Below are 72089 nucleotides of genomic sequence, written 5' to 3'. Positions count from 1 at the left end.
CCAAATAATGGGGAGCTGGCAGAAGGGGGCCTGGCAGAAAGCTCCACGGGATCCTTCTCCCAGTCCCATGCATGAGCCAGCCAGGAAGCCCCAGCTCCACAAACTGGCCTCCTGAGGAGTTAGCGTTCCCTGTAGGCCACTATGGAAATGTTTTCACTGCACCGGCCTTTTGGCCAGCAGAGATTCCAGGTGGATTGGGAACCAGCAGAGGTATCCAGAGGATCTCGCATGGATATCCCCTGTGGCTCAGCCCCCACCACACCCCATTTTTGGGGCTTTCACCGGCTTCTGACGGCACTCTGTCCACCCTTGACAGAGTCAGCCTGGCGGAGCCCAGCGGCGCCAGGAGCCTTCCAGTGCCACCAGGGGTCTGCAATATCCAACTCCTCCCAGCCTGCCACAAGGTTATATAGCACCAAAATTTATCAACATTAATCAGTCTGGATCCATAAAATCAAGGCATATTGTTGAGCCCATAAGGAAAGCATTGAACATTATACATCACTGTAAATCCCATAAAATTCCCACTGTAATTTTACCCCTGATGCAACCAAAAGGTTTGATAAAGCAAACTGGGACTTTCTTAAAGAATTATTAAAATTTCAGGAATGTGGTGAATTTTTTAAGGGGTAATCAATCAACTTTATAACAATAATCTGGCTCATATTCATATAAGTGGACAACATCATAACAAATTACAATCTGCAAAGGAACAAAACAAGGTTTTAGAACCTTTATCTAAATTTACCAGGAGTAATCAAAATATTTCAGGCATAAAAAATAAATCAAACACAACATCATATAAGAATGTTTGCAGATGCCATCCTTCTTTTATTATCAAATCCGGAATAATCAACAAATTATGTGATGAAAGATGGGTTGGTCTCCAAATTAACCTGAAAAAAATCAGAACTACTGTATTTTAATTTAAACAATGAAAGCAAAATATATTAAAAATGCAAACAATAACAGGCATATCAAGTCATTATAAAGCAATAAAATACTTAGGGGTAATGCTCCATAAAATTTTTAATTGATTAGCAAAACATTATTATAAACATCTCATTCAGAAAATAAAAAAGGTTTTGCAAAGCTGAATATTTCCTGGCTAGGGAAAATTTTGTCCATTAAAATGAATATATTACCCCAAATTACACATCTCATCCATGTATTACCTATCCCTGTGACTACAAAAACACTCCAAAACTTATTAACTCATACATTCACAATGGCAAAAGGTCAAGACTGAAAAAAATTATTATGTAACTAAGGATGAAGGGTAGGAATCCTACAGTTACATCGGCATGCAAATGCTTACAGATTCATGCAGCATGCACATTTCTTTTTAAAGACAAGACAAACAATAGATACAAATAGAGTGCTCTGATGAGGAACTCAACTATTTTAGAATTCTACCTATACTTACTAATCATATAACTCAATATCATATCAGAAGCACGGTGGAGATCTCGGGGGGGAGTTGAAGTCAGTTGCACCAGCTGTCCATGAAAATATTCCAAAATTAATCCACAAGTAGTTCCTCTCCCTTGACCTTACTGCCATGGGTGACCCTGGTGGGAGTACATGACTCCCAACAGCATTGCTCACAGGGTTCGTTGGAACACACAAGCCTACTCACCACTGCAAGGTGACGATCCAGCAAGGGGAGATCTGCACACAGTGATCAACACACAATCTTGCATAAAACAAATTCACACATAGGTGTCTTCCAATCAAACCAAACCAAACCAAAAGTCCCATGGTGATCGACGAATGGTGACGGGGGCAGGACAGTGAAATCCGGAAGCCCCTAGACATGGGCAGTGGATACAGACAGTTGTCCTGGCTCAAGGACTGAGGCAGTTGAGTAGTTCTGCAGCTATATCCACAACTGAGCAGTCCTATTCAGGATCCACTCTGCTCACCCTGTATGGGGAGGGAGTTAGAAAAGGTGCCCTAAACATAGTCTGCCTCATCTCTCTCCCTGACTGGATTACCACATCCAGTGGGGTCACCACTTAGCAGTTGCAAAAGACAATTGAATTTTGGAACATGAAATATACGGACATTGCTGGACAATGCAGACAATGAACGTCCTGAACGCAGGACTGCCATCATCATGAGGGAGTTGAGATGTTTTAATATTGAAATAGCAGCACTCCAAGAAACTCGAAGAGCAGGGGAAGGACAACTAAAGGAAGAAAAAGGAGGTTATACCTTCTTCTGGAAAGGACTGCCTGAACAAGAACGGCAAATACATGGAGTAGGCTTTACTATTAACAATAATCTTGTGAAGCTCTTGTAAGAAGTTCCTATTGACATTAATGAACGGCTCTCAACTCTCCGGTTACAATTTGCCAAAAACCAGCAGGCAACTATTGTAAGTGCTTATGCACCAACATTAGATGCTGATGAAGACATCAAGGAAAAAAATTATAACCAGCTGGACATCATCTTATCAGAGATACTTAAGGAGGATAAAATTATCCTCTTGGGCGATTTCAATGCAAGAGTTGAGCGTGATTTCGATTTATGGCCAGAAACCATTGGGAAAGGAGTTGGCAATAGCAACCTGAATGGCATTCTACTTCTGACTAAATGTGCAGAACATAATCTTGTTATTATAAACACACTCTTTCACCAGAAAAATAAATTTAAAACATTGGTCAAAACACTGGCATCTCCTGGATTACGTAATTGTCTGTGCCAGAGATCGTCATGATGTACTCCTCACTAGGGCCATGATGAAGGCTGATGACTGCTGGACAGATCACCGATTAATTCGATCCACTATGGCCATTAATATTGTTCCTTAACGTAGGCTCCAAGGAAGAAAACCAAGGCGTAAAATAAACATCCATGCCCTTCAAGATCCTATTAAGCGAGCCTGCTTTCAAACAACTCTCAAGAAACATCTACTGACGGAATTCCCTGAAAATGTCAAGGAACACTGGATTAAACTGAAGACATCCATTATTGCAGCATGTGAACAAACTATTGGATACCAAACTAAGGAACATCAGGATTGATTTGATGAGAATGATAGTGAGATTGAACATATCATCGAAAAGAAAGTAGAACTTCAACATGCCAATGATAGTGTAATCTCCGCATATTCAAAGAAAGATCTTCAAACTATCCTAAATGTCTTTGCAGAAGCATATGGAAAGCTTGTGCTCTCAATTAATATTAAAAAACCAAAGTGCTTCATCAACAGGTACGAACTAGTCCCTCTGTAGCATCATCAATCCAGCTTGATGCTGTGACGCTGGAGAATGTTGATTACTTCCTCTATCTTGGCAGCCATCTCTCTGTAAAAGCTGACATTGATGCTGAAATTCAACGTCATCTGAGCTCTGTGAGTGCCGCATTCTCCTGAATGAAGCGTAGAGTGTTCGAGGATCGGGATATTCGCAGGGAGACCAAAATGCTTGTTTACAAAGCCATTGTACTACCGACCTTACTGTATGCCTGTGAAACATGGACCATCTATAAACACCACTCCCAACTTCTTGAAAGATTCCACTGCCTCCGGAAAATTCTGCAAATTACTTGGGAAGACAGACAGATTAATGTTAGTGTTTTGGAAGAAGCAAAGACTACCAGTGTTGAAACAATGATCCTTCAACATCAACTTCACTGGACTGGCCATGTTGTTCGAATGCCTGACCACCATCTTCCAAAGCAGCTACTTTACTCCCAACTTAAGGATGGAAAACGGAATATCGGTGGACAGCAAAAGAGGGTTAAAGATGTTCTTAAAGCAAATCTAAAAAAATGTAACATGAGCATCGACAACTGGGAAGTCTTGGCCCATGAACGTCCCAAATGGAGGTCGGCTATCATCAAAGGTGCTATGGACTTTGAAGAAGCATGAATACAGGACGAACGGGACAAACGAGCTAAGCAGAAGGCACGTCAAACAAATCCTGATAGCGACCATCTTCCATCTGGAAACCTATGTCCTCACTGTGAGAGGCTGTGTGGATTCAGAATTGGCCTCCACAGTCACTTACGGACCCACTGTTAAGGACCATATCTTGGAAGACAATCTTACTCGACCATGAGTGATCACCAATGATGAATGAATGATTAATAAGACCTTAAGCAAACAGTGCTGGAGAGGCTGCAACACTTTCAGAACATTCTTCCACATGTGATGGGATTGGTCTGTAATCAACCAATTTTGGCAGGAGGTGTTTGTAGAAAGCAGAAGGGTAATAGGATGTCAACTACATGCACCTCACAATTGTTATCAATTTTTTATGATCAGAACTCTAGCAAACATTCTTTATGGTTTCTGCTTGCCAACTAATCAGCAAATATTTGAAGACAGTCCTAGGTTTAATGTTAACAAGATGGTACACAAATGTCTGACAAATAGCCTTAGCCAAGAAACTAACACAAAACTAACTAAAGGAAACAAATGGGAGAAAGGACAATTTTGACACAGAAAGGTCATCACATATGTCAAAAGACTGGATCATTTATTAAAACCAACTTCAACACATGGTGATTAATGCATCTCTCTTAGTTAACTTATGTGACTTCTCATTGTATATCACTATATAGGGATCTACTAAAATTATATGTTTTGGTTTTACTTGTACTTGTAATTATATGTTTTTTTAAAAAACAGGTTGAGCTATTTACTAGATCCAGCTGAATCCCAGATCCTGAATTGGATCAATTTGTGTCAGTCCGTAATTGAGCCAGATTGAGTTGAGGCAACCCTATTGCCTTGGGTCAAATCTGGTCCAGCTGGAGTGAACAAGGGCTGTTAAAAGGAGGGGAAGTTTGGATGTGAGGAGGGGGGAGGAGAAGTACAGTCTGGATGCTTGTGTCTCCTTCTTCCCCCTGCTGACCACAAGTTTAATTAGGGTTTGAAATTCTGGATAAACATACGGTTGGTGGAGAGGGTGAAGGAGAGGAACACCAAAGCAATAACCACTTTGGCAGTCAGAGGGTAAGATATAGCTTAGGCAGATGTCTACAAAGCAAACAGGTTGGGGTATCCCAGTAGTGGGAAGTTACCCTTACAAAAGACTAATTGCACCTCTAACTCAGTGTCCAGGCTGCTGGGATGGGTTGTATCTGGAAACATAATCTCATTCAGAATTCTGGCTGGTGGGCAAGAAACTTTGGACTTACACCACCCTGTCTGCCATGTTGCTAGGTCACATGCCTGAGCAGAGTGGAAGTTGGAACAGGGGTGCATCCTGCCCCCACCATGGCCCTGGAACGGCCCTTTTTCAGGACCTACACTGGCGTAAGTTCCGTCGGCATCAGCTGTGCCAACTGAGCTGGGATGAGGGAGTTACACTGACATATCTCTGGCTGACCCCGTGATGGGGGAATTGCATTGGAGTAGCCAAAAGGCTGCCTATTTCTAACCCACTCATCCCAATGGATGTTAGGTTTGGATTGCACTATAAGTTAACGTTGTTTGGTTAACAGTTAAATACAGTACAAAATACTTCTCAAGAGCCCACCTCAGGTGTGCTACTTAAGTGTAAATGCTATAAATGAGCGGGGTAAGGAGGGACACACTGCTGATAGCTCTCCATGAGTTGAAGGATTAAGTTTCCAGCAGGGAGGCTTCTCTACTTATGGAGGCTCTCTGCACAATTTAGAACCCTGCAAAATTGTGTGATGGGAAGTTTAGTGCACTTGTCCCTGCTTGCATGTAGCCTTTCAATATGAGCAGCATGACTGAATAGGGTTAAGATGTCCATAATTTAATAAAACAGCATAAATTCAGCCTACTAGATCGAAAATACATTATTTCCCACATAATCATTTTCATTACAATGGGCCTTCTCAAGTTGCATGCCCCTGTATCAGTTTCACAAGGTTCTCTTTGGTTTATTGCCATTCTGGAATGATTCATTAAACTCACAGTGGTGGGACAGATCTGTCATTTTTTCCACATAGGAGAAGCCTTTGTCTGTCATGTCTATGATCCCTAGTTTGAATGGGTGCAGGGAGACAGAGAAATGGCTTTTTTTCTGGCTACTTTAAGTGCTTTTGCCTGTTTTAGCTCTTCATTAAGTGACATATCCAGGAGTGAGAGTGCATGCTACTGTGAATGCTGTTTGGTTTATTCCACTTCTAGATAGCATCAGGAAAGTAATCCTTAAAGTGGCCTGTAAACAATGCAGTGACAATTTATATATCTCAATTGAAAAGCAGACAGTGGTCCAGATAGAAGCAAAGATGTACCCTCTCCTTATAGCAATGTCAGATAAAGCACATCTACCATCCTTCCCACAGACTGGAAGCGATCAATATATATCCCACTTCCAAAGAAAGGGGATCCCAGAGAATGCAGTAATTACTGAACTATTGCCTTAATATCCCATGCAAGTAAAGTAATGCTCAAGATTCTACAACAAAGGCTCTTACCATATATGGAGCGAGAAATTCCAGACGTCCAAGCTGGATTTAGAAAGGGAAGAGGCACCAGAGATCATATCGCAAGCATACGTTGGATAATGGAACGGACCAAGGAATTTCAAAAGAAAATCACCCTGTGCTTTATAGACTACAGCAAAACCTTTGACTGTGTAGATCATGAAAAACTATGGAATGCTTTAAAAGAAATGGGGTGCCACAGCATCTGATTGTCCTGATGCACAATCTATACTCTGGACAAGAGGCTACTGTAAGGACAGAATATGGAGAAACCGATTGGTTCCCCATCGGAAAGGGTGTGAGACAGGTATATTTTATCACCCTATTTGTTTAATCTGTACGCAGAACATATCATATGGAAAGCAGCATTGGACCAAGATGAAGGAGGTGTGAAAATTGGAGGGACAAAAATCTATAATTTAAGATATGCAGACGATACCATACTCTTAGCAGAAACCAGTAACGATTTGAAACGAATGCTGATGAAAGTTAAAGAGGAAAGTACAAAAGCAGAACTACAGCTGAACGTCAAGAAGGCTAAAGTAATGACAACAGAAGATTTGTGTAACTTTACAGTTGACAATGAGGACATTGAACTTGTCAAGGATTATCAATACCTCGCTGCAGGCAGTAACCAAAATGGAGACAATAGTCAAGAAATCTGAAGAAGGCTAGGACAGGGGAGGGCAGCTGTGAGAGAACTAGAAAAGGTCCTCAAATGCAAAGATGTATCACTGAACACCAAAGTCAGGACCATTCAGACCATGATATTCCCAATCTCTATGTATGGATGTGAAAGTTGGACAGTGAAAAAGGCAGATAAGAGAAAAATCAACTCATTTGAAATGTGGTGCTGGAGGAGAGCTTTGCACATACCATGGACTGCGAAAAAGACAAATAATTGGGTGTTAGAACAAATTAAACCAGAACTGTCACTAGAAGCTAAAATGATGAAACTGAGGTTATCATACTTTGGACACATCATGAGAAGACACGATTCACTAGAAAAGACAATAATGCTGGGAAAAACAACACAGAGTAGAAAAAGAGGAAGGCCAAACGAGATGGATTGATTCCATAAAGGAAACCACAGACCTGAACTTACAAGATCTGAACAGGGTGGTTCACGACAGATGCTCTTGGAGGTCGCTGATTCATAGGGTTGCCATAAGTCGTAATCGACTTGAAGGCACATAACAACAACAACAACAACCATCCTTCAAATGACTGGCATAGAAGTTCTATTCAGTCCCTCAGATTGGACCTCATGAATAACCATGAGTTTCATAAAAAAAAGGTGGCAGATTCCTATCTATTAGATTTTAAACATTACAAACTGTTAACCCTCCTCAGCGGACACGTGTTTCATGTCTCTACGAGTCTCGCAAATTAGGATGTTTAGACATAACATAACATGTTATCAAGAGGTCTGTTCCGCACAACATAAGAAGCGGACCTTTAGTGTTGTGGCACTGACATTTTGGAATTCTCTCCCCTTAAATATTAGACAGGTGCCATCTCTGCTATCTTTTTGGTCCTTACTGAAGTCCTTCCTCTTTCAACCAGCTTTTTAAGTGCAGACCTTATCCCAGTCTGCATCTGTGTTGGAATTGCTTTTTAAGATGCTTTAAAGCTTTTTTTAAAGCTTTTTTAAAAGATGTTTTGTTTTAATATATTTTAAAGTCTGTTTTTAAGATGTTTTAGTGTTTTTAGTGTTTTGTTTGGCACCCTGGACGCCTTCTCAGAGGAAGGGTGGAATAGAAACTTAATAAAGAAAATAAATAATTAAATAAACATGTTCTAGGAGTCTCACAAATTAGGGTATTTAGACAGTGGCAATAGCATCTTGGCAGATTTACCCAGTAACTTACACTTACACAAGTCTTAAAAATGACGATATTGTTTATTGTACACAAAAGGAGAATCAAAATATACACACAACATTTCAATGGGGAATAGTTCAGCAACAGTACATATTTATCAACATCAGTAGGGTTGGAAACCAAGGCAGCACACAACAAGAAATAAATCCCTTTAAAATCCAGTAATCATACAAGTATAAAACAGTTGCAAAACAGCTTAAAGTGGCATGATTCTGAATTTTGGATTGGGTGAATGAAATTCCTTATCATTGAATTGCAGTCCTGCTTTCCTGTCTGAGTAAATCCCATTGAATATATTGGGACTTGCTTCTGGGTATGCATAGAATTGCACTATAAATTTATTATTATTATTATTATTATTATTATTATTATTTATTGCACTTTTAGACTGCCCTTTAGTGACAAGCTCTCAGGGCAGTGTACAACAGAATAAAAACAGATTAAAATACAGGTGGGTGTGGGTACAATACACTATAAAAACATATTTAAAAGCAAGATTAAGACAAAAAGATTAAAATTAAAATAGATTAAAATTTAAATTTAAAATGCCTGGGCAAAGAGGTAGGTCTTTACCTGGCGCCGAAAAGATAACAAAGAAGGCGCCAGGCATATCTCGTCAGGGAGGGCATTCCATAATTCGGGGGCCCTAGCTCTAGTTATTGCTCTCTGGGCCTCCCTATGCGTTGGAACCCGGAGAAGGGCCTTCGACGTCGAGCGCAGCAAACAGGTAGGTACATAGCGGGAGAGGCGTTCCGCCAGGTATTGCAGTCCGATGCCGTTAAGGGCTTTATAGGTAAGAACCAACACTTTGAATCTGGCCCGGAAACATATTGGTAGCCAGTGCAGCTGGGCCAGGACAGGAGTTATATGGTCAGATTTTTTAGTCCAAGTAAGAACTCTGGCCGCAGCATTCTGCACCAGCTGAAGTTTCCGAACCGTCTTCAAAGGTAACCCTACATAGAGTGCATTACAGTAGTCCAATCTAGAGGTTACCAGAGCATGGATAACTGTGGCGAGGTTCTCCCTGTCCAGGTAGGGTCGTAGTTGGGCTACCAGCCGAAGCTGGTAGAACGCATTCCTTGCCACCGAGGCTACCTGAGCCTCCAGTGACAGGAGCGGATCTAATAAGACCCCCAAACTACGGACCTGCTCCTTTAGGGGGAGTGTAACCCCATCTAGGGTAGGTCGGACATCAACCATCTGGGCAGAGAGCCCCCCCACCAACAGCATCTCAGTCTTGTCAGGATTGAGTCTCAGTTTATTAGCTCTCATCCAGTCCATTATCGCGGCCAGGCAGCGGTTTAGTACATTAACAGCCTCACCTGAAGAAGATGAAAAGGAGAAGTAGAGCTGCGTATCATCAGCATATTGCTGGAAACGCACTCCAAATCTCCTAATGACCTCACCCAGCGGCTTCATATAGATATTAAAGAGCATGGGGGACAGAACTGAACCCTGTGGGACCCCATATTGGAGTATCCAGGGACTCGAGTAATGCTCCCCAAGCACCAGCTTCTGGAGACGATTCTCGAGGTAGGAGCACAGCCACTGCCAAGCAGTGCCTCCAACTCCTAAATCCGCAAGTCGCCCCAGAAGGATACCATGGTCGATGGTATCAAAAGCTGCTGAGAGATCCAGGAGAACCAACAGAGTTACACTCCCTCTGTCTTTCTCCCGACAGAGGTCATCATACAGGGCGACCAAGGCTATTTCTGTACCAAACCCCGGCCAAAAGCCCGATTGAAATGGATCCAGATAATCAGTTTCATCCAAGAGAGCCTGGAGCTGGCGAGCGACCACACACTCTAAAACCTTGCCCAGGAATGGAACATTTGCTACCGGTCTATAGTTGTGTAAATAATAAACATCTTTGACAGTCATGCTTATATGAATATTTCTTCATACTATGTCTTGATATATATCTGATTTCACACTATGGTTGTAAATTATTATTTACAAATTATTATTTCCTCTGCATTTTAAGTGTACCCTTCTTCCTTGGGGTGGTCATGGTCCCCCTCTGTTGTTTTCACCCTGAGGGGCTGATTAGGCTGAGAGATGGTGTGTAGCCGATGGTCACCCAATACACATTATAGCTTATTTCCATTTAAATTTGTAATTAAAATGATTTATATGCAGGCAAAGTTTATGAAGTAATGCAGATCCACATAATACATTTAAAGCACATCCAATTTGCATTTAAAGTACAAGAGTTCCCCCCAAGAATCCTGGGAAGTGTAGTTTCCCCTCACAATTATAGTTCCCACAACCCTTATAGTTCCCAGGATTCTGTGGTGGGATTCATGTTCTTCAAATGTGTGTTTAATGTGCTTTAAATGCATGGTGTAGATCTGCCCTAGTATGTTGTGCATTCATTAGTGAATTGAAAGGAACAATTTTAAAAGATACTAACAGGGCTCTAGCTCAGTGGTAGGGCACATACTTTGCATGCAAAAGTCCAAAATTCAATCTCTGGAAGAGACTATTGCCTGGAATCTTGGAGAGCCAATGCTAGTCCATGTCATCAGTACTAAGCTAGATGGTACCAAATGGCCTGACGTGGTACGAAAGAGGAAATTTATCCTTGATTTGGGTGAGCAGGGTGGAGCTGGTCTTACACAGCTGTGCACAGCTAAGTCCTTGGTGCAGCAACAGGGCAGATTTGAAGGTTGAGGAAGGGGAGTTGCTGTAGTCTATCCCTACCGAACTCAGGTGAAGGCCAGATCCCCCCAAAATGATCCAATTCAGTTTTGGATTTGGATGAATCCACTGCACAGCCCTATCTCAAACCATCATCATCATCATCATCACTGTTTATTTGTATGCCTCTTTCCATAACACTTTATGCACAAGGCGGCTCACAACGTGAACAGAAAAAAAGTTACACAACTCACTGTAAGAAATAAATTCAAATTGTCAATAAGTTAACAAAAACATCATAAAAACATACAATAAATTGATACATCCTTATAATTCCTAATTAAATCCAACAATAAAATACAGAAGCATAATCCCAATAACAGCAAAACAAAAAAACGACCATCAGAAATTAAACTTTTACCCAAACAGAAGCCCCTAAACAACACCCCACAGTCAAGGTGGTCTCTGGCATCTTCAGGTAGTGATCTCTTTTGCAGCTGCAGTCAGTCAAGGCCCCACCCTTCCAGGCCAGGTGGAAAGAGGCCAGCAAGGAGGGAGAGGGTCTTACAGCCAAGATGGTCTCTCACTAAACCACTAAATTAATTACTATTAACGTAAAATCAATTGCCAAATGTTAAATGCCCAGATTCAATTGACATACAATCTATTTGGGGAATCTGAAGTCAGATTCCTTTGAAAATTATAAACCCTACTTTAACAAAACAGGCAGCACACTAAAAATTATCAGAAAATTAATATTAAAATAGCAATGGACAATTCTTCATCCAAATTAGAAAATATTTATGACCCGTGGAAATCTGTACCAAGAAGGAACTGTATACATTTCTCCAAGTTTGTCTGAACCCTGCTAAATTATTCTGTGAACGTTAACAATGGCTATCTATTACCCCAGTAATCGATACTATATTTAAAAGGTGCAAGCAATGCCACTAGACAAAAGAAAGAAAACCCCCTCAAATATATTGAAAAGCTTTCAAACATAAGTACTACTGGCTGTTAGACAAAAAACTAATTGGTTTCTTTTCTTGTTATAAAAAAAGCAGTCAGAAGCCTGATTAATCATCAAATTATCTGGCAGAATCTGCTTATATGTTGTATATATCATGTTTGATGCCAGGTCCTTATTTGCCATTTATGTTTCCCAGTAGTTCACCAGTAAATGACCCCTTTAAAATACTACGTTACCTCTCCAACAAAATTCCCCTTTATTTGTTCTGTTTCTGTAATGCCAAATAAAGGCTCAGAGCACTTCACAGTAAGAAAAAAAAAATCCTTGTGTTGATTGCTGGGAGAAAAAAATCTCTGTGCAGATTACAAAAATTTCAAAAGTCATATACTTTTGAAGAGTCTGATTAATAAAATTGGGTCCAAACCAAGTTAGACATATATAGTTCCCACTGAAAGCAACATAAAACATTAGTCTTTTACTAACTTGTCCCACTGGTTTCAGTGAGACTCAAGTGTGACAAGCATGGTGTGGAACTAATCCAAAGGCTCTGGCAGAATTCTATGCAACATTAAGCATGGGACAATTATTGTGATGGTATTTGTTCAAGTTTCCTCACTCACAGAAATAAATCAGTAGAAATAACTGTAGTTGTATCTGTGACTGGGGCAGGCCACTCCATGCTGCTGCATCCTCAGAGAATGAATCACACAGAGGCAATTTCGGCAACTAAAAGCCAGCATTTAATCTTGAGAAATAAAAGTAACTACTTGTACTACCAATAAAATTTGAGTTTTATATGTAAATATGCAAGGTTGACCAAACGCAAAAGCAGATCACTTAAACACTCCAACAGCAAATCTAGTACCCTACACCAAATCTGAACCCTGAGGAAATCCACATTGGCTTCACAGGCCCAAGCAATGTCTTTAAAGCAACACTGTGTCAAACCTGGGCTTGAACACCAATTTAAATTGATGTACAGAATCAGTCTCATTCAACCGTTCCTGAAGTTCCTCAGTGAATACCTGCTCAAGAACCTTGCTCAGGAAGGGGACATTTTCAACTGATGTATAGTTGTTCAATTTTGGATCCAAGAAGGATTTCTTAAGGAGTGTGTAGTCTCAATACTGCCTCTTTCAGACAGCCTGGGATTGCCCAGGCATTAGTTACCTCCTTAGCCCAGCCATCAGCCCCTGCCAGATGTTGTCAGCCACAAGAGGCAAGTGGTTGTCCACAAACCATCCAAACACCTTGTCCACATCCTTGAACTGTATCAACTGATCTCACCCATTAACACCGGACCCTGGAGGCACCCCGGGAAATTGACTTGCTACAATAGCAGAGTCCAGGTCTCTAGGAATACAAGCAATGTTATCCTCAAAATGCTTAGCAGGCTACTAAGGGTTCTACCCTCAGTAAACCCGGAACTGTATTTCTTGAGGTAAGAGGAAAGGGGGGAGTGAGGGTAAGAGAGGTTAGACTGAAGCTAATCTGCCGTGCTGATCACACATTAGAGAAAGTGGACCTCTGAATAAAGTGGTTTATAAAAAAATAGGGCTTGCTATTCTTTGTCAAAGCTTCCTAGAAAGGAGCAGAACATACAAACACGGAGAACAGCAGTTTGGCCATACAATCACCGCAGGATTAATTTACATTCACTTGCTGCAGTCTTGCCATGTACTTGCCATGCCATGTACCATAGGTCCCGGGCTATGGTCTGAAGGAACATGAGGCCAGCACCCTGCTGAAATGAAGCAGGATTAGGTCCCGTCAGTGCCTGGATGGGAGACTGCCTGGGAACTATATGTAAGCTGCCTTGGGTTTCTATGATGAAAAGAAAGGTGGGGTGTAAATGTAAAAATAAATAAATATTATCTAATTAATACTGGTTCATATACCTTATGGTATTAGTGTAACAAAGGGCCTGTCTACATTTGAGTATTGTTTAGCTGTTAATCTACCTTTTCCCCATTCAAATTAAACCAGAGTAGTCCACACCTGCATGTATTTGACTTAGTATATGAGGAGCAACTTCAGTCCTTCTCATTCATACCAGTAGGTGTTCACTGTTGTGTTTGACCCCACCTTCTCATTTGTTGATTCTGTTGTGCCAATTAAGTACTGAACAAGGCATGCACGCCTTGTTTTTTTTTAAAAAAAAAAATTCCCCGCCCAAGGAGTGTGCAAAAAGCACAGTCAGGTGATTATACATTTGCTTGTGCATTTTTCTGGTTTTCTGCAAATCAGGGATCAAAAAAGGAAGAAACATAAGGCTATGTTCTTCTGTTTAGGAGCTGCTGCAAATTGTTATTAATAGGACTAGAAAAGAAATGTAAATTCTCAGCACACCATTTTTAGATTGCTATGCAATATCTGGTGTAGACATTTTTAATTTTGTTTGCTTGTGCAGTTTTCTGCTTGAGTGCAAATCTGAGGGATCAAAAGAAATCTGTAGTTTGGTTGTGCAATATTTTTGTTTTTTTTGCAAATCTGAGGGAGTAAAAGTGAAGAAATGAAAGCAATTGCAAATTCTCATATTGCTGCACAACATATTGGCAGAATGTTATTATTATTATTATTATTTCAGTTATTTACTTAATTTGTACTGCACTGCTCAAAATTATTTGTGATGCTATCTATGTATTCTTTAAATCCTGCTTTCAATCAAAACTTGTCTCCAAAGCATCTCATTGCTTTTAAAAAGAAACAATAATGAAAATAAAAATAATGATGAAAACATACTACAGTCATTCTGCTACTGTTCTCCGATTGAGCTGGGTCCAGGCACAAACGGTAGGGATGGCATTGTTTTAGAGTTAATCCAATTTCCATGTGCAGGTTGTGTTACTTGAAACATATGCTGCAATCAGTGAAATAGTTTTTTATTTTTTTCCTTATTTTTTCTTTTACCAAAATAAACAATAGAAAAATAGGGAAGGATGGAAATATAAAGTGACATGACAAACAGTCGAAAAGCAAATTATGAGTCCCAGATTTCTCAAACGGCCGATGACAAGTGCTACTGCATTTTATGTACAGAGGTATACAAAATAAAATCTCACCATATCACATGGTTTAGCCTCTTCCTTTGATCAATTATAAAGAGAATGGGTTTTTTTCCCCAAAATGGCAATGTTGCCGGTGTTCTTATACCAGAGGGAAATGTTCAAATTATCCAAAGTTTTCCATGTTTGAGCAATTGAAAGATGAGCAGCAAATAAAAGATACCTTACAAAATAGTTAAATAAAATATCAGAGCTGCAATAATCAAAAATCAAAAGGAAGACCAACTGCGGTAACATCTGAATGGGAGTATGGATAATTTTAGATGTTTCTTCAAAAACCTCAATCCAGAAAGGTTGTATATGGGAGCATTCCCACCGTAGATTAAAATAGGTGCCATGGGCCCCACACCCTCTTCAACTTTTACCTCTTCAAGGAAGATACTGCAGGTCAACGACTGGTTACGCAGATGGTGTCGACAGGAGAGTTTTGGATTCTGGGACCATGGTCTAAGCTTCTTGGAGGGGGGACTGTTGGCAAGAGATGGGCTGCACCTCACGAGGACTGGGAAGAATCTCTTTGGCAGAAGTATGGCAAAACTCATCAAGAGGGCTTTAAACTAAAGCCTCTGGGGGATGGAGATGATAGCTTAAATACCGATCCAAAGACAGCGGGTTGTAAACGCAAGGATTTGAAGGGTACAGGAAACACTGGGAGAGAGAAAGGGATGCACGGCAAAGCTCACGGTATATTAACGGAGGAATCCAATCAGGACAAAAGAGACTTCTGCTGTCTATATACCAACGCGCGGAGCTTGGGAAACAAGCAAGAGGAGCTTGAAGTCTTAGTGCATCAAGGAAAATATGACTTCATAGGGATAACAGAGACTTGGTGGGATGACTCCCATGACTGGAATATAGCCATTCAAGGATATAAACTCTACAGAAAGAATAGAAGCAACAGAAAAGGAGGGGGAGTAGCGTTATACGTCAAAGACAAATACACCTCTATGGAAATCCAAGAGAGCGAACAAAGGGGTCCAGTAGAGACCATTTGGGTAAAAATAAATGGAGAAACAAATAAAACCGACATGGTAGTAGGTGTCTACTACAGACCCCCTGGCCAAGAAGAGGTGGTAGACGAGGCCTTTCTCAAACAAATCTCTGAAATCTCAAGGAGGCAAGAAGTAGTAGTGATGGGGGACTTCAACTACCCGGATATCTGCTGGGAGACAAACTCTGCAAAGCACAAAGCCTCCAACAAATTCCTGATGGGCCTTGCTGATAATTTCCTCTTTCAAAAAGTAGAAGACGGAACAAGGGGATCAGCTATCCTGGACCTGATCTTAACTAACACGGACGAATTGGTCACGGGAATTAAAGCGGTCGGTACCTTGGGGGAAAGTGACCATGTAATGCTGGAATTCGTGATTTTGGGGAAAGCCAAAGAAGAATATAGTCAAATATGGACCTTGGATTTCAGGAAAGCCGATTTTAGCAAGCTCAGGGAAATGATGGGTAGGATCCCGTGGCTAGATAGACTAAAGAAAAAAGGAGCCCAAGAAGCGTAGGAGTTAATGAAGAAGGTATTACAAAAAGCGCAATTGCAAACAATTCCAAAGAGGAAGAAAAATGGAAGACATTGGAAAAAGCCAATGTGGCTACACGGAAGACTGGTGGAGGAGGTAAAAATAAAAAAGAGCATGTATAAAGAATGGAAGGAAGGACGCATCACCAAGGAAGAGTACCGACGAGCGGCTCGGGCTTGCAGGAATAGCGTAAGGAAAGCTAAAACCCAGAATGAGCTGAGGCTGGCGAGGGAAGCGAGGAACAACAAAAAGGGTTTTTTCAGATATGTTCGAAGCAAGAGAAAGACCAAGGAAATGGTGGGACTGCTGCTCAATGAGGATGGCAAAATGTTGACAGATAACAAGGAAAAGGCAGAACTGCTCAACACCTATTTTGCCTCCGTTTTCTCCCAAAAAGGGAACAAGCAACCTTGAATCGGTAGCAATCTCAGTAAGGGGTCGGGATTGCAGTTCAAGATTGATAAGGAGATAGTCAGGAAATACCTAGTTAACCTAAATGAGTAAAAATCTCCAGGGCCTGATGAACTGCATCCCAGAGTATTGAAGGAACTTGCGGATGTACTCTTGGAACCTATTGCCATCATCTTTGAGAAATCCTGGAGAACGGGAGAGGTGCCGGAGGATTGGAGATGGGCAAACGTCGTCCCGCTCTTTAAAAAGGGTAAAAAAGAAGATCCGGGGAATTACAGGGCGGTCAGTCTGACTTCAATACCCGGAAAGATATTAGAACAGATAATAAAAGAGTCCATTGGCAACTATCTCGATGACAATGCTGTGATTAGTAGGAGCCAGCATGGGTTTGTCAAGAAAAAATCCTGTCAAACTAATCTCATCTCTTTTTTGGATCGGATCACTAGCTTAGTAGATGGTGGAAATGCTGTAGATGTCATCTATCTAGATTTCAGCAAAGTGTTTGACAAAGTCCCCCACGACCTTTTGATTAGCAAACTGGTCAAATGCGGACTACATGGAAATACTGTCAGGTGGATTCACAACTGGTTGGAAAACCGTACTCAAAGAGTGGTCGTCGGTGGCTCTGCTTCGGACTGGAAGGTGGTTTCGAGTGGAGTGCCACAGGGTTCTGTCCTGGGGCCGATACTCTTCAACATTTTTATCAATGACTTAGATGACGGGGTGGAGGGAAGCCTTATGAAGTTTGCGGATGATACGAAACTGGGAGGGATAGCTAACACAATGGAAGACAGGAATAAAATCCAAAGGGACCTGGATAGACTAGAAAATTGGGCTGAAAATAATAAAATGAAATTCAATAAAGACAAATGCAAGATTCTGCATTTAGGCCACAAAAACAAAATGCACGGGTACAGGATGGGAAATACCCGGCTTAGCAGTAGTGCGTGTGAGAAGGACCTTGGAATTGTAGTGGATCGCAAGTTGAACATGACCCAGCAGTGTGATGCTGCGGCAAAAAAGGCAAACGCGGTTTTGGGCTGCATAAACAGAGCTATAGTTTCCAGGTCGAGGGAAGTAATAGTCCCACTATATTCTGCATTAGTCAGGCCTCATCTGGAATACTACGTTCAGTTCTGGGCGCCTCATTTTAAGAAAGATATAGACAAGTTAGAGCGGGTTCAGAAGAGGGTGACGAGGATGATAGCCAGTATGGAGAACAAGTCTTATGAGGAAAGGTTGAAGGAACTTGGCATGTTCAGTCTGGTGAAGAGAAGGCTGAGGGGTGACATGATTGCACTCTTTAAGTACCTGAAGGGCTGTCACATAGAGGAGGGTACAGATTTGTTCTCTGCTGCCCCAGAGGGTAGGACTAGGTCTAATGGTTTTAAGTTGCAGGAGCGTAGATTCAGATTGGACATTAGAAGGAACTTCTTGACAGTAAGGGCAGTTCGGCAATGGAACCGACTGCCTAGGGAGGTGGTGGGATCCCCTTCACTGGATGTCTTCAAGCAGAGGCTGGACAGCTATCTGCGGGAGATGCTCTAGCTGTGGATTTCCTGCTGTGAGCAGGGGGTTGGACTCGATGGCCTACAAGGCCCCTTCCAACTCTATGATTCTATGATTCTAACTATCTAGAGCAGCCTTTCCCAACCAGTGTGCCTCCAGATGTTGTTGGACCACAACTCCCATCAGCCTCAGCCAGCATTGCCAATGGCCAGGAAAGATGGGAATTGTGGTCCAACAACATCTGGAGGCACACTGGTTGGGAAAGGCAGATCTAGAGAGACACTATAACTAACAAGGGAAAGCTGGACTGAGGCCCTGTGCCATCGAAGAGAGAGTTTGAGCATGGTTTCTCTAACAAAAGCTGATACGAATTTATATCTTTTTTAAAACTATAAATGTGACCACTTAATGTCTTCAAACTGAACCCCAAGGTCCTCTTCCCACAGTGTTTTCAACCCTGAGAGAGGCCCTGTAGTAATGCTTATTAGCTGTCAACCAGAGCTTGGAAGATTACTTTTAAAAAGTAATAAACTACAGTTACATGGCCCAAAACAGTAGTAATTACCCTTACAATTACAATTGCTCTGAAAGTAACTGATTATTTTACTTTTATTCAAAAGTAATCACTACAATTACATTTTAGTTACTTTGTTTAAAAACAATAGCCTAAAAGGTGCTGGCTTTGGCTGCTGCACAACTAAGTAGCCTAAAACAACATTAAAAATAAGCACACACACACAGGGTAGTAGAATAATTGTTTTTATCTGTGAGATTAACAGAATGGCATAACAGAATCTCACATTCCCCCACCCCCAGCAATGATGTTACTCCAACACACATATAATTCACTTGAAATCAAATTTTACACTTGAAATGCTGCTTTTACAATACATTTCTGTTATGTCTCAAAAGAACAGGATGCTCAAAGAGCACGTCAGACAAGGAATGTCTTTTTACAGATTATGTTGCCACCAGTACTGAACAGGCGTTCTACTGCGGCGCTTGAAGGCATGCCTGTGTTGTGCTGCAAAAAGCAACGCAGCACTAAACATTTACAACTAAAATACATTTTGATCAATATGGCAATCCCCTACCATCAAAGAAAAATGCAAACTTGAGTACTTTACTAGTTGCCTTTGTGATTTTTTTTGTCAACAGTATAACTTAGAGGTAACTTAATCCTGTACATACTTACCTGGGAGTAAGTCCCATTGAACTCATTGGGTAGACATGTATGCACAATTGAACTGTCAGAAGCAGAACTTAAGAGACATAACGTAGGTAAACAGAAAATGCACATATCAAAAATAATCCACCAGCATAAACGTTATCCCTTCTCCTGCAATTAAGAATGTGGTCTTGCCCAGCATATAGTGAAACTATGGGATTTGCTACCACAAGAAGCAGTGATGGGCACCAACTTGGATGGCTTTAAAAGAGGATTAGACAAATCCATGGAGGATCAAGTTATCAGCGGCACCTAGCAATGATGGCTGTGTTCTACTTCCCCTGTCAGAGACAGGATGCTTCTGAATATCAGGTGCTGGGAATACAAGTGAGGAGAGCGCTGCTTGTGCACGCAGGTCCTGCATGTAGTCTTCCCTTTAGGGCATCTGGTTGGCCACTGTGAGAACAGAATGCTAGGCTAGATGAGCCACTGGTTGGATCCAGCAGGCTCTTCTTATGTTCTTGTATGTATTGTAACAAACAACAACATTTACTTGTGGGGCCTTACAGATCAGAGATAGCCAATGTAGCTTGGCGATCACTTGTGACCAAGTAAGATTGTCTTCCAAAATAAAGTCTTTCCATGGGACTTTTGTTATGGAAGACGCCTGTGTGTGGTTTTGTTTTACGTGGGGAGATCGGTGCACCACGATCAACACACAATCTTGACAGAAAAAGGCTTTGATCCAATGGCATGGGTACCATGATTATTGGAAGTCTTTTATCTGCTGCAGCCTTCATCTGCCTTCACAGCCGTTGTAACACACATTGTTATCCTCCACCTGTTCTGCCGTTGAGGACATTCTTGGATCGTTCTTTGGTTCCTTTCCCTTGACCTTACCGCCATGGGTGACCCTGCTGGGAGTACATGACTCCCGACGGCATCGCTCATAGGGTTCATCGGAACACGCAAGCCCACTCACCACTACAAGGTCCCAGTTCCTTATTTGCTTGAAAGTTCAAAACACTAAAGAACAAGAAAAGTTCACAGCTACAGCAACTCCATAGGAAAGTTAACATATCTCTGAACCCCAAAATATATGTTGGGGTACCCCATATCATATATCTCTGTGATCTGGGGACTCTCCCCATCAAGAATAACAAATTTATTCAGTCAAAATTATCAGGCTTCTGAAATGCTCATAAATGCATAATGAAGCTCTGGGCCAGGCGGGACGCACTGCCATCTCATAGAGGACACCCTCCCCTTCCCTGGGGTGTATGAGTTGTCCTGGCCCAGAACAGATTGTAGGGTGGGTACACCCAGTTACTTATTTTTTATGATTTTATGACATCATTATGCATGTATGAGCATTTCAGAAGCCTGATAATTTTGATTGAATAAATTTGTTGTTATTCTTGACAGGGAGAGTCCTCAGATCACAGCGATATATGATACGGGGTACCCCAACATATATTTTGGGGTTCAGAGACATGTTAATGATTCAATACTTTATGGCAGCAAATAATTTAATCCTATATCTGTTATACCCAATTCTCTTTTAATATATGCTATTGTGGATATCCATTTTTCCATATCTTCCTTGATTGTTTTATAGGGTCGCAGCATCACAGTTTAATAACTTCCAACTGCTTTTTTCTTATTAATTCTAATTTTCTTGGGACTCTTTCCTGTTTCCACATTTTGACAAAGAGTATCCTAGCTATCGTTACTGTATATAAGATCTGTGTTTGGTATTTTTTAACATAGCAGTGTTTCCAAGGAAACCAAACCCTGGGTAAGCGCAGGGACCCCTGGAGATCTCTTACTACTCTGAGATTGGGGTGGCACACAACAATATGTCTCTGGCTGCCACTTATGATGCATTACAGCAGTCCAAGTAAGATGTTATGTGAGGGGGAACACAGCTGGCACACCTACCATAACTGGAGAAAGGTGTTTGGTGACAAAGAGGCTATGAGACCACAGGGGTGGAGCAAAGAGCACTCCCAATTTAGTTCCTCCATCCGGGCTTAAAAAAAAAAGCATGTTGTGATGAAGGAGCCATTTTGTGTTCCACACTTTTAGGTTAAAATGTGATATGTGCTTGCATTATGGTGTTTATGGTTTGTTGCTGTTGATGTGCATTCAAGTCGATTATGACTTATGGTGACCTTGCGGCCTATTGCCGAATTAAAACACAAACACCATTCATTGGGTTAAATCATGGGCCACTTTATTAAACGGAATCAATTAGAATAATGAACCTGCAGAGGGGAAATCAAGTGCGGGAGCATTCTGATGATCCAGGCAAAGCCTGCTTGCAGCCATAGGGCGACCAAACCTTGCCTGAGCCCGGGGCTGCCCTGTGCCAGACCCCAGCTCAAGCCACACCCTGAAGATGTGTAGGGGGTCCAACCCGCATCACCGCCCCCCGGAGCCGTGAAACTCCGAGCGGATGAGGCACGTTGGCCCCAAAGGCGGCCCGTGTTCTGCCCCCCGGGCCGTATAGCCCTGAGCTGCAGGCCCCCGGACCGCCAATCGCCCCCAAAGGTGCCTAAAGGTGTCACCTAGCTGCCCTTTCCCTTTAAACCTTTTCCCGCACTTCTTTGCCACAAAAGGGGGACAAGCCTCTGCTTAGTCTCCCTTTACCCCACACCCGATAAGAATCTTATGCAGACCCCTCTGCAGGTCCATCAGGAGGATGGCATTGTTGCCTCCCGAACTGCATGTCAAGCATGTCTGCCACTGAGGGCCTTGCCCTCCATGTCTGACAACAGCAGACAACCCAAGGCTACCGAGGCCTCAACTGCATGTCCTCACATGCCTGCCACTGAGGGCCTTGCCCTCCATGTCTGACCACAGCAGACGACCCAAGGCCACCGAGGCCTCAACTGCATGTCCTCACATGCCTGCCACTGAGGGCCTTGCCCTCCATGTCTGACCACAGCAGACGACCCAAGGCTACCGAGGCCTCAACTGCATGTCCTCACATGCCTGCCACTGAGGGCCTTGCCCTCCCTGTCTGACCACAGCAGACGACCAGAGGCTATTGTGGCCTCAACTGCATGTCCTCACCTGTCTTGCCCTTCAGTAACCAAGGTAATTCCCACCCAGGGGAATGTCCCCTCCATGTCTGACCACAGCAGACGACCAGAGGCTATCGTGGCCTCAACTGCATGTCCTCACATGCCTGCCACTGAGGGCCTTGCCCTCCATGTCTGACCACGGCAGACAACCAGAGGCTATCGTGGCCTCAACTGCATGTCCTCACATGCCTGCCCCTGAGGGCCTTGCCCTTGAGTAACCAAGGTCATTCCCACACCAGGGAATGACCACCACTTGCGGGACCTTCCGCACTGAACCCTGCTGGAACAACATGGATAGGAGACCATCCCCAGCGCATACTCTGTCGACCCAGCCACCAAACTGTGGCCCACCATCAGAGGCCTGGCTGTGAACCAATGTGCGTTTGCAGCCCCACGGCCAGCCTAGAAGATCATGCCATGGCTGCAGAGTAGGCTGTGAAACTGCTCCATCCCCGTCCAGCAACCTGCCAAAACAGAAACAATCATGAACAATTGGGTCCTGGACCTTCAGACTCACCCCAGGGGTGAATGTACTCCAGGTAGGCAATTCACCTGCCGGGTATGCAGCCCTAATTCCATAGGAGCATGTCCCCCCAAAACCCCCATGCGTCTGCTCCTAGGCTCTGTGACGCTAGGCCGAAACTTTATGAGGGAAGATCCCTCCCCCTGATTATCAGGCAATCGGGCCTGTAGCTACAGGCCAAAAACAAAAACAAAAACACCATGACGCCCTCACGGGACAAGTGTCCAGTCCTGGGGCAGGATAAAATAATGGTGTGCCTCTTGCGCCCCTGGTCTGCCTGGAAACAAACCTTGGACAGCCGGATGGTGTGAGGGCCGCTGCCTGCAACAGCTGGTCACAGGGCACCTCCCTGACCAACAATCCCTGGCGGGTCAGGTGAACATGGACACTTTGTATAGCCCCTGCCGGCCTGTAACTTCCAGAAATCATCTCCTGCTCTCTGATAGCTGGTGAGCATGCTGGGGCAAAGATAGGCATATGGCCATCTCTGACTCCCCTCCCCCATCTCCCAGTGTGTGGTATGGGACTAGCAGTTCTCACCCCCCCAGAGTCGGTCCCTCCTCTAACTGAAACACCATGGGCACACTGCAGGAAAAGGGGGGGGCACACCACAGGTTGGTACGTAAGGCAGCCAAAACAAAACAAAGACAAACCCTGAAGCTGTGGTAAGGAACCTGCACCCAAAGTCCACCCTACCCATGAACCGTAAATCATGAAAATAGTGCCCTACTACTTCAGAGCCCCCTCGTCTCCTGACTGTCCCTTCCAAGAAGGAGCTGAAGTGCTCCATACAAGAATACAGCAGCCCATAGGTAATGCTCTGCTGCATAGTCGACCAAAAAGGCAAAAACTCGAGAGCCGGCAATGCAGGCACATTATCTGCCACACTTGCCCATAACGCACCTCTGCCACAGGCGCGCACCACATTGAATGCAGTGTAGTGCACTGTGCATAGACTATCTGGTATGAAACCACTACTGACTTATCTCACTTGTAGGGATGATGGGAAGGGGCCAATAACCCTGCCCAAGTGTATGTCTTTATCTATCGTCCCCTGGACGAGTGCATCCGGACCTAAGGCTGATTTAAAATTGCCAGCCATAAGGGCAAGCCGGGGGCCACAGTATAGGATCCAGAAAACCACCTAATAAAGAAAAACCGCATCATAAAATGAGTCTCCCCAGAAACCGAGCAGTCTGCCAGCTGGGAAGGGGCACTTTCCTTGAGCAGCCTCTGCTATTCTTCTGGCGTGTTTAATTGCGGGTTCATATCCAGCAGTTGTTAGATGGAGTTGAGCAATGTCATCTTCTAATGTCTGCAGATCAACTGACTCTTAAAAGCACAGGACTAGTGGCCTGTAAAACAAGGGTGGCCACCTTATCTACAGTCAGTTTGCAAACTAGCTAAAAAGAAGATGCAAGCAAACGTGCAGCCTGTACATGATTACTGCAAAGAATTCCCTTATGTTTAGATAATTTACTCAGAGAAATATGACGTGGACCAATTCTATGCACATTTACTTATGAGAAAATCCCACCGAGTGTATTGTTACTTCTTCCCATGGAAGGGCGTCCATGATTGCGCCCATACAGCAGAATCCCAATTATGTTTACTCAGAATATCGCAGGGTTTTGAAGAACGTATTTGGGGAGGAGAATCTTGACAGTGAAAAGAGGGGATGAGCTCCCTGTGCATTTGCGGAAGTGAGGTAGTTTTGGAGGTGAAGTTGCAGCACTAATTGGGATCCCTACTGGCTCCTGCAGCCTCCTTTCTGCCTGTGGCTGCCACCTGCCCTCCTCAAAAAGCCTCTGCTCTTTGTCATTACATTGCATAGCTCCAATCCAAATGGCCTCCAACTGATGGCCACATGTTTCTCCCTAAATGCTCTGGGATGAAACATCACCCACAGCGTTCACTGCTTGCGGCTGCCATTTTAATGGTGCATGCCATAGAGGCCACCATTATATGATATCTCAGAATATTGCTACGTTATGACAGAGCATCTCCAAACTTTCCTGGTTTGCAAAGACAGTGTGGAAGTGGAATGGCCTTTTCAGTACATCCCTTAATAAAAGCATCCCCACAGATGGCTGTCCAGCTGCCAGATAGCCCAGCACCTCTCTAGGTACTTGGTAAATGAATAGAAACAGTTGGTTTAAACTAAAAATACACTTCAGTATCAAGAAGAGGAGTCTACTCCTATTTCACCTTCTGTAGTGGGCAATAGAAGTGTCTCCTGCATTGGCTATGTTCCATTCCTCCACAGCTGGGGGTGGGCATCTACCCTCCGCCCTGGGGGCCCTGCCCTCCCCTTTCGGCCCACTTTGCCCCTTTTGGGTGGCATCCTGAGATTGAGCGTGTAGCCAGGTCTATTCCCTTCCACTAAAGCCCCCCCCCGGCCTATGCCCTGTTGCAGAAGCCAGGGGAGTGCCTCATCCAGAAAGGAGAGGTGGTAAGCGTGAGGGAGCACTAGAGGGGCCCTGGCACCTTCACAGCCTGGCCGGACTGTGCCCTCTTCTCACCCTGCACCCCCCAGTCACCAACCAATTGGCTCCCCCATACAGCCCCAGACAATCCAGGCCTCCTGGGCCACCAAGTGACCTAATGGGGGGTGTGACGGGGCTTATCTGGGTGCACCTAATGGGGGGTGTGACGGGGCTTATCTGGGTGCAGGATAATAAAGGTGGGAATGCTTCTTTATCGAAAACAATGCGTTTAAACATAGAGGAGAGTGTCATATACAGCTGTGTTGCAATTGCGCATTTGCTCTGTTGTGGTCTAGCTCCTACTTTTAAAAAGCATATTCCAAAATCTGTGCTCAGCCTCTGTTTGAGAGCAAAGGTTATGACAGCCAGGAAAATGTCTTGCACAGAGGAGGCAGATAACGTTACTGTTCTCCTTTATCATGAATGGGGGTGGGCGTCTACCCTCCGCCCTGGGGGCCCTTCCCTTCCCTTTCGGCCCTCCTTGCCCTTTTTGGGTGGCATCCTGAGCTGGAGCTTAGCCAGGTCAATCCCTTTCAACTAAAGACGCCCCCACGGCCTATGCTCCATTGCCAAAGCAAGAGGGAGGGAGTGCCTCCCCAGAAATAAGGAGTGGTCAGCTTGGGGGTCCCTAAAGGGGGACCAGCACCCTCACAGCCCAGCCAGACAGTGCCCTCTCCTAACCCCGCACACCCCGGCCACCTACAGATAGGCCCCCTTATCCAGCCCCAGCGATCCAGGCCGCCTGGGCCAACAAGTGCCTACTTGGGGGGGGTGATGGGGCTGGAACCCAATTCCTTTACTATGGGGTGAGTAAGGGGCAATAACCTTCCCACCCTCCCACAGGGATCCCCCTGTAGCTATCCTACAAAGAAAGCAGCCACAGGACCGCGTTGCGTGAGTAGCACCGCTGCCGCTAGGCCTTGCCGCCGCTGTGGTCAGTCGCTGCTGCTGTCGTCTGCGCCGCGCCACAGCCTCTGCTGATGCCTCCTGCCGCTGCTGGAGGGACTCCCATGGCCGAGGGCTCCCTGCTGCCAAACTGCTGAGCCAGGGGCCTCGCCGCCGCACCGCACTGCCCCGAGAACGAGCCCTAGGAAGCCACGTGCACTGGCGAGTGAGCCGCCGCCGCCAGGGCCTGGCCGCGTAGGCTTCGATGCCGCCGCCAAGCTCCGCTATGCCCAGCCTCACTGCCGCTGCCTCCCTGTCTCCCGAGGGGGCGTGGGGGGGGCGATCGCCACAGAGCACCTGGCCTGGCCTCAGAAAAGCCTCCGGAGGCCCACGTGCGAAGGCAAAGGAGCCGCGCCGCGCCGCTGAAGCTCTGTCGCCGCCAAGGCTGGTGGCGGGAGGCTGGTGGAGTGGCCTTAAATGGCCTTCAGCCGCCCCGCCTCCTTTCTGCGTGTTACGCCAGTGCGCCGGCGCGCTGCGTACACACACACACACACCCCTGATGGCGGCCTGTGCTTCGGCAGTGGCCGCAAGCTCGCCCCTTTGCCTGGCAGTACCAGGCACGGAACGGGATTATGAATCAGCGACCTCCAGTAGCACCTGTCATGACCCACCCTGTTCAGATCTTGTAATAAGGTCTGTGGCTTCCTTTATGGAATCAATCCATCTCTTGTTTGGTCTTCCCCTTTTTCTACTCTCTTCTGTTTTTCCCAGCATTATTGTCTTTTCTAGTGAATCATGTCTTCTCATGATGTGTCCAGAGTATGATAACCTCAGTTTCATCATTTTAGCTTCTAGTGACTGTTCTGGTTTAATTTGTTCTAACACCCAATTATTTGTCTTTTTCACAGTCCATGGTATGCACAAAGCTTTCCTCCAACACCACATTTCCAAGGAGTTGATTTTTCTCTTATCCTTTTTTTTCACTGTCCAACTTTCACATCCATACATAGAGATCGGAAATACTATGGTCTGAATGTCCCTGACTTTAGTGTTCAGTGATACATCTTTACATATGAGGACCTTTTCTAGTTCTCTCATAGCTGCCCTCCTCAGTCCTAGCCTTCTTCAGATTTCTTGACTATTGTCTCCATTTTGGTTAATGACTGTGCCAAGGTATTGATAATCCTTGACAAGTTCAATGTCCTCATTGTCAACTTTAAAGTTACATAAATCTTCTGTTGACATTACTTTAGTCTTCTTGACGTTCAGCTGTAGTCCTGCTTTTCTACTTTCCTCTTTAACTTTCATCAGAATTCGTTTCAAATCATTACTGGTTTCTGCTAGTAGTATGGTATCGTCTGCATATCTTTATATTATTGATATTTCTCCCTCCAATTTTCACACCTCCTTCATCTTGGTCCAATCTTGCTTTACGTATGATATGTTCTGTGTATAGATTAAACAAATAGGGTGATAAAATACACCCCTGTCTCACACCCTTTTCGATGTTTCTCCATATTCTGTCCTTACAGTAGCCTCTTGTCCAGAGTATAGGTTGTGGATCAGGACAATCAGATGCTGTGGCACCCCCATTTCTTTTAAGGCATTCCATAGTTTTTCATGATCTACACAGTCAGAGAGTTTTAGTAGGTTAGTATGGTAAGTGGTGAGCATTGGAAGGGGGGAATGAGTGAGATGGAAAGTTGCTGCAGGTTTGTGAAAGGGAAGACGCTGGCACAAATGGTGACTTCCCAGAGACACTGTTCAGATAAATAGTGATGCCAGAGACTTGTACATAAAGCTGTGGGACCCATGTGGCAGGATATGGATAACTTCTGAGACTAACCTGCGTCACTTGGAATTTGGGGGCTATGCGGGGACGTGAGTCAGGAAGGCCTTCCTTGTCACTTGAAGGGGTGTGACACGGGGATGGATGGAATTAAAGCCACCTTTTCTCCCTGCGTGGTAGGCTTGCCCAGGGCCGGCACCAGGCATGACTGGGCCCTTGGGCACCAGCCTGCCCAGGGCCAATGGCACCTGCCCGCATGTGCCACTTACTTGTGCCACTTACTTCTCCCACTGCGGTGAATGCCGACCACGCTGCACATTCATGCCTGCCAACAACCAAGATGGCGGAGTGGCCTTCTCTAAGAGGATGATGCCTCCTCCGTCATCTTGGTTGAAGGCACACATGCGCGCTACATGCACGTGCATGCCTGCCATCAACTAAGATGACGGCAGGGGCATGAGCCCCTTAGGAAGCCTCAGCCACCATGTTGGTTGATGGTAGGCATGCGTGTGCAGTGTGGGCAGCATTCACCACAATGGGAAACGTTGGTGGGGCATGCATCTTGGCATTGTAGGCCTGCATGGTTGTAGGGGGGTGCCTGGGAGCTCCTTCTCTGAGATCCATGGCAGGGTTGGAAGCTGACGTCGTTGCAGATCATGAAATAGGAGTGCTACCCACCCAGCCTAAGGAAGGGCCCTTCAGGGGCCCTCAGCCAGGGCCCAACCTGTTCGCCCTCTGGCTCCGGCCCTGGGCTTGCCCAGTGGTGACAGGCGTAAGAGTCTGTATTACTTGCACATTTACTTTCCTCTAAGTAGATCATAAGATCTGTTATATTTAATAAAGTGGCCCTAGTTTAATCCTGTACCTTTGTGTCTTGCCTGTTTATTTCCAGTCTCCTCACCCAAGCTCTGAACCTGCTGCTTTAGGGCAAGGGGGTGGGGCTAGTCTGTTATCTGCTCTGCAGTCTGAAAAAACACATTACTGCTGTACATGCTTTGTTCTTGACATTTTCAGTATCGCAGTGATTCTAGTAAAAACTGATTGCTGGTATTTTGTTCTTTTTATTGTCAATGGAAGACGCAAATCTACACACACAAAGGAATTCTCGATTCACTTCCATCATTACAATGAATAAGGGAATAATCAGAGGCTATTGAGTTGAGTGTGTACAGTGGAGCCTAAACTGGTAGCTGATTTGGGGCAGTGACGATTTTAAAATGTTTCCAGACTCTAAACACAATGTACTGTATGGCTTCAGTTTAGCATTTTCTAGATATTAAGCTGTAAAAATTTTCTCCATGAATCTAAAACTGAGGACACCAGAAGGGCTCTTGCAGTTATGAAATTTAAACTTTCCTCAAGTCTACCATATCAGTTTCTTGATTTTAAGGTAACTTGGCGCCCTCTGGTGTTTTCTCCACCCTGAGAAAAAGCATTCAGTGTCCAAAAAGATGTAATGTGCATGGTTAAGCAGAATGCACATTTTGTTAAATGGGATTTACTCTCAAGTAAAATATATCTGCAGCCTTAGAGCAGGAACTCTTCCCCTTGAAAGAGCAGGTACGCAGTCTGAGAGTTCTTCTGGATCCTGCCCTGCTGCTGGAATATCAGGTAGCTGTGGTAGCCAGGGGTGCTTTTGGCCATCTCAAAATGGTCTATCAGCTGTGTCCATTCCTGGAAGCAGCTGACTTGGCCACGGTGACACATGCATTGGTGACATTGAGGCTTGTTTACTGCAACACACTCTATGTGGGGCTGCCTTTGAAAACGGTTCGGAAACTACAGTTGGTCCAAAATGCAGCAGCCAGAATGTGAACTGGTGCACGGAGCAGGGAGCATATCACCCCTGTGCTTTATGGACTCCACTGGCTCCCAATTTGTTTCCGAGCCCAATTCAAAGTGCTGGTTTTGACCTTTAAAGCCCTAAATGGCCTTGGACCAGTTTACTTAAGGGACCACTTATGTCCATATGTTCCTAGCCTGCATCTAAGATCATCTACCTCTGGTCTCGTCTGCGTGCCTGGAATGAAAGAAGTTAGATTGTCAGGCACGCGGGAGAGAGACTTTTCAATTGTGGCTCCCAGACTTTGGAATTCCCTGCCCCGAGAAGCCCATTTTGCTCCCTCCCTGATGGCCTTCCGGAAACTTGTCAAAACTATTTTGTTCCAGAGAGCCTTTGGTTGGGATTGACGGGTCAGCCTGATACTGTTTTAAGCTTTTTATTCTTCATTTTTAAATCTTAAATTCTTTTAGTCTCACTTTTTTATACATGCATGTTTGTATGCGTTTGCATGATTGCATTTTATGTATGTATGTGCATAATGCATTTTATGTATTTTAATTGTATTTTATGCATTTTAATCTACTGTAATGTTTTGTGTTTTTATTGTGTATTTTATTATGTATGTATGCGTTTTTATTGTAGCCGCCCTGAGTTGTAGGGTAGAAGGGCGGGATAGAAATATTTTAATTAAATAAATAATAAATAAATATTCAGGAGCCAGAGTTTAACAGAAAGCCATAAACAGAGAGCTTCAGCTATAGGGCAGTATATAAATGTAATAAAATAAAATAAAATAAATAAATAAATATTGAGAATTGTTATGTAGGTTGAAATTTGGAGTTCAAATATATAATGATCATCATTGATACTAATATCAATAAAATGTGCGAGATGTGTTTGGCATGTCCCTGTCCCACATCAGAGAAAATTTGTGTTTTTCTGAATGTTTTGTATATGTAAATAAATGGCTAAAGCATGAGAATTGTATATGGGAACATCCCAGAGCTTGGAAGATTACTTTTAAAAAGTAATAAATTACAGTTACAGTTTCATGGCCCCAAAAAAGTAGTAATTACCGTTACTATTGCAATTGCTCTGAAAGTAACTGATTACTTTTACTCAAAAGTAATTGCTACAATTACATTTTTGTTACTTTAAAAAAAAACGCCTACAAGGTGTTGGCCTTGGCTGCTGCACATCTTAGTAGCCTAAAACAATATTAAAAATAAGCACACGCACACAGAGGGTAGTAGATTTTTTTTTATCCATAAGATTAACAGAATGGCATAACAGAATCTCACATCCCCTCACCCCACCCCCAGCAATGATGATACCCCAACACACATATTTTTTGTATATATATATATTGTCTCCAGCTCTTTTCTCCTTCCACTCCTGTCAATTTTTAAACAATTGTTTTCTCCACCCCATCTCGCTCTCCGCCTCCTCCCTCGGCACCTCCATAGAGCATGAAGGAATAACAACGCTGCACAGAAGCCCAATTTGAAGCACATGATTTTCATCCACAAATCAGAGGAGCAGAAGACTTCCCCTGCTCCCCCCCCAAGTAATGCACAAAAGTAATGCTGGAAACATTACAATTACTCCTCAAAAGTAATGAAGTTACTACTTGTTCTATTACCAGCAAAATGTAATGAAGTTACCCACTCGTTACTCAAAAAAGTAATAAATTACAGGTAATTTGTTACTTGTAACTAGTTACTTCCAAGCTCTGGAAGAGTTCTGGTCACCTCATCTCAAAGTGTATAAAATTATGCATGGCATTGAGAAAGTGGATAGAGAAAAGTTCTTCTCCCTCTCTCATAATACTAGAACTCGTGGACATTCAAAGAAGCTGAATGTTGGAAGATTCAGGACAGACAAAAGGAAGTACTTCTTTACTCAGCGCATAGTTCAACTATGGAATTTGCTCCCACAAGATGCAGTAATGGCCACCAGCTTGGATGGCTTTAAAAGAAGATTAGACAAATTCATGGAGGACAGGGCTATCAATGGCTACTAGCCGTGATGGCTGTGCTGTGCCACCCTAGTCAGAGGCAGCATGCTTCTGAAAACCAGTTGCTGGAAGCCTCAGGAGGGGAGAGTGTTCTTGCACTCGGGTCCTGCTTGCGGGCTTCCCCCAGGCACCTGGTTGGCCACTGTGAGAACAGGATGCTGGACTAGATGGGCCACTGGCCTGATCCAGCAGGCTCTTCTTATGTTCATATGTTCTTATCCTATGATGTAGTAGAAGGATGATCAACTGGCAGCAGGCCAATAACACTGTCAAAATGTTTTTTAAGTTTTAAGAAACAGTTTCTACCTTTTATTACTCTCTCTCTCTCTCTCTCTCTCTCTCTGCCTTGAGAAGAAGGCTTCCCCACTCCTGTTTGCAGAAATTGACTGACTCTGATCAGTTTATGGGGGATAATCTCTATGTGAAACATATATCAATGTTTCCAGGCGGTTAGAAACCACATGAACAGTACTTTACATATCCAGTATCTATCCTTAGCGAGTTTAGTAGGGAGACTTCTCTTCCCCACCCCACCCTAACCCTACACTGGCAATCTCATTTACCACATGCAAGAAAAAAATTGTCTTTTTTTCCTGATATTGCTTTCAGATGGGTGCTTTTTGTGGGATTGTTGCTCCTTGTGCAAGTTTTACTTGTAGTACCATTGTACTAGAATGGTTTTTATCAGAATTCCAATTGTGTGTGTTTGGATTGGGGTGTGTGTGAGAGTGTTAATGATTATGGGCACCTACTATGGGGTATTATTAATACTTGGGGATATTGCCACTGTGGAAGGAATATTCTCCACTCATTAGATTGTGCTCCAAAGAACAGAGTTTATTGAAAGAAATACATAAACCAATGTGCCATTGGGAGAGAGGTCAGAAAGAACTTCTCTGCCCCAGATATGCCACACAGGGCTTTATAAATGAATTACATGTCAAACATATGTAACAGCAAAATGCATACCTGATTGCTTTATTTAGTATTATCTTACACCTTCTGGGTGGTCACCGTACACATTTGTGGTCCTGCCCCTACACGTGCCAAGATGGAAAGTGCCAGTTCTAAAAGCTATTGTTTCAGGACTGCTATCAGCCTGTTCAAATAGCACTTTTGGGATGTGAAATCTTAGTGCTGACGACTACTTCCTCTTTCCCCGACTCTTGAGAGCATTTGCAAGTTACTTTCATTTTTAGGCACAGCGAAGCAACTTCTAATATTTGCAGCCTTAAAACAGAGTCACAAGCAAGGATTTCTTGAAAGGCCTGTTAGGCCTGCCATAAAAGAAGAGCCTTAGCTTGATGAGGGTGTAAATTAATCCACACCACCCACCTCCACCAAATCAAATAGCAGACTGGTTTAGGCTCAAGACCTCAGTTTTAATTTTTTTAGCATAATAACTGAACATTCCCTCCAAGGTTGTATCAGCATAGCCAAGTTCTGGTTTTCTCCCCATGCTCCCCCCGTGCAAACATACTGTGGACCCTTAAGCATTGCAGTTTTACAAATGGATTCAGAAGGGTTCCATGCTGTGATAGTTGCTTCTATGCTGGAAAAAATGTTGTGTAGCCTCCACCTGTTATGGATCTCTCCCTATCCTCCTCATTTGCAAAGAAACAGTGAACACTTAAACATTGTCATTTTATTAATACTTAGTGCCTAATATATCTTTAGTCCTATCCTGGCTGTCATGAGTGTGCAAAGTTAAGTTGTACCTCCTCAGTAGTGAACAGAAACCCAGATCTCTGCTCATTCAGTAATGCTTTCCCAATCCTGTTTGAAACACAGGGATTATCCGCATGGGAGCCTAACTTCATATTAAAGAAGCTGCTTTTACCATTGCAATAGCTTTTCAAGGTCCATACTTCTTGCTCAGTGGTAGCTTCCAATCCACTGTTTTCCTTTCACAAAAGTAGGAGTTCCTCTGGAAAGGTTTAGTATTGCTGTTTTCTTGTGATCATGCCCCCAATTTTACATGCTTACTCCCTCCAGAATATCGCTATTGCCAGGCTATGGTCTGAAGGCACATGAGGCTAGCACCCTGCTGAAGCTAAGCAGGGTCAGGTCTGGTCAGCGCCTGGATGGGAGGCTGCCTGAAAACCATATGTAAGCCGCCTTGGGTTTCTATGATGAAAAGAAAGGCGGGGTATAAATGAAATAAATAAATAAATAGTAGAGGAGGGTTTTTTTTAATGTTTCATTGTTTCTTGTCAATTGCATGCCTGGGCTGAAGCAGGAAGAGCATTCAGGTGCAACTGACACAAAACTATAAGAAACTGATTAGAGGGGGGAGTGAGTGAATGGCACATAGGCAGCAGCTGCGGCAGCTTTTGCAGGGGCAGAGAGAGAGGGAGCAGGCAATGGGGCATAACAGAGCCCACCCAGTAAAAAAACATAAAAGCAAAGCATCTACACGGAGGAGTGCAGCGAAGCTAAGATGGTTTTTCCTTTCCTTTGTGCATTATAACTGGATTGGGTTAATATGGATTTAAAGGAGAAAACTGTGTTATAGCTTCTGCTTGCCTGCAACATCATGTGAACCATGCGAATTACAAAGGGATGCAGGTAGCACTAAACACACGTTAAATTGCCGTTGGATGAGCCCACAGAGAGAGAGAGAGAGTGTTGCTGGAAACTCACATTTCACAGGACCTACAAAATGCTTCAGTCCTGTGCTGGCTTTCATGAGTAAGCCCCACAGAATACATTGGGGTTTACTTACTTCTGAATAAGATGAAGAGAATTGTGTTAATAAACAGCAGCGCTTGGAAAGTTCATTTTAAAAAGGAATGAAAAAGTTCAAGTTCATCCAAATGCACTTTTAGTTTATAATAATTTCTGCTTGCCACACAGCTGTTAAAAGCGCAAGAGTCCTGCTCTTCTACAATGCCAGCCCTAAAGTATGCAAAGAATTCAAGTGAAGAGTAAAAAGAAAAGAAAACACACATTTGGGCAACTAGATAATATATTTTTAAATTTAAAAAATATTTAAAAAGAGCATCTGTAATTGTGCAAATGTTGGACTAGGACCTGGAAGAAATGGGTTCAATTCTATACCCACTTAAATGAACACGGTGGGGCTTACTTCTAAGTAAAATGATTGTTAGTAACCACAGCTAAATCATACCTCCTCCTTGGTATAGTTAATCATTACATATGCAAGATTATATCACTCCTATCAAGAAAATAGCAAATATTCAGGAATATTACATTTAAGCTATACCTCGCTTCTCCTTCTTAGTATTAGTATTATTAACATGATTTATTAGTCGCTTGCTACCCGAAGGTCTCCAACTGATGTACAACATAATTAAAATTAACCAGCCCCACACAGCCACAGAAAGCTTTGGCAGCACATTAATCCTGGCTGCCAAAGGGGGAAAAATCCTCACCCACCCTCCAACAGATAAAAAATAAAAATAAAAGACAAACATAAACATCCCCCAAGCCCAAGGTCAGGTGTATTATTCTGGGAATTTTCCATCCCTCCCCACCCAGGACTCTTGGCCTCAAAACCAACTGCTGCAATCAGTGGGGGGATGGGTCTTTTCCAGGCTCTCCTCTCCTTTTGGAGAGAGCAGTAGCCAAATGCAGAGCAGTAGAAGGTAGCAAGAGGTTTGCTTATTCTCTGGTACACAGAAAGAACCTCCCTGACCTGTAGCAGTGCATTTAAATATTCTAAAGATCTCCAGTTTCTTTCTTTCTTTTTAATAAAGCCAAGAGTGTAAACTGTAAGCTGTTATTACTCAGAGAAAAAGATGTGGTTTGTGGGGAAAAACAAGAAGCCAACATGTTAGAAAAGGGAGTCTTTCACACCATAGACTCAGTTCTAATACTCTAGCAGCAAGTTCCATAAATCCCCCCAGTACTCCACTGGTGCAGGCACTCAGACTTTCACACAAATTTAAGTTTCTTGGATTTTATAAAAAGGATTTTTTAAACTCAAAATTCCTTCTCCTTTTGATCAACCACATCTGTACAGCCAGGTCAAGACATTGTTCTACCTTCGCATTCAAAGTGAAATTAAGGCTGCAAGTATGCAACAACCCTGCACATCCCCTGCGAATTGGATTACCAATGCCAGGATTTCTGTATTATCAATCACTGTCCTGCTCTCTTCCCCCACCACACCCATCAGGAATGACACAGTTCTGGGCCCACAAACAATATAAACATCTGGTCCTCTTCAAACCACTCCTAAGCTTTTTGTTTCAATTAAAACAATTATAATAAGTTCTTGCTCTTATCCCTAATGGGAGTTAATTATCTTGGATAATCCCATATCAAACTTTCAGATACTTTAAATAAATAAAAATAAATAAAAGGGCCCATACATTCTTGGGGCAGTTTGCCATCAATAATTTCCTCTCCCTCCCACCCTGACAATAAAGAAGGTCCAGCCCAGCCTATGAAGAAACCAGATTCTCCCCCCCCCAATTCTTATGATGCCAGCCAGACACGGGGGGGGGGGCAGGGTAAATTTGCCTCCACGAGTCTCCTCTCCCTGTCACACTGCCAATAAAAAGGTCCAGCCCAGCTCAGAAAGAAATCAGATTCCACCACCACCACCCCGTGCTAGCCAAACATGTTTTTGAGAAGTTTGTCACCACTCCTCTTGCTGACAATGTGTGTGTGTATATATATCACACACTCACTCATACATATACACATGGTAGTGACGAATCCAGAAGTTGAACAATGAACTCACAGAAATATGCTGCCAATTTCAAAGCAAATAGATTGTTGATTTCAAAGACTGGTAGGCTGGGTAGCCACAGGAAAGGAAAACAAATGTGCTTGCTGCTGCTTTAGCCTGGTGTTTACAAAAGGAGGGGGAAATATCTCAGTCCAAGAAAGGAGCAAGCAGCTTGCAAATGCATGCACCTGATTGACTCAGATTGAAATGTACGCATCTGATTGCTTGTGGAGGCTCTTCAAAGTCCTGCCCTAATGCTATGGAACTTTCTATGCATTTCTGAGGGACTCCTGATTGGCTAGAGCTTATTCAAAGGGAAATAAAATCAGAATGTGGGTTCAGAGGGAGCCCCTGCGCTCCCTAACTCACTGCTATTGGAACATATTGTTTAAAAGCTTTTTTAAACCCTGGATATAGAAGTGATAACATAGGAATGATTGTGATGGCTGTGTGCGGCTAGCACATTAACAGGAACAAGTCCAGAGTGTCTCTAAATTGAATATTTATTGAATATGAATTTAATGAACAGAAAAGGGATTGGATTATAGGTATGGGAGTTTAGAGTGGGCAATGCCTTCACTGCTTGTAATTATATGTTTGATTGCATCATGGTTCTTTATGTGCAGAATGAATGTTGCAGCAAACTGTGCATTAACAGTATTCTATACAAAATTCACTAATAGGCAAAAAAGCATTGCAATTTAAGAATGTACCTATAGCCAAGCTGTGACTCTGGCTTTTAGAACACTGACAATCGATTCTTACTGAGCATGCCTGTGCTATGATAGACTTCAATGTTAAATTTCTTTAATTAAAAATCAGGTATGCATTTTTTAAAAATTTTAAACTGCAGAAAATGATGGTCAGAGTATGGGGCAAGGTCAGTAATAGGATTACAGGTACTCTGTGAACATGGCTGATTATTTTTAAAAAATCAATAAATTATGAGACCACTGACAGAAAAATGTCCAGCAGGAATCTGGATTCTTTTTTCTTGTTTCACACTTTGAACTCTAGATTCACTCTTAGTGTTTTGTGTATTGCCATAAAATTTAGAGGGTTGTTAAGCAAGCATTTCTGAGTTCAGGACTATATGTTTTGTAAGATTTTGTTTTGAAATAAGCTTATGGGAAGCAGCAGAATGACTTGGGGTTTTTTTCAGTTTAACATGGCAGAATGAGAAAAATCCACTCTTGTGGCTGTGTAATTGAGAAATAAGACACAGAACAATGGAAAATTATCAGTGTATTGGTTTCACTACAGAAATAAAGCCACATAACTGAAAATTCCAACCTGGGGTCATCCCATAAAACCAATGGATAAAAGGAAAAGCTTCTTTGCATAGTGGGCAAGAGTATAGTCATCCAAGGTCATGACAGGGGTCTTTGCGCCCTTAATTTTTGGATGCCAGGTCCCATCAGGGTCCCTATGTCTCCAGTATCTTACGACCCAATCAACATGAAAGGAACGTGTTTGCCACTGAGAAGAGTCTTCTAACATGCTTCCTTGTCCGGATGTTGGAGCCAATCAGAGTGAAAGGAGATGAGTCAGCCACTGAGAAGACTCAGTAGCTAGCACACTTTCTTTCATGCTAATTAGCTCCTAGTCTGCTATTGTGGGAGAAGGCATTAACAAGGATAAAGAAGCAGAAAGCAATATGCAGACCTGGCCTGATTATTCTATAATCTTAGAAGGGGGCGTGGCTGTGAGGGGTTGTGTCTGTGACTATTATGAAGGGATCCTGCACTTCTGAATTTGCCACTGCACTACTGATAGTGGGTGATTAATTCATGGAGCTCACTGCCATAGGATGTGGTGACAGCCACTAGCTTAAAGGAGTCTGCGTGCTCCAATTCCCTCCCTTGTTGGAAGATACCATCGTCTGATGTTATGTTGTATTGTGCTGGAACTGTCTGACATGGTTTCCAATTATGATTTGCAGGCAGGACCATCAGAAGCAGAGTGAGGCATTTGCATCGGGGGCAAGGGGAGTAAGCAAGTGTGAGGCTTGGACATAAGCAACCAAACCACCAAATTGTGGTTTGTTGCTGCATGTGAACCAAGCCTCTTTTTCTCCTCAAACATATGTTTATTTGCTAACAAAGTTATTTTACAATAGGGCATTCTTATCCTCGGGATTGTCCACACCAGAGTCTCCTGTGTATTACTGTATGTTTGTAGCTGTTTGCATTCCTACTTCATTTGTGTTGACCACATAACCTTATCCTCAAACAACACTAATGTTGATGCTTTCCCCGTGCTTGTAACTTTTTCTGATGTGCTTCCAAAGGATTTTTTTTCCCTTTTGATCCTCAGATTTGCACAAACCCAGAAAATTGCACAAGCAAATCACATAAAAAAATTCAGTGCTGGATATATTGGGCAGCAATCTGAAAAGTGTGTGCTGATAATTTACAATAGCTTTCATTTCTTATCCAGCCTGTGAGGAAGGGTGCATGAGGAGCTTTGCATCCCTCAGATTTGCACACAAGCAGAAAACTGCACAAGCAAATGGCACTAGCCATATTCTTTTGATTTCTCAGATTTTTACAAAACCAGAAAACTTTACAAACAAATTTACAATTGCCTATGTGGTTTTGCACACTTCTTGGGTGAATTTTTTTTCTTTTAAAGATACACACACAGCTATCTGCACGTGCCCTGTACATGCCCTGTCGGAACTTAATTGGCACAACTGAATCAACAAATGAGAAGGTGGGGTCAAACACAACAGTGAACACCTACTGGTATGAATGAGAAGGACTGAAGTTGCTCCTCATATACTAAGTCAAATACATGCAGGTGTGGACTACTCTGGTTTAATTTGAATGGGGGAAAACTGGATTAACAGCTAAGCAGTGCTCAAATGTGGACAAGCCTCTAGAAATCAAATGCGGACAAGCCCTAGGAAAAGGTAGGTTTCTTGTTTTGTATGCTTTTTTGTTTTTTCTGAAGTGCGTTCACCTGCATTAAATATGCTTGCAAAAATAAATGCCAAAAATTCTAGCAAAATAATTCAGGTGAGCACAAGAGATAACACAGGAAAACAAACATAACAGAATCTAGTCCCCATGGCCATTCCCTCCCCCTTGGCCCATGTGGTCAGGAGTTGGAAGCTTTTTACTTTCCCTTAACAGCAGTTTGTTACATTGACAGACTGTGGTTAATTTCAAACAACATATAAATATCTTTCAAAACTATACATTCCAATTTTTTAAAGTAGGGGTATTTACTTTTTTTTTTTACAGATAGGTATGTCTGAAAATTGAACTATAAGTTTGATACTTTTTCTACCACTAGGGGGTACTGCAGGAATTCATAATAAAAATACTGTTTTTTCTTGTATAAAGCAAACATCTAGCAATTAAAGTTTCCAAAAACATTTCAGCAAAATACTACAGCTATGCAGTATAACAGGAAGAGACGTATATCCTATCTTTAAATTATCTAAATACTTGTCCAAAAGAGCTGTCTCAGACGCAATTATCTGGTTCGCATTCTGTTTCTTCATTCAGATCTGGGCAGGGTGTTCCGTTGTTGGCAGGTTGAAGTCGTATATAACGAGTTCTTCTTTTCGTTCCTAAATGCCCACAGGTGCCTCTACAAAGGCCCCAGGAAGACCAGAGGGAAGTCTCACAGTCCAGGGGAGTTTCTGCAGTATAGAGATATTTGTTAGAAACAGGAACATATTGCTTTATTTATTTTGATAAGTCAGTTGTATTACTTATTGTTTTATTTATTTATTTAAAAATATAAAATATGTAAATGCCACTTCTCGGTTTTACAACTTTCATGGCGGCTTCATTATAATCCTAAGCATGTTTCTTTTTTTCCAAACTCTAGTCCCCATGGCCATGTTTACATGAGCCACAGGAAGCATTTCCTCTGTCACCTGTCCTTGCCCATTGTGGACAGGAAGAGGAGTTGGAAGCTTTTTACTTTCCCTTAGCTGCCATTTGTTGTGTCAGGCTGTGGTTAATTTCAAACAAGCAAACTCTGATGGTAATAAATGGGAAAGGTCATGACAATCCTTCAGACAAGTGGGTACCAAGCCTTATATGTCTTTACAGGTAAGCACCAGCACTTTGAGTTGTGCCAGTATAGTTGGCTAAGAGCTGATGAGTTGTATCCTGTCCCCGGTTAGTCCTGTAGTTGGGTTTAAACTAAGTGACATTTCTGCCGTAGTCTAACATAAAGGTTATTCAAGTGTGGGTCACTGTGGCCAGGTGCAGGTTGTGGGAAAATCTTCTTCTGTCTGCCTATTTGACTCCCATCATGGCTTGGACTTACTATTGTATGATGATGATGATCATGATATTTGTATCCCATTTTTCCTCTAAGGAGCTCAAGGTCATGTACAAACATGGTTCTTCCCCCCCTCCCAATTTTATCCTCACACAATCCTATGAGGTAGGTTAAGGTGCGAGACAATGACTGGCCCAAAGCCACCTACTGAGCACCATGGCCAACCAGGGATTAGAACCCTGATCTCCCACATCCCAGTCCAAAACTCTAACCACTGCACCATGGGCACATTATATGTAAAAAGATACACAAACTGCTTTGCAATATACATTATCTACATATTCACTGATGTATAACAGCTGCCCGGACAGGTGCCCCATTTCTTTTTCTGAAGCGTGTAAGTTAATTTTCTGTAAATTGTTTGATGTGCACTAAGGCTGCAATCCTAACCCTGTTTACTCAGAAGTCCCACTGAAATGAGGACTTAGTCCACTTCCTACTGTGAAGCGGAAAAACCAATGGAATACACTGTTCATTATTGTTCTTTTCACATGCAAATTAGCTTGAGCATTACACTTCAGCACATGGTGACATGTCAGGTGGGAAAAGAGAGGTTGGGTGGGAAAGGAGTGCCCTGCAGCCAAAGGCATCCTGCACTGCCACCACCCCTGCCTTCTCCCAGGAAGATGGATCTAGCTCGGGAGCTCCCTCCTAGGGATTATCCACATGGGAGCATCTCATCGCAGCAAACATACAACTTTTACCACTGTAATAAATTTGCAAGGTCTTTATTTATTTATTACATTTATATACCGCCCCATAGCCGAAGCTGTCCGGGTGGTTTACAGGACCACACTTCATGCTCAATGGTTGCTTCAAATCCATTGTTTCCCATTCACACAAGTAGGGATTCCTCTGGGAAGGATTTATGTTGCATTTCCTTGTGACCCCACCCTCTAATTTTACATTTTTACTCCCTCCGGGTGCTCTGTTACTGGGCATGTGCAAATATTTTTTACCTGAGCAGTATTTCCACTCCCTCCTGCCCCCCGCTTCCTAAAGTCTGGTGGTTGAAAAGAAGTAGGGTCATCTGCCCCCCCCACTGCCCCTTGCTTTTTCTGAGTTAATTTTCCCCCGCTGAAAAAACAAATCAACATAATATTGATTTTTTAAAAAAACATCAATATCAGTATCAATATTTTCAGAAAATATCAAAACCAGTATTGCTATTTTTTCAAAATATCAATATTTATATTGATATCTCTGCGGCAACTTTTTTTTAAATCCGCTTTAGATTTTTTACGAAACAAAAGGTGTGAAGAAAGCTTGCTTGGGGAGGAAGGAAGGAAAGGAGGCAGGGCTGCAGCACCAGAAACAAAATGGACTTGATGGGAGACTCAGGGGGCAGAGAACAGGAGCTGCTGGAAGTGATGATTCACCCGCCCACTAAAAACCATCAAAGCAAACCATCTTCAAAAATGTGTGGAGCAGAGCAGAGCCGTATTGTTCCAAACTTTTCGTACTATCAGCAGATTGGGTTAGTACAGATTTACAGCGGGAAAACTGTGTGATAGCTTCTGTTTGCCAGTAACGTCATGTGAACTATGCAAATTAACAGGGGATGCCAGTAGCACCAGACACACACTAAACTGCTGTGTAGATGAGCCCCTGCTGCTTCTTTCTTCCCTCTCCTGTTTTCTCTCCATCCTGCCTGACACCCCGACCCCTTAGCAGCCGTGGACTGCTCTGGGCGGCCCAACTTGACCAGCTGCTATCCGGGGCTGTCTCCACCTGACGTGGCGAAGCCCAGATCCCCCTGAATCTGCCCAATGTGGTCCAGCCTTTGGCCAAATCCACTGTATGACCCTCCTTGCCAGTCCCTGGCCCCAGTCCCTAGATCAGCCTTTCCCAACTAGTGGGCCTCCAGATGTTGTTGGACCACAACTCCCATCAGCCTCAGCCACCATTGCCAACGGTCAGGAAAGATGGGAATTGTGGTCCAACAACATCTGGTGGCCCACTAGTTGGGAAACGCTACCCTAGGCTTATCCCACTATCCAGTACTCCTGTGGAAGTAAACTTTGCTACTACCTGCAGAAGGAGGTACGCCTGGCGCCAACATTGTTGTCTTCCTCTTCTCCCAGGCATTCTAGTATTCTAGCATTTTAGCATTTCAGTATTGTAGCATTTAGCATTTTAGTATTTTTAGTATTTTAGTATTTTTGTTTAGTACAGGTTTTTTGGAAATTTAATGAGTTATGTTTTAAATTGCTTAATGTGTGGTTTTAAATTGTATGTTGATATTTTGATGTTGTGAACCACCCAGAGAGCTTCGGCTATGGGGCGGTATAAAAATTTAATAAATAAACAAATAAATAAATAAATAAAATATGTGCCCATTCTCCACAGGATCTACTTGTGCATTTGTTTCTAACATTACTTATTCACAGCAATGCAGCCCACTTTATCAAAGTGTTAAACACTTACCGGAAACAGAATCATCTATTTCATTCCTGATTGCTGTCACATTGGGTTGAGGAAGAGGAAAACCTAGTTTGCGTCTCTTAACTTTCATCATGGTTACCCGAGCAATTGGTGGCAATTTTTTAAGCTTGGGATAATAAAACGAGTTTGCTGGGTGACTTGGAAAGGAACTAGTGATCTAGGAATTAAAACACATAGACAAAGGATATTAATTTAGTATCACAACTGGTACCTGCAACTAAATGTTGCAGTGTGGATTGCTTCTGGTAAGGTTTCCACCATTTTAATTTCTTGTCACCCACCCACACATACAGAATAACAACTGTGATCAGAATTCTGTGCCCACTCAGCATGCTCAGTCATCATTTGGCTGTATTTGGTTGCCCCCCCCTTAGGGTTTTTTTCCTAAAGGTTTCTTTTTGTTCTTTTTCAAAACTTGGGATTCTACCAAAACATCTGATTCCTTCCCCTTGTGAATAGTTGGTGTTGTTTTGGCTGCAGAAGGACCAGCACTCAGAGATCTAAGAATATTCTTAATATGTATTAGGGCTGTACACCAGCTCTGGTCAATTCTCAGATCCCGAACCGAATCAGGCCAATTCAGGTTGATCTGGGAGGCAGCTAGAGTGGGCTGAGGCAGCCCCAGATTGCATTGGGTCTGCCCAGAGCAATCCAGAGCTGTCAAATGATACTGGTAAATCTTAGTATTATGTTGTAGGGGTGGGTTTCTCCTTTGTTTTATAGCTGAGTTTATTGTGGTTTTAATTTTTTTTGTTGCTTAGTGCAAGATGCATTTGAAAACATTATGAAAATGTTTTAATAAAGATATAAAACAGTTGGAAACCAATAGGAGAGAAGTGCCTGAGGCTACACCATCTCTGAAGAACCCGGAAGCTATTGACAATTGCCTGCTTTGTTCCCATAGTTGGGCAATGACCAAGTAGCCTTGTTCACAGGTCACAGTAAACTATAATTTAGTTTACAGTAAACTATAATTAATGGGATAGTGTGGACATGTCAATCTTGCCCACTTTTCTCCTGTGTGCTAAAGCACAAGTGAAACTAACCAAGATTAGCTTACTGTTACGTCTGAATAGATTATCATGGTTTGTTTCGATCAACCTGCCCTAGACTCCACCTAATAACCATACATTACAACATCACATTTGACTGGGGGCCTATACTCATAGACCAGTGTGCATAGTTTGATGTCCTAACTCTTAAAATCACAATGCAGTGCTCTTGTGAAAGAGGCTTCTATCATACAAATGTCCAATTAATGTCTGTAAGTTGCCCAAAGTATGGACATCATGGATACTGAGGGATAGAGGAAAACAGGTGTAATCACAACCTCACTTTGTGTAGGCTCAAGTAAAATCTGCATAGAGCTCTTGTGTGTTTAGGAACAGTATAGTATATTAATATGCATCTAGAGTGGGAAAAGTAGAAATGGAAACGCAGAAAATGGAGCACCCCATATTCAAAAATAATCACAATAATCATTCCACTATCAAAGTCTTGTAGAAAAATAATTTGGGGGAAAGAAGACTCTCCATGTTGTTAAGAGTTAGTTGCTATAGAATTTTTCAGAATGTAAACCAACAAAGTCAAATGCAAGGGTGGGCCCATGCCAGCAAGGGGGACCAGACTCTAACCTTGTGTGTGTGTGTATAATATATTAGGTTTCTAGCTCTCCAGGAAGGAAAGTTAAGAAGTAATATGTGTAGGCAGCTTTCTAAGCTGTGGATTGCCAACCTAGTGCATGCAAGGCTTTATCAGAAATATGCTTTTTGGAAGTTAAAAGTGCAGGGCTTTATGCAGCTTCTACAGAGCAGTTCTAGTAGTCAGAAGAACTACTAGAAGTAGAAGTAATCCCATTCCTTTCTCTTTGGAGGGAACTCTGAGACTTTGTGCTGAATGTGGTTGCAGCCAGAGCAGAGCTTGGAAAAGTTACTTTTTTCAACTACAACTCCCATCAACCCAATCAAGTGGCCATGCTAGCTGGGGCTGATGGGAGTTGTAGTTCAAAAAAAGTAACTTTTCCAAGCTCTGAGCCACAGGCAGGTCTCTTTGCCTTTTGTTTCTTTTTTTCAGAGTGTTTGGGAGCAAAAAAATGATGGAATAGGAGGAGGGGTATTTTTGTTGCCCAGAAGGGCTTCTGAATTCTGCCTTGCCTCGTCCCCGCTCAATTGCCTGTGGGCTGGTGGTGGACAGAAGGGCTTTTTTTGGGGGGGGGGAGACACAAGCAGCAAAAGGGTGGTTTCCCATTTCACCCCACCAGGGCTGCCACTGTGCTGTTGGTGTCAGGGAGCAGATCTCCTGTTTTGCCAAAAAGGAGGAGGGGGAAGAAAAAGGCGTGGGGTGGCGATTTCCATCCTAGCCTCATTGTGATCTGCTGCTTTGCCCTTTTGAAGAAGGTGGGGAAGAGGAAAGGAAATGATTGTTTCCCTCCTTGTGATCTGGTGCTTTTCCTTTTTGAAGGGGGGGCAGAAAGGCAAGGGGAGTAGTTGTGATCGGCTTTGCCCTTTTGAAATGGGGGAGGCAAGAGGGTGGTAGCTTGTTTCCTTCATTGTGGTCTGCTGCATTATTGTTTTGAAGAGGGGAGAGAAAGGCAAGAGGGGGTGGGTGTTCCCCTGCTTGTGATCTGCTTTTCCTTTTTGAAGGGGGGGCAGAAAGGCAGGGGGCATGCTTGTTGTGATCTGCTGCTTTGCAGTTTTGCATTTCCTTCTGCTCAGTGCCCACCCATCCTGTACTTGACCTCCTTCTCCTCTTCCTGAATTGTTATGGATCCTCCCACACAGCCCTGGGAGAAAGTGAGAGATCACCTGATCAGTTACGATCAGAGAAAGCAAGAAATCGCTTAGTCAGTTTCAAGTTAGCAAAGCAAAGATGCAGGCTGATCACATTAAGGTTAGCAAACAAAGACATAGGCTGAGCAAAGCAAAGACACAGGCTACTCAGTTTCACATTAGCAAAGCAAAGGCACATGCTAAGGAAGCAAAGACACAAGCTTGTCAGTTTCAAGTTAGCAAAGCAAAAACACAGGCTGGGCAATTTTATTTAGCAAAGAACTGGCACAAGCTGCAAAGCAAAGATCAGGCTGAGCAACATAAAGACACAGGCTAGTCAGTTTCACATTAGCAAAGCAAAGTTCTATGAGTTTTTTTAAAAAAAAAACCAGTGTTGGGAAAAGCTGCAGAAACTCACAGCATTCAGGATCATTCTGCAAAGATAGTGAACATGTGGACTATTAGGAAATCTGGTGCCAATTAGCAAAATTCTTGCCCATCCCTGGTACACTCTCTCTCTCTCTCTGTGTGTGTGTGTGTGTGTGTGTGTGTGTGTGTGTGTATGTGTGTGTGTGTGTGAGTGAGAGAGAGAGAGAGAGAGAGAGAGAGAGAGAGAGAGAGAATATGACTGGACTAGAATGTCCAATGAAACTCATTGTTAAATACAGGATTTAATTTTTTTTCATCTGGGATGCCTTTTATTATTTATTTTATTTATTTATTTAACAAAATGTATATACTGTTTGTACAAAACCTCTAAGCGATTTACAAAAAACATTAAAATGATCAATTAACAGCTAAAAACAAATAATTAAGATATTTGTAAATAATTAAAATAGCAACAGACTAAAAAGATAAGAACATAACATCTATGTGTCTGGATAGGCTTGCCTAAACTAAAAAGTTTTAAGTAGGTGCCAAAAGGAATACAGTGGAGGCACCTGCCTGATGTCAATATGTAGGGAGTTGCAAAGAGTAGGTGCTGCAACACTACAGGGACAATTTCTTACAAGTGCAGAATGAGTATTATGTGGCACCTGTAACAGGGCCAGTTCTGCAGATCAAAGCGCTCGAGTGGGTACATATGGAATAAGGCAATCCTGGAAGTAAACTGGTCCCAGTCTGTTAATGGCTTTATATACTAGCAGTAACACTTTGAACATGGCTAGGTAACAAACTGGAAACAAGGACAGATCTATGAGGAGAGGGATTATATGTTGACAGAGTCTCACTCCTGTCCGCAATCTGGCTGCAGCATTCTGCACTAATTGAAGTTTCTGTGTCCAGTGCAAGGGAAGCCTCACATAGAGTGCAATGCAGTAGTCCTGCCTTGAAGTGACCAATGCCAGGATGACTGTGGCCAAGCTCTCTTACTCCAGGAGCAGTCATAGTTGTCTTATCAGGTGCAGCTGACAAAAGGCACTTCTAGCCACTGACACTACCTGGGCCTCCCGTGACAAAGCCAGAGCAGGAAGCACCCAGGCACAATTATTTCTAATGCAGAATATTGGGAAGTGGGAGCAGTTGTTTTTTTTTACTGGGACGTATGGGTCTAAAACATGCAATCATCAGGCCAGATGAAGATTGGTTGAAGCCTTGGGGCTGTACTAATTTGCAGGGGGGGGAGCAGTGTGTGTGTAAAAATATAACCCTTTACAGTAGAAAGATGCAACACTCTAGTTAAAGGAACCAAAATTTGATTCTATGATACATGCACAGGCAGAGCAATGCAACTCATGGGAAGCTGGCAGAAGGGGAGCTGGCAGAAAGGTCCGTAGCATGCATTTCACATCTGGGAGCTGTAGGGCTGGCTGAATGTGGATTCAGCCAGGAGCTGCGTGCGAGGACCAGAAAGTAAAAGCCGGCTCTCACAATTACCCTTACCAGGGAGTAAGCCCTCTCCACAGACTTCCATTGTAATGATTTTCTTAGGCCAACCTGTTTCCTGGCATAACTTTGGCCCGAATCAGGACCTGCAGGGGTGTTTGAACATGAGTTGGATGTTGCCTAAGTCCTCCCCGGCCCCTCCTCCGACATGCCCCTGAAACTCCCCTTTTTGGGGCCTTAGCTGGCAAGCTCCCAGCTCCACCATGGCTGCGTCGGGATGAGGGACTTCTGCAGGTGAAGCCCAGCAGAGCTGGGACCCTGCCAGCTCAGCCGGGGATCCACCATATGTAACTCCCCCCAGCCTGGCATAAATACGACTTGAACTGTGACCTATCTCCACTTTTGCATCATTTTATTCCTCTTTCTGTATCTTCACAATAGCCATGTGCGGTAGGTTAGGCTGAAAGTTAGTGACTGGCCGAAGGCAGAAAGTGAGCAAAACCGATGCTAAGTTAAGAGTTCATGCTCAAACTATTTTTGTTTTGTTTATCAGAGTTGGCAAATTCTTTTTCTTTCTCTTTTTCTTTTTTTGCGGTATGCCTATGTTCAGGGGATTTTTTTGGTACTTCCTGAAAGCTTACGCTATAATAAATGTGTTAGTCTTTAAGACACCACAAGACTTTTTTTTGGTGGTGCTTTATGTCAGATGTTCATTTTTCAAGGAAGGGGACCTATATTTTGGGAACTGTACCAGTTTTCCCAACCAGCTTATTCCACCCTGGGTCAAATGTTGCCAGCAAATTTAATTTCTCCATTAGCTTCCACTTCAGTAGACTCAATCAAACAATGGTTTTGATTTGGACTCATCAGATGTTTTTGATGGGAAATCCCCACAACAAAACTGCAATAGAGCACACTTCAACTGAAATGTATAATAATTGTGTCACCACTAATAAATTATAACACATGTCAGTTTGCTTAAAGATTGGAACATGTACCCTTTGGTACAGGTAAGAATGGGTCTTAACTCACTAAGATATAATACTCTGAATTAATCACAATTATGTCTGCAACAGAAAGTAATTATGATATTAATGTTGAATGAGATGGAGTTTTTGACCAGTCAACAAACTACAGAAATTTACCTCTGTGACAGTATCCTGTGGGATAGTGGCAAAATTGGGGGAGGAAAATGTGAAACCACTGTCAGTTCCAGCATCATACGGAAAGAGCTCTAAAGATACTTGCTGTTTCCAGTGATCTTTTTCACACAGATTTAAACTGTCAATGCCCACAAACCAGTCAGGGCTGGGCACAATTCGTATTGCAATGGACACCTAGCAGTTAAAAAAAAGTAATTTCAAAAACTTAATTAAGCACAGCTCTCCCCAATTAGATTATAGCACCACAAATATTGATTTAACTAAACCGGCGTAGCTGCAATATTGTAATTTTTTGACTGAAAATAATCTAGTTTATTTCATTTATTTTTGTATCACAATATGTATATGCTCTTTTCCCAAGAAGTTCAAATCAAACTTGAAAGCCTCTGAGTGAAATATATTAAACTCTGGTGGGTTCTATACTATAAAAAATAGTATTTGGTTGCAGTCATGCATATATTGGGTTGTTTACAAATCTGCCTATCCACAAGTGTAATTGACTTCCTCTCATCCAACGGGACTTCACCTTTTTCTTCTCTTATCTGTAGCCCCCTGTGCATCCTCAAAATCATTTCCAGAGAGTTGCAGGGGGCTGCAGGGATGAGGAGAAGGTCAAGTTCCATTGCACAAGAGGAGATCTACTTGCATAAAGTTGGATTCCACCCATTCTTCCAAGAGCTACAACCTTTAATTGACTAAGCAATTGGGTGGATCAATTAAATTGACTAAAATTATTTTGGCAGCACATTAAAAAAAAAGTAATTATTTTTAATTTAACTACAGTACTTATAAAAAAACCTGCAAGTGGCAAGCACCATGTTAAAAGAGGCATTCCAGCTGTACTCAAACCCTCTCCAAAAATGTGCCTGCTGTATGACATATATATATTCCACCTAAAATTCAAGGATGCTTAGCTCTTGATAGCTATTGCTTTGATCGTATGCAAATTTAATTGACTGAATAACACACTCATTTTTAGTAATTGACTAATACTTCTTTAATCAGGTGACAGCCCTTATCCTTTGCCATTGCACTTGCTCTTACAAATAAGAAGCCAATGAGCATTTTCCTACTTACCAGTGGGTGCCTTGAATGTACTTCTATGTCTGTGGAGGTTTGCCCCATGCCACTGGAAATGGCAGGAGCAGAGAATATTCCATGAATGCTTTGAATTTCTTCTCCAGCTGCTTCTATTTCCTTCATTAATGCCCATGGTTCACCACTTTCAGCAAACTCACGCATGCCATTGCTAGCATACTCATTCATTTTCCACATGCTGTAGTCAGAATTATGGGCAACGCCTGTTGAAGGGAAGGGATTGCAGTACGTGAATGTCTGGTTTGGATTTACTTAATAATACGTCCTTTTTCTCTCTCTTTCTAAAGTGGGACAGTATGTGTTTAAAAATGTAAGGTATGCTGTTTACTGTAGCCATAGTAAAACTGAAAACAGAAGCTGGCTGAAAAAACAACCCCATAATTCTGTGCTGGTAACTGCATGATTTATCTCTCAGTTGCATGAATTCAGTTGTAACTTAATTACAAAGAATTTGGGAAAGATGGTAAGCTTTTAAAGAATTAACTTGCCTTTAAGGGGCATAAACTTCACTTACCCAGAAGAGAAGACCATTGTGCTGGAGGCCTGTACAGCGGGTACTGCTTAGGGAAAGCTGTCTGGCTCCATTTCCCTGTGAAAACAATGCTGTAGCTTGCAAGTTCTTCTGCTGTGCAAACTGATTCTTCATCAAGAGGCAAACAAGTAACAGAGCTCAGAAAAGTTAGAAGCAGTGTGATCATTCTGTAGGAGCCGGAGACAGCTTTCAAGTTTTCCATTTCCTTATCCATGCGGAAAACCAGCCACATTAGTCTAAGTTAAAACAAATGAATGCTTAATGCAGTTAAATTCTGAGCACAAAGTACACTGCCAAGAAACCTTGCTGCTTTTAAGAATACAAGACTTTAGTGTGTGTTTCAGTACAGCAAATAATTTAAAATTGGAACAATACTTCAAATAAATATCTCTGATTGGAAAATAAAACATATTTCTAATACTGTGCTTTTCAATGTCCATTTCCGATTTTGCTTCTTCAGTTTTATTGGAATCATATCTCAGCTTAATTACGTTAGCAAATGTTTCAATGCAGATGGTATATACACTTTAAAATATTGAAGTGCATGTTACTTTGCCCTGAGACATTCTTTGTTTAAAATCTGAGTTTAAAATCTACTTCATGGCGCAACACTGAATGTCAGTGTTTGGACATTGAAAATTTAATTCATTATCTAGCTGCCATATTTTGTATTGCAGGAATTAAGAGGAAATACATTTTACAAAGCATCAAAATAATATCAGTGCAAACAATCCTGCACCAAACTATTAGATTATTGTTTTAAACAGTAACTTTTAATATTATCTTTCAAACTTTTGTACTTGGAGAATTTGACATTATTAAAACTCATATTACATACAAATATTTCACACTTACTGGTGTTTCCTCTGCAGCACTGATAAGTGAAGAGCCTTTTGCTTGCAGCTGAGCAGTTCTGCAACAGAGGAAAGCGGGAGTCCTGCTATTTATGCCAGAAGATAGTCCCTTTGCTCCACTGTTGATTGCAACCTTTAGACTAGACTAGCCGAATGCATCTTGTCCTTGTTTGAAATGCTCTCACTGTTTTATGAGGTTAGTTGTACAGCAGTTATGTTTTTTTTAACTAAAAAAAACTATTAGAATTGTGCTGCAGAGTAGACAAAGTAAGATTTTAGAGGACCTGCATTATTGCCATCAGTTCAAGGTTTCTGGGGACTGAACTTTTCTGTGTTCTTGCTTTCATGCCCCTAAGCTAAGGATGAACTGCTTCCAACACACAACCTTTCTCATTTAAGAGTTTTGTATGAGAAGCATGTTTTGTAAATTTTATTTCTGGCTCTTTCAAGTATTTACTGAAAGCACTCCCTCTAAATTAATACACCCGTTTGCACATGTCTGAGCTGGGAAATGAAATATGAAAATGCCTATAAGAAAAACATTGTTTGGAATAACTGCAGATGTAGTTTAGGAAAACAATGGCATACTGTATATATCTTAACTACTGCATACTATGTGGAAAGGAGTACAAGGCATCACTGATGGAAAAGGTGCCCTTGGAACACTCTACTGCAAAGGTGTTGTTGTTATATATAGAATTTTCCTGTTAATATTGACTATAAGCTACCTTTATTAAAAATTCATGGGACTTCTCCCATTGATTCTAATAGGATGCAGCTTGAAGGAAATCAGGGAAGAGGGAGGAGCAAAAGGCCAAGAAAGCCAATCAGAGGGCACTTCGAGACTTTTAGCAGAAATATTTGCAGTTATGATATATTCTTCCATGGTTACCAGCACAGAACATCTTTGTTTGAACTTACTGCATCATGTATTAAACATACTTTATACTTAAAGTTATTTGCTTTCCTCCTATTGTGATGTTCTGGGCATATTCTGATGTTTTGCAATCTAGAAAGCGATGTGTCCATTTGTTGTACATTGATAACATCAGAGGCTGATTCTAAGGCTGGCTCCAGGTTTGAGAGCTCCCTGGGAAAACTGACCTCAGTGCCCCTGAAGTAGACGAGGCACTGTCACCTGGCATTTGCCTAAGGATGCAGCAACCCTGGATAATTCACTTCTCACCCAGGGCCAGTGTTTGCAAACGTGGGGCCTGATTGGGAATCTGCGGGGCCCTTGCGCTCCCCTTCTGCAATCTGCAGATAGCAGGGCAGGAGCTTCAGAGCAGCCTGTGATGTTCTTGCTAATATTGTAAATATGGTAAGTGCTGTTTATATGGAAGATATATGGTAAGTAGAGTGAAAGAGGAGGGGGGAGTACATGAGCAGTAGAATGCTGGATGATTGGCTGAGCATTTGAATGGCTGGGAGTATAAATGGAAGAATGACAGTTGAATCTGGTGGGTGTTTAGAAGGTTGAGAGGGAGGTTGAGGTGGTGTTTAGTGGTGAATTGAGAGGTGGTGTTTGAGAGTGAGTCGGAGTTCTGAGGCAATTAGTAAAAAGTCAAGTACCTAACAGAATATAGATGAAACCATACGCTTGTGAAACATTCCTTAAGTAATCTTATTTGGTTTACCAAAGGCCTGGTCCTTGGCTGGGGGAATATACAGACCAGAAGGGAGGGCAAGATAATTACCAAGGCTGAACAGAAACTGTATCTAATGGTGGCAGCGGTGAAGGGAGAGATTGTAACAAGTCACGTATCCAGAGCAACCCTGAGTGTGTGGTGTGGACGGATGAATGTCAAAAGGCTTTTGACCTTCTAAAGCAAGCCTTGTGCCAAGGGCCTGTATTGATAGCACCAGATTTCAAGCAACCATTTATCGTGGCCACGGATGCATTGGACCTAGTGCTAGGAGTCGTCTTGCTGCAAGAGAGGGGAGGCACCAGACATCCAGTGGCGTATCTTAGTCGCAAGCTGACATCGCGGGAGAATTATTCGTCGGTCCAATAGGAGTGCCTAGCGGTTGTGTGGGGACTGAGCAAGTTGTGCCCATATGTGTGGGGATGAAGATTTACAGTGACAACGGATCATCGAGCATTGCTATGGTTAGAGACCATGAGAAATAATAACACCATGCTGCTGAGGTGGTCCTGGGCTTTACAAGAATACCAGGTGGACTTTAAGTTCATAAAAGGCAAGGACAATGTATTAGCCGATGGACTTTCAAGACAGATGGCCGGGATGGCAGTGATGTGACCCAGATGTGGGTTCGAAAAGACATTTTCCCCTAAGAGACTTGTTTTTTATTAACACAACGTATGAATCCTAGAGTAGGAATAATACTTTGCTGTTATTTTAAGGGGGGGAAATGTGATGTTCTTGCTAATATCGTAAATATGGTAAGTGCTGTTTATATAGAAGATATATGGTAAGTAGAGTGAAAGAGGAGGGGGGAGTACATGAGCAGTAGAATGCTGGATGATTGGCTGAGCGTTTGAATGGCTGAGAGAATAAATGGAAGAATGACAGTTGAATCTGGAGGGTGTTTAGAAGGTTGAGAGGGAGGTTGACGTGGTGTTTAGTGGTGAATTGAGAGGTGGTGTTTGAGAGTGAGTCAGAGTTCTGAGGCAATTAGTAAAAAGTCAAGTACCTAACAGAATATAGATGAAACCATACGCTTGTGAAACGTTCCTTAAGTAATCTTGTTATTTCTGATATTTAATAAATACTTATTTGGTTTACCAAAGGCCTGGTCCTTGGCTGGGGGAATATACAGACCAGAAGGGAGGGCAAGGTAATTACCAAGGCTGAACAGAAACTGTATCTAATGGTGGCAGCGGTGAAGGGAGAGATTGTAACAAGTCACGTATCCAGAGCAACCCAGAGTTGTATGCTTTAAATATAAAGATACAAGGGGGTTGGGAACAGCATAGGCACACAGTCACAAAGTAACAAGCTATAGAGAGACTGAGGCAAAGTCTCTGGGAGTTTTGGTTACAGAAAGTGACTGGTGGTGCTGCCTAGCAGTGGGATCTAGTGAGATCAGTGCTAGAGCTGTAAAGGGTAAGAAGAAAACCTGACGTTCCTGTCTACTGGTAGCCACAAGTGAGAGCTTCACAGGTGGTGCCGGGGGAGGACGTCACAAGTGGTGGCTGTAGTGGTGGGATACGAACAACAGAGAGTCCCTAAAAGTGGTGTGGCTAAAAGAAATAACAAAGATTACTTGTGAGAGTGACTGGCAAAGAGATTGTGGCAAAGAGTGAGTGAACTCCTAAAAACATGGCTGAATATATAAAGATGAAAAGAGAGGAGCTGGTGGAGAAGTGCATAACATTCAATTTACCTCACGAGGGTAAAGGGGTAGATGAATTGCAAGTAGCATTGATAGCATTTGCATCTGTCTAACAAAAACAACCTGTCAGAGAAGAGACCCCAGAAGGGTACTCGAGCAATCCCGCTTATATAGAATATTTAAGAGAGAAGTTAAGATGGGAATGTGAGGAAAAAGATAAGGATAGAGAGATTGCAATAGTGAATGTGAGAATGGAGGCTGAAAGATTTAAGATGGAGGCTGATGAGAAAGAAAAGCAGTGGGAGTTGGAAATTGAGAGAATGAGAATGGAGTTTGAGGAGAGGGAGAAGCAACGAGCATTGGATGCTGAGATACAGGTGGAAAAGTTAAAATTTGAAAGAGAGAAGTTTCAGTCAGATGAAAAAAGAAAAGACAGAAATGAAACAAAGATAAAGGTTACACCAAAAGATTTTGCGGTGTATGAGCCTGGACAAGATCCTCAAATTTACCTCAACACCTTCGAAAAGGCAGCTCAGTTGTGGGGGCTACCGGAGGATAAATATATGACAATATTTATCAAATTTGATCAAAGGGGGATTGGCAGAGGTATACCAATATTTCCCCTCAGACAGGCCCGTCACATATGCTGAGTTTAAAGAGGCAGTGTACAAAAGATTCAGACTGGGACCTGACTATTTCAGGAAGTTATTTCGAAACTGCCAGATCCAAGCAGGAAGGTCTTTTGTTGAACTGGGAGCAAAACTGGTGGACATATTTGGAAAGTGGATGGGAAGTGCCAAAGCTCAATCAGTGGAAGAGGTGAAAAGCCTCATGATACTGGACCAACTATACCATCAGTTGCCACCAGAAATAAGGCTCCTTGTCAAAGACCGTTCCCCTCAATCTGTTCAAGAGGCAGCAGAGTTGGCAGATCACTTTGCCTCCAATAGAACTGGCTGGGTGAGCAAAACATCGAGAAAGTTTAAACCCAGACCATATAATGGTGGCAGAAAGGATGTGGTACCACAGCGAGCAAGTCCTCCAATAAAGTCTGAAGGGCATAGGACACCCCAGAGTGGATCTGTGTACCCCAAAATGGAGGAGAAATTATGTTATAAATGTGGTAGACCGGGACACCTACGTTTTCAATGTGAGGTTGCCAACCCCATTGGTAATCCTGCTCAGGGAAGGGCAGTGAAAACAGAACCCAGGGAGTTAGAAACGAAGAAGGTTCAGTTCTGCCAGATAAACTGGACAAATGTAAAAGATTTTGATTTGAGTCTGAGGGAAGAAGTGAGTGCGCAAGGGGCAAATTATTGGGCATTGCTTGATACTGGTGCCGCTCAGACTGAGGCCAGATTTGATAAAATCTGAGGAAATATTACCTCAGGAAACGGTGACAATCCAAGGAGTGAGGGGTGAACCAGAAAGCATACCCATGGCCCTGATAAAATTAAAGTGGAGAGGAAAGGAGGAAATATGTAAAGTAGGTATTAATGACCAACAACAAGAACCAGTGATACTGGGAAGAGATGGGGGCACAAGGAAAAATATATGTGGTGACCAGACAACAACTTGGCAAAGCAACAGAAACCATTTTAACAGAGGCTGAAGAAAACAGAGTGGAACCTGTTTTCGAGCCTGAGGTCGCCATAGCAACCCCTAGCAGGCTGCGGAGAGAGATACACTGTTTTGAATGGTCTCTGACACAGAGACACAAAGGTTCAGGGAGGAGCTGAAAAATGATAGCAGTTTGAATATAATGAAGGGAAAAGCCCTCCAAAACAGAATCCCCTTTACAGAGACTCTGAGGGATCAAACTGTGTGGGAGAATGGTGTGCTGTACAGACTGTGGATGCCTGCTGAGAGAGAGAATGAATGTGAACCAGTGAAACAATTGGTGGTACCTAGCAAATACAGAGCCAGATTGCTAGAGGTAGCCCATGATGTCCCATGTTTAGGGCATCTTGGAATAAAGAAGACCAAGAAAAGATTGCCTGAACACTATTATTGGCCAAACATTTCTGAAGATGTCAAACAATATTGTTCATCAAGTATGGTATGTCATAAAGTGGGGAAAAGTGGGGTAAAAACAAAAGCTCCACTGAGATTTCCTATTCCATTGGTGTGCTATGCTGTGAAAGAAACCTCACCCATTTGGTATCTTTATGGGGAGAAGGACTTTGGAAATGCACCACCTACATCTTTGGTTAAAAACTACATTAGTCTTCAGAGTTTTCCTTCTCATACATCCACAAGGCATGGGTGTAATACATCCTGTGGGGGAAGAGGAAGGAACCCAGATTTCTTGATGGAAATACAATTAAGCAGGGTGAGATTCAAGCCTGAAGTATATCCATCTGGCGAACCAGAATGTGAGGTCAACTTGTTAAAGCAACCAGTTTCTTGTCAAGTGGTTGTGGTTCAAGATCTTGAGAACAGAGATCGTTTGGATACATCTCAGATGAATAAAGTTCTATACCTTTACTGTAGTAAAGAAATGTTTAGAAAGGCACATTCTAATATGTTGACAGTCAAAGCATTGCAGGTGTGTCCTGAGTTGGGCAGATCACAAGAGTGTTGTTTACGAGTGTCATTAGTGCCACTTCGTCTCAATATTGATCAGGATACTCTGGGGTTCTTGAAGGATTTCTTCACTAGTCTGTCTACAGAAGTAAAAATCCTAATGACTCTAGATCATGTGGTTAAAAAGCCTCATGGTGCAGACATAACATGTACCTTACCCAAGCATCCCAATAGTTTAAAGGAGTCAAGCCCAATTATTTCTTTCTTATTACACAAACGAGTGAGTCAGAATGAAAGAGTGCTTGAGGAAATCAGGAAACAAGGGAGAGCATTTTTAGGTGTCGCTGGTTTCTACCGTAGATTTATAAAAGATTTTGGGGAAATAGCAACCCCTTTGCATGAGCTAACAAGAAAAAAGTGTCCTGAGTGTGTGGTGTGGACGGATGAATGTCAAAAGGCTTTTGACCTTCTAAAGCAAGCCTTGTGCCAAGGGCCTGTATTGATAGCACCAGATTTCAAGCAACCATTTATCGTGGCCACGGATGCATTGGACCTAGTGCTAGGAGTCGTCTTGCTGCAAGAGAGGGGAGGCACCAGACATCCAGTGGCGTATCTTAGTCGCAAGCTGACATCGCGGGAGAATTATTCGTCGGTCCAAAAGGAGTGCCTAGCGGTTGTGTGGGGACTGAGCAAGTTGTGCCCATATGTGTGGGGATGAAGATTTACAGTGACAACGGATCATCGAGCATTGCTATGGTTAGAGACCATGAGAAATAATAACACCATGCTGCTGAGGTGGTCCTGGGCTTTACAAGAATACCAGGTGGACTTTAAGTTCATAAAAGGCAAGGACAATGTATTAGCCGATGGACTTTCAAGACAGATGGCCGGGATGGCAGTGATGTGACCCAGATGTGGGTTCGAAAAGACATTTTCCCCTAAGAGACTTGTTTTTTATTAACACAACGTATGAATCCTAGAGTAGGAATAATACTTTGCTGTTATTTTAAGGGGGGGAAATGTGATGTTCTTGCTAATATCGTAAATATGGTAAGTGCTGTTTATATAGAAGATATATGGTAAGTAGAGTGAAAGAGGAGGGGGGAGTACATGAGCAGTAGAATGCTGGATGATTGGCTGAGCGTTTGAATGGCTGAGAGAATAAATGGAAGAATGACAGTTGAATCTGGAGGGTGTTTAGAAGGTTGAGAGGGAGGTTGACGTGGTGTTTAGTGGTGAATTGAGAGGTGGTGTTTGAGAGTGAGTCAGAGTTCTGAGGCAATTAGTAAAAAGTCAAGTACCTAACAGAATATAGATGAAACCATACGCTTGTGAAACGTTCCTTAAGTAATCTTGTTATTTCTGATATTTAATAAATACTTATTTGGTTTACCAAAGGCCTGGTCCTTGGCTGGGGGAATATACAGACCAGAAGGGAGGGCAAGGTAATTACCAAGGCTGAACAGAAACTGTATCTAATGGTGGCAGCGGTGAAGGGAGAGATTGTAACAAGTCACGTATCCAGAGCAACCCAGAGTTGTATGCTTTAAATATAAAGATACAAGGGGGTTGGGAACAGCATAGGCACACAGTCACAAAGTAACAAGCTATAGAGAGACTGAGGCAAAGTCTCTGGGAGTTTTGGTTACAGAAAGTGACTGGTGGTGCTGCCTAGCAGTGGGATCTAGTGAGATCAGTGCTAGAGCTGTAAAGGGTAAGAAGAAAACCTGACGTTCCTGTCTACTGGTAGCCACAAGTGAGAGCTTCACAGGTGGTGCCGGGGGAGGACGTCACACAGCCCACCATTCCCCGCTTCACCTACCTTTCTCTCTGCTGTTTTTTGAGTCTGCGTGCACTGTGTGCGCAGGTTTGCCATCAACCAAGATGGCGGCAGAGGCTTCAGCCCCTTAGGGAAACCTCGGCCGCCATCTTGATTGATGGCAAACCTGCGCATGCAGTGTGCGCAGCTGAGAAAACAGCACAGAGAATGGTAAATAGAGTGGGGGAATGGTGGGCGGCTTGGGATCTCCCGCCCTGCGATCTGCAGTACCAGTCCTGCCGCAAATCGCAGAAGGGAAGTGCTGGGGCCCGGGGCAGGCTGGTGTCCAAGGGCCCCAGCATGCCTGGAGCTGGCCCTGGCCCCCGCTAAGTCTTTAAGGTGCAATTCCCCCATGAGCTTAGCCCCCCCCGCTAAGCGCAGGGTCTGATTGGGCTCAATCGGTCCAATCGGTATTGTCCCATCCAGAATCGTTCCCAAGAGGCTGAGAAGTTGGTGCAAGTAAATCTTGTTTTATTAGAGTAATGGATACATCAAAAGCAGTGCGCTTCATAGAGTTCCTACAATAACTCACTATAATTCCCTAACAACACTTTAGACATGCTCTGCAACGTAAAAGAGAGTTGACGCAACACCCCCCTCCAAACTCAGCAGACTTATATAGGGGAAGTTTTGGAGCACAATCACTCACTCTTTCGTACCCCCGCCCTCTGACCAGTACGCTTTTCCTGCCGTCGAGAGCGAGGTAAAGGGGGGCGAACTTCCAAGGGCTCGTCTGACAAAACAGGGTCCTTATCAACAGACAGGGAAGTAGAAGGCTGGGAAGCATCAGACATCTCTAAGTTACGGGTGGACAAAGGGGGAGTTACTGCTCTTTCGGAATCCTCCCCTAATGGCTCCGAGAGGGCATTTGGAGGCTGAGCACTATCCTGAAAGGGGGAGGGTTCACCTGTGGGAATTGGCGGAGCATCTAACACACTCCCTTCCTCCAAGGCTGGAAAAGACACAACAACAGCTGGACCTTCCATGCCTTCTGGCCGTGGAGGCGCCTGCAATTCATGCCTTCCCCCTCCCTGCTCGTCGAGAGAGAGAGGAGGCTCGACAGGTATTTTGCCGGCCCTGTTCTCACCTATGTAGTGTTGAAAAATTCTGATTGACAAATTACACGAGTCTAGACTAAGAAAAGCCATGTTTTATCTGGACACTGAGCTTTTAAAGCAAGAATGGGGAATCTTGTATAGCCTGTGAAAGAACGGGCCTTCATTGTCCTAGATAGTTTTTATAGACTATGCTTTTATATGGACTTTTATATCGACTTGAAGGCAGTCCATAACTTTTCCATTTTGGGAATTTTAGGGTTAACCCTGAGGCACAACTGAGAAGGCAGGCAATATCCATTGGATACTTGAGAGACAACATGTCTCTTATCTGAGGGCAGGAAAATTAAATGCACTACTACTTCCTGTTGCCTATAACCGGGGCACCAATACTGTTCACTGAATCATGCTGGGTGCAGCCTGTGACTGGCAAGGGACAAGGAAAACAGTGATATGTCTACAGGTGGACAGTCTGGAGGCACTTTAGATCAAGGCGGATCTCAGCATAGTAAGAACAAGGAAAGGAGAGAGGATTCTCCTGTAGGGTATGTAATAGGCTCAGGGATAGAGGACTGCATTTTACACTCAGTTTGGTTTGTCTGTTTTTCAGGGCTGTGGAGTCGGAGTCGAAGTTGGAAGCAATTTTGGGTGGAGTCAGAGTTGGAGTCGGTTGAAATGTACCGACTCCAACTCCGGCTTCAAAATAAATTTTGATTGACAATTTTTTAAAAATATAAATTCAAAATGTCAAAGAAGCTTCCCATGAAGTCAGCTGTATTTGAGCATTTCACCATAACTCAAGATGGAAAACATGTTGTGTGTCAGTGTATGACACAGGACCCAGATGAAGACAAATGCTGTGATGCCAAGATCAGCGCATATTCAGGCAGCGATAAAAATTTTCCTATGTGAGCTTCCAATTTAAAAAGACATTTACAGCCCTTTCCAGGGCTGTGGAGTTGGAAGCAATTTTGGGTGGAGTTGGAGTCAGAGTCGGAGTCGGACAGTAGAAAAATAGAGGAGTCAGAGTCGAAGGTTTGGCATACCGACTCCACAGCCCTGCTTTTTTTTACTCCAAAGGGAATATACTGGTTATTTTGTAACTTTTTCATTGTATATCTTTCTCATAAACTCCATATTTTTTCTAGTAAACATCAGATCTTTTGTCATAAACCTAGTATGGCCTCTTCTTATTTTAACACCCCCATGTCCAGAAGCCACTGCTACTCTTAGAGGCTTCAGAAAGACCAAGGAATGTGTTATTATTATTAGGTTGACTGATAAGGGGTATGTGATGTTCCTGTATTAATGTATATATGGTAAGTGCTGTTTGGATAGAAGATACATGGTAAGTGGAATGAAAGAGGAGGGGGGAGTAAATGAGCAGTAGAATGCTGGATGATTGGCTGAGTGTTTGGATGGGGGAGAGTATAAATGGAAGGATGACGGGAAGCTGTGTGGACGTGAGTGGGTTGTTTTGGTGGGTTTTTGAGAGGAGATTGTGTGGAGAGTTGGTGGATGTGAGGAGAGTGTGGAGTTCGGATTAATACTAAGACAAGTATCATAGTAATAGATGAAACCATATGCTTATGTGCCTTTATAAAGTAATCTTGTTATCTCTGTTATTTAATAAATACTTTTGGTTTACCAAAGGCCTGATCCTTGGCTGGGGTTTCACAGACCAGAAGGGAGGGTAGGGTAAATACCAAGGCTGAAGGGTAACAGTGACAAATGGTGGCAGCGGTGAAGTGAAGAATATAACACCACAAGTATCCAGAGCAAACCAGAATTATATGCATTCTGTATAGATCAAAGGGATTGGGACAGCTTAAGCACGCAGTCACAGAGGTAACCTGATTGAGAGAAACTCAGGCAGAGTCTCTGGGGATACTGGTTATAGGACGTGACTGGTGGTGCTGCCTAGCAGGGGGATCTGGTGAGGTCTATGCTAGAGCGGAGAGAGAAACCATAAAAAAGGACAGTCCGGACTGGTGGAGTCCCTGGTGGTGCCTAGTGACAGGCAGTAGCCACGAGCAGGTAGGAACCTGACAGGGAGAGCCAGGGAAGGGCATCACAGGGTAGACTTATAGTTAAATTCCCCCTATCTTGTGGCAGTGAGCTGTTTAAAGAGAAAGGGTGGAATGAATGGGGGGAAGACTCTAAATGAGAGAGGACCACCCTTCCCTCAGGCAGCTCAGGACCCAGGGTGGCTGTTACATGCCAGTGATGGGTGGGGCCAGAGACAAAAGTGGGTAGAGCCAGAAGCAAAAGTGGATGGAGAAATGTATGTGACTCTTATCTTTGTGCACTGGGTACATGTATGGCTACCCACAGCTTTTGCTTCCTTTAAAATCAAAGACTCTAATATAGCGTTGTCACTTTCCCCCAGAGTTCCCGTAACTGCCACTTCATCCACCAAGTCATGTCTGTTCATTAGAATCGAGGATAGCTGATCCTATAGTTGCTTCTTCCACTTTGTGTAGGAGAAAGTTATCTCCAACACAAGTCAGGAATTTCTTGGAGGGGCCGTATTTGGCAGATTTTGTATCCCAACAGATATCGGGATAATTGGAGTCCTCTATTACCACTACATCATGCCTCCTTGAAACATTGGCAATTTGCATCATCTTGTTCATTAATGTTTCATCTTCATCGTCTCCTTGATTGGGTGGTTGGTAGTAGACTCCAACCACCATGTTCTTTTCATTCCCTGCCCCATTAATTTTAATCCAGATGTGAAGGGTGCTGAGAGTTGCTGGGAGACACCCTGTTCCCCTCACAGAGCTTCAATCAGAGCTGCTGACTGTTAAACCATGCTGGCCACTGGATCTCTATCAGGGGAATAGGAGTCTCCTTTCAGCACCCTTCGCAAACTACACTTCCCAGGATTCTTTGGGGGAAGCCATGACTGTCTAATGTGAAATAAAGGTCTGGTCTGGAAGTGGCTCCCTGATTAGCCAAGCCAAGCAGCTGTGAGTCTGGCTTTTAGAACACTGACAGTTCTTACTGAGCATGGCCGGACTTATCACTGACTTTAATATTAAGTGTGGTGAAGTAAGCGTTTCTGAGTTCAGGACTATAAGTTTTGTAAAGTTTTGTTTGGAAATAAGCTTATGGGAAGCATCAGAATGGCATGGGGGTATTTTCAATTTAACATTGCAGAATGTGAAAAATCCATGCTGGCTATAGTATACATACAGTATACAGCCGCTCTTGTGGCTGTATAATCAAAGACTACTAGCAGAACAGGTTGGTAAATTAAATGAGAGAATTTCTGAGAATCTTCTCCTTGGCCCATCATATAAGGGACTTAATGAGTACTTAATGAATTCATATTCTCCATCTGTAGCTGTAGCTGCTTGCAGAACTGAAGGATCTTTTTCTCTGCTCTTTGCTGCTGAGTCATTAACTGTTAACAGCTGTAGCCTAGAGAATGCGGCTCCAAGAGCTGTATGGGTGGTTGTGGGAAGCCCAAGAAGTTTATAAGATTAGCTGCAGCAGGTTGGTGGGCTGACAGCAAAAGGGTACATCCCTTTGAGATTGGCACTTTGGGCCTGGGATGAAGGCAAGGGCACAACTCTATTCGATTAGCTTTTGGTGGAATAATTAGAGATATCCAAGGAATTAACTGAAAATGGACTATCTGGTCTGCATCTGCCAGTGAGTTCTGTCACACACAAAAAGCCCTGGGGATGGTGTCATGGTCAAACCTCTTCCTGGTGAAGTTTGAACTTTTGGCAAAACCTGACCCTGCATTGGTGGAGGACCAACTCGGACCATCTGCTCCCAGAAACAAATAGAACCCAGTAGATTCCTGAATGCTCTTGGGGATTTTCTAGTGGATCAAGTCCTAGTTTTGCTGTCAACATGGTTGCTTCTGAGGATCCTCTCTGGTACTGCAGAGCCCACACTGCTTCTTGGTTTTCTGAGGAGCTGAAGGTAATGAAGCCAGGCTGGGAGATGACTATATCATAGTTAGTGGAAAATAAAATTTATTATTATGATGATGATGCTTGCCAAACACTTGTTAGGTTACATAATTCTGCCTACTGGGCAGAGGAGAAGGTGGCAGATTACTTTGCTGCCTCCATTGTGTCTTCAAAGAGCTGTCCAGTAGAGTTGTTTCAGGTAGTTCAGGGGCTGGTTACACCAAGTGGTCCTCTGGAGCACTAAGTGGCATGCTGTTTGCATGGCACTTTGAGGATAAAATGTCTCAGATCTGTAGCCTCTGTGATGCTATAGTTGTTGCAACTCCAGTCAAGGTGCCCAATACAGTGTCTTCTCATATTGTATGGGATTGATTTCAGTTTATATGGCTTGATAGAGGGGCCAGCTTCTTGCCATTTTAACCCATGTACATCCTGCCTAGTGAAAACAAGGCATGCATCTGAGCCACATGGGACCACAGTGTTTTATGCATCAATCATTGCAATGACGTGGGGCTAAACTCTTGGTGGGGGCAGACTACCACCAGCCCGTAATTCCAGTGCTTAAAAACTTGCACTGGCTACCCAGATGCTATCAGTGTTCTTATATTAATATACAAGGCCCTGACTTGGGTTCTGGATACCTCTCCGCATGATCACTGAGAACTTTTGGGGAGTTGCTGCTAGTGGTCCCCCATGGCTCAGACACAAAGTTTGTATCCATCAGGAGCATTGCATATAGTAATATGTGTCCAATTCTGTGGAACTCCTTCCTGACTAAGCCAGGAAGATGCCTTCCCTGTTGAACTTCCAGTGCTTGGTGAAGGCTTTTTATTTCAGCAGGCATATTAAGTATGTTTTCCTGGTTTTATGGTTAATTTTAACTGATTTTAAGCTGTATCACAGGAGTGGGAAACCTTTGTCCTTACAGATGTTGCTGAACTACAACTCCCATCAGCCCCAACAAGGATAGCCAATGGACGGGGATGATGGGAGCTGTAATTAATTCAGCAACATCTGGAGGGCCGAAGGTTCCCCACACAACAGTCTCATATAATTCTTGTCTTTATATTTTTGTTTTGTTTATTAGGTTTTAATCTAAACAGATCCAAAATGTTTCTGACAAGCTATATATTGGTAACGGTTTATGAATAATACCACATTGATTTTCCACACTAGTAAAAGAAAAGTATGTCTCTTGTACCAACTATCCATCTGATATCTGTGCACACTGTTACATTTTGATAATAAAATAGGTATCCTTGCCCAGAGAAAGGTGTTGGGGCCATAGAGAAAGTCTGAAAAAAACTCTGTTGTATTTTCAGTGCACTAATGTATCACCCCCTTTCTTTGTAACTTGTGATAACAGCATAATATGGGTTATTATTAAAGCTGGAATTATCATCTGACTACCTAGGCATGCCAAGAAAAAGTCAGTACTTCTGCCTTTGTCCAGTCTTCCCTGTTGTTTGGCCACGCATCTCCATGTCACTTTTCCTTAGTTCTTATACTGAATCTAAAGAGCAGGCAATTTTAGTGTTACATGATGGGAACAGCCCCTTACTCTTGTTTGTGACATGGAACTGAAGACTAGACTTCCTGTGCAGGATTGCATTAAGGCTTGCATTGCAATGTAGAATTGGCAGTGCAGAATTTGAGTGGGTGAAAAATCCCAGATGTCAAATTTTCTGCCCTCAAGGGAACATATTTAATCTGATAAGATGGAGATGTCATTTGAACTGTAATTTATGACACAATAGAGTCAGCAGAACAATCCTTGTTTACTAAAACCTCAGGAATTAACATCAAACACATAATGTAGACAGTAAGATAATCTAGAAGCCCACCTTGAAGAAAATTCTAAATTTTCATGTTGGAAGGACCCTTCCTCATTGCCCTTTTCACCAAATTATACCACTCCATTTTACATGCCCACCTATGAAACACAAAATCCTACTTAAGATCAGGTTTTGGCATTGGTTAGCTAGTTGTCTTAGCTCCAACCATTCTTCACACCTACATATTGCTCTCAAGGAACATCTTCAGTGCATTGTTGGGCACCAGACCTTTGGGTAAGAATTCTATGCCTGGCAGCCTAGAATTCTACCATTGATTTCTAAAAGAGCTGAAATCATTGCATCTTCAACACTACAAGAAAGCTCTAGGCAGAGCTAAGCTAGGTAAAACTTTACATTTATCCCTATTTTCTAAACGTTTTCACAACAAAGTGTTATGCTCACCTACTGTATTTCACCTTATAGGATAGGATTTCCTATTTAGTCTATGAGTGAGAATGTGATAGGACAGGGGTTCTTAACCTGTGGTAGGTGGATGGTCTTCAGGGGTCCCGTGAACCAGGCACAAAAAAAATAAATTTCCAATGCGATAAAATAAATTGTATTTATTTATGGCGGTCCATAGTTTTCATCATATTCTCAAAGGGGTCTATGACCCAAAAAAGATTTAAGAACCACTGTGCTAGGATGTTAGCTTAAATATACCCATAATTTTATATTTTTGCTGTATCACATTAGTTATTTTGCATTATGCTTATTATTTATTATTTATTTAGTCCATTTATATATCGCTTATATTTAAATAAAACTCTAAGCAGTGTACAACAAGTCAGAACATCTGAAAACAACTGAAAAAAACAATCAAAATACAGTTAACTGAACAAAACATCCTCTTTAGTATCAACATAATATAAACATTGCGTATAAAATTAAGTACAAGAAATACAAGGAAAAAATCATAATATACATAATAGACTAAACAGAATATTCCTTACGTTTCAAGGAAAAACAATCATGTTAAAACCAGCTTATTTTTAAACTTAATAGATTAATCAAATCAGGTTTCTTAATCACGGTATAATAAAAAGCAAAACAATTAAAACAGCAGGCCCCCATTACAACAGAATTTTGTCTTACTACCGTTGGGGGGGGGGATTGTTTAGTTTACTCAAACACACCTTACAAAATCAGCACATTCATATTTAAACATGTCAACATTCTAAACCAATACACTGACACTTACCTCAAATCACACTCTACAAGCACTCACATAATTCAACCTCACATCCTAAAAACAGTATACTCACATGTACATACCGTAAATATCACCATGACAATCACTCAAATCTACATACAGCCAAATAATGCACGCACATATTCTGAGTACAACATTCATACCAAACACTTCCCCTTCTCTTTCACTCAAGGGGGCAGAAACTATGCCCACCAGGCTCTCACCTTGGGGGTATGGAAAACACCTTTTCCAACATAGTAGGCAATGACATTTCCCTCATCTCTCAACTGAGGAATAAAAACCATTCAGATCTCAAATATTCGCCCTAAAGAAGGGCAGGCTTCCAATCACAACAGCTCGTTGGCTTGCCTTCTCTCTCCAGCACTTGCCGCTGGATTTTTCTTGGCAGGCGATGGAATCAGGACTCCAAGACAACTCGAAGTGCGATGCTAAGTGAGCACTTGGCGTTGCACTTTGTGCGATGCCGAGGCGCATGCTGAGGTGCTGCCTCAGGCAGGCCCTCCCCTTTACATACCTGGAGCAGAAGAAGAGAACATGGCAAAGCTGTGGGCAAATGGCAACAGCTGCAGCAGCACACAGAGTCCTTCCAAACACACACCCACATAAACAGAATTATCTGTGATGTTTTCTGAGTAATAAATGGACCTTTCTTTGGAATAATCTGGTCTGAGCAGGGCCGGCTCCAGGTTTCTGGGGACCCATGGGCAAAGGCTATGAGGGGCCCCTTGCCCTCTTGCTTTCCTCCTCAAACCACCCTCCTCCCCCCTCTTGGCCTCCCCCTTTTAAAACCCGAACAGAAAGACTGGAGTGACAGAGGAATTACACAGGAGAGAGAGAGAGGGAATGCCAAACCTCTGTCTGTAAGTTCATTGTGGGCATTCCTGCCATGGCTACAGAGTCCCTGCTGATTGCCCTGCAACAGAGCACGCCATGCCAGGAAGCCTCCTCTTCCTCCTTTGCTCCTTCATGGTCCAGCCTGGCTTGGAGCTGCTGCCACTGCTCTTTCCTTCTGCCCTTCTGCTGGAGGGCAGTTAAGGGGTCAATACTACAGAGATTAGGAGGCAACTAGCCTAGATGATCCCAACATCAGCGCTGAAAAAAACAATTGCCAAGTTGGGGAGACCCTCTGGGCTCAGCTTTTCAACTCTGTGGTATTAACCCGTCAATTTCCCCTCCACTCTCCTGCATCAGATAAAAAGAGAAGCGGGGGGGGCATTTCCTGTCCATTGGAGTAGGATAGGATCGGCAACAAGCAGCAGGTCCCATTCCGCTGGGGCCAGTGAGGGCCCCCTCTGCATTCCTGGGCCCCATCTGGGCCACTGCTGGAGCCGGGCCTGGGTTTGATAGTGTATTTTTGGGTGTAGGATAAGTTAGACACCTATGTGGTACAGTGTGGGATAGTCTGTGTGCAAAAAAATCTCACCTCTGAGGAAAACATATTTGGGGGTCATATGTAGGTACCTCTCATGGCTACATTGGTATAAAAATAAAAAAGTGCTCTAGATAAGACAGAACCTTCTCTTCTTATACAGCTGTATTATCCCTAACAGAAATTCCTACTTAATATAGTTAAGCACTGAATTTGTCTTATTTACATCTACATCAAAGTCACCATGGAGTCAATCATCTGTTTTCAGCTGATGAGTCTCCAGCCAATAACAAATATGTTTGCTATTAATTCCCAAATGCATGATATTGCAGTGCATGCTATTAAAGTTCATTCCATTTTTTTATTCCAATCCATGAGGTAATCCTGTTTGTTAGGCATTCAAAAGGTAGCACCCTGCTTGTGGAACTCCTTATTCTTGGAGTTTTGTCAAGCGCCTTGAGTGATTTTCTTTCACTGTCAACTTAAGTCATGTTTATTTACACAAATGGTTTCTAAGATCAGGTACTGGACCATGCATATTATTTCTGGTGCTTTATGTATGCTTGAAATGTTCTTGGTGCTGATTTATGCACTTGTAGTTTTATTGATATATTATTTTTACTTAATCTTGCAAATTGTTCTGCAATTTATGATGATGTAGTTATATATTATATAGTATACCAAATGACACTCTGCTCCCTAGCACATATATTCTAGAATTCAAAGTCCTATGGGTGGTGTTCCATTCATTTATGGGGGCTTTTCTGTTATCCCCTTCCAGCAGCAGCCTCTTGTGCCCCTCAAAGGTCATTGGCCTTCCAGAATGACATCACATGGAGTTGCAGCCAGAAAGAAACATTGGCACTCAATGTCTGTGCACGGAAACAGTTTCTGCACACGGGGGGGGGGGAGGCTTAGAACTTGGCCATAGTGTGGGTTTCTATGGGAGACAATCCTGCTAGTTGTGTAACTTAATACACTTTGTAAAGAGGTCTCTTTGAAGCTGCCCTTGAAGAAGGTGTAGGTGGCACTTGCAACTAGTGCAGAATGTTGGTGGGCATCGGTAAGTGGGAACATATCCAACTAGTTTTGTGCCAACTACACTGGCTGCCCCTGAGCTTCTGCGCCCAGCTTAAGGTGCTGGTTCTTACCTTTATTTAAAGCCTTTCACAGGTGAGACTAAATTATATTAGATAGTGCCTCTCTCTATATGAGGCCACTTATTTCTTAAATGCACTGAGATTCCTACACTGCATGGGTTCTTTTGGGGAAGCTAAGCTGTCGAGGAGGAGGGCTTTCTTGTTGGTTTCCCCACTTCTGGGGAATGACCTTTTCCAAAAGGTTTATTAGTTTTTCCTCTTTCTGACTTTAGGTGCCTCTTAAGGACTTCCAAAGTGGGTAGTCCTTTATAGTTAGAGGGAGGGAGGGAGGAATATACTCTGGTTTCTAATGCGCTGTTGTTTTAATATTTACTGTCTTAGAGTTTATTTTGTTTCATTTGTTTGTTTTCAATTGGTTTAGTCAATATTGTGAGCTGCCTTAAGCAATTATGGAAAGGAAATATTAAAACAAAGAAATAACAATGGCATCCACAAATTTTATCAACACACAAACACATACATATAGAATACGATACATCTCATTACATTTTAGATGACCTACTTCTTAGTTTGCAGTGTGGAAAAGTGGGTCATTATTTCCTATTCTGTTCAGGAACTGACATCTTCAAAACAGATTAACACATCACTTGGCAGTTCTTTTTGCTTGTCTGCCTTTCATGGAATTCATATGTAAACACAGAACACCCTTACTATCTTTTAAAGGGAGTAGCAGAACAATATTAATTTCAAAACATATTTCCATTTATGTACTTAATAAAGGCATGGTTGGGATACTTATAAAATTCATGGATAACACAAAACTAAGGAAGGGCTGCAACACTCCAGAGGATTCTTTAAAATAAATGTGAGAACCTTACGAGGGGGGGGGATTAAAATAAATTTATTTATTTTAAAAACTTACACCCTACCTTTTTTCCAAGTGAATTCAAGATAGCCTAGAAAATACAACATAAAAATAATCATATTTCATATAATGTATTGATATACCACTTGGTATACCAAAAAGGACAAGGAGTCTAGAGGGCATATAGTAAGCTGGGCATCTTCCAGTGTTTTGTCCACATCCTCAGGCTGCAACAGCTGATATTAATCCTACAAAACCTGACAAGACATCACTCAGGAAACCTCCCCCAGACCTGCCCCAATTAAGTTATCAAGTTCTAAGCAAATTCAAGCAACTGTCCTCAAAGTGTTTTGCAAAACTTATAGCAGACTTCGAGGTGTTTTGATATTCTTAACTGCAGGCCAAATTTCAGCAGCCTCTTTACCACCCAGAAAAACTGTTGGACAACAATTTGAGGACTGTTTTATTGCCAAGGATATGAAAATTATAACTGATTTCAATTTAGAGGATCATCTGGGGAGATAACCTACTAGAAATGTAGGGTAATGGCCAACTAAATCATACTCAGAATACACCTATTGAAATTAGCAGACAAGTAACTTAAGTCTGTTGCTTTTAATGGGTCTGCTCTATTACTAATGTTGGCTATCACCCTTATATTGCAAAACAGAGGTCAAGCTAAGAGATAAATGGCAAAGAGAGATCCTGTGGTCAGATAATTCCAGATGTTCCAGAACTGGGAGGCAGATTATGCTAAAATGAAGACACAAGGATGCTGGTAGCTACTTGAGCACCCTAAACCTCAAACCAGGGACAATCCTTAAAGAGGATTATTCACTAACAGGCAAAAAAACCTTGCGGTTTAAGAACATACCTATAGCCCACAGATATTTCTATCAAACTTTAAAAAGCAGGGAAATTGGGCAGCTATAGTGAATGCACCAGGGGAGTAGCTGACCTCCTCTCTGAGATATTGTACTGCCCTATAAATTTGTCAACATGCAAACACAATTTGGGCTGGAGTGGGCAAGGGAGGAGGAAGAAGGAATAGGGGAAGGGAGGAGGAAGGGAGAGGAGAGGGGAAGGAGGGGCAGGGCAGGTCTGATCATTTGCATGCTTATTGAGTTCAGTGGGATTTACTCCTATGCAATCATGGTTAGGATAGGTAAAACTGACCATGGGGAAGGGGGAGAGGGAAGGGGAAGGAGCAGATTGGAGGGGGGCAAAGGAAG

General features: G+C 42.8%; 1 protein-coding gene across 1 annotated transcript; it reads right to left on the bottom strand.

Annotated features, from left to right (window-relative positions):
* Positions 1-32747: 32747 nt before the first annotated feature.
* On the bottom strand, positions 32748-51996 carry SPON2 (spondin 2). The gene is made up of 6 exons (XM_061629847.1): positions 51851-51996; positions 50978-51231; positions 50443-50666; positions 49348-49539; positions 43590-43764; positions 32748-40509 (listed from the first exon to the last, which is right to left on the bottom strand). The coding sequence occupies exons 2-6, from the start codon at positions 51225-51227 to the stop codon at positions 40331-40333; spliced, it is 1020 nt and encodes a 339-aa protein (XP_061485831.1). The 5' UTR covers positions 51228-51231; positions 51851-51996; the 3' UTR covers positions 32748-40330.
* Positions 51997-72089: the final 20093 nt, after the last annotated feature.

This window comes from Rhineura floridana, chromosome 5 (genome assembly GCF_030035675.1).
Source record: "Rhineura floridana isolate rRhiFlo1 chromosome 5, rRhiFlo1.hap2, whole genome shotgun sequence".
Lineage (NCBI taxonomy): Eukaryota > Metazoa > Chordata > Lepidosauria > Squamata > Rhineuridae > Rhineura > Rhineura floridana.
Note: the sequence above shows the minus strand (reverse complement) of the source record. Positions and strands in the feature narration are given on the sequence as shown.

Coding starts and splice junctions, on each gene's coding strand:
- SPON2 (XM_061629847.1), bottom strand. CDS start 51,227: ATGTGGCTGGTTTTCCGCATGGATAAGGAAATGGAAAACTTGAAAGCT. Junction 50,667..50,977: donor ACAATGGTCTTCTCTTCTGG/GTAAGTGAAGTT, acceptor TCCCTTCAACAG/GCGTTGCCCATAATTCTGAC. Junction 49,540..50,442: donor TACATTCAAGGCACCCACTG/GTAAGTAGGAAA, acceptor TTTAACTGCTAG/GTGTCCATTGCAATACGAAT.